Source organism: Lotus japonicus, chromosome 1, assembly GCF_012489685.1.
Source record: "Lotus japonicus ecotype B-129 chromosome 1, LjGifu_v1.2".
In the NCBI taxonomy this organism is placed as follows: Eukaryota; Viridiplantae; Streptophyta; class Magnoliopsida; order Fabales; family Fabaceae; genus Lotus; species Lotus japonicus.
The window spans coordinates 79268444-79340532 of NC_080041.1; the positions used below are offsets into that span (position 1 = coordinate 79268444).

At 35.9% G+C, this 72089-nt stretch overlaps 5 protein-coding genes across 8 annotated transcripts in view; 2 read left to right on the plus strand and 3 right to left on the minus strand.

Moving 5' to 3' along the window:
• Positions 1–1002, minus strand: part of LOC130716932 (serine carboxypeptidase-like 45) — a 3371-nt gene extending 2369 nt beyond the window's left edge. The window contains exons 1-3 of the mRNA XM_057566989.1: positions 682–1002; positions 468–569; positions 170–265 (exon numbers count right to left, since the gene is read on the minus strand). Of these exons, the coding sequence (XP_057422972.1) occupies positions 170–265; positions 468–569; positions 682–940 (457 nt within the window). The 5' untranslated portion in view covers positions 941–1002. The remainder of the gene's footprint in view (positions 1–169; positions 266–467; positions 570–681) is intronic.
• A 4570-nt stretch (positions 1003–5572) lies between these two features.
• LOC130716955 (coiled-coil domain-containing protein SCD2-like) lies at positions 5573–15219 on the minus strand. Of its 2 annotated transcripts, none has more exons than XM_057567025.1 (17): positions 14619–15219; positions 14185–14357; positions 13353–13434; positions 13149–13190; positions 13010–13072; positions 12352–12401; positions 12234–12261; positions 11870–11944; positions 11650–11760; positions 11507–11567; positions 11213–11329; positions 11008–11126; positions 10316–10385; positions 9955–9996; positions 7079–7119; positions 6509–6635; positions 5573–6001 (listed from the first exon to the last, which is right to left on the minus strand). In XM_057567025.1, exons 1-17 carry the CDS (start codon positions 14997–14999, stop codon positions 5859–5861), a joined length of 1725 nt encoding a protein of 574 aa, XP_057423008.1. In that variant the 5' UTR covers positions 15000–15219; the 3' UTR covers positions 5573–5858. The 2 variants fall into 2 exon arrangements, with proteins under 2 accessions (XP_057423008.1, XP_057423016.1); XM_057567033.1 differs by having other exon boundaries at positions 14185–14353; positions 14619–14758.
• A 5008-nt stretch (positions 15220–20227) lies between these two features.
• LOC130716979 (uncharacterized) lies at positions 20228–25984 on the minus strand. Of its 3 annotated transcripts, XM_057567052.1 has the most exons (14): positions 25820–25984; positions 25647–25728; positions 25382–25492; positions 24317–24414; positions 23981–24064; positions 23710–23843; positions 23478–23550; positions 23341–23386; positions 23119–23228; positions 22929–23036; positions 22794–22853; positions 22546–22607; positions 21443–21755; positions 20228–20703 (listed from the first exon to the last, which is right to left on the minus strand). In XM_057567052.1, the coding sequence occupies exons 1-14, from the start codon at positions 25895–25897 to the stop codon at positions 20470–20472; spliced, it is 1593 nt and encodes a 530-aa protein (XP_057423035.1). In that variant the 5' UTR covers positions 25898–25984; the 3' UTR covers positions 20228–20469. The 3 variants fall into 3 exon arrangements, with proteins under 3 accessions (XP_057423035.1, XP_057423041.1, XP_057423051.1); XM_057567058.1 differs by lacking the exon at positions 25820–25984 and having other exon boundaries at positions 25633–25707; XM_057567068.1 differs by lacking the exons at positions 25647–25728; positions 25820–25984 and adding an exon at positions 24538–24675.
• Positions 25985–36643: 10659 nt separating this feature from the next.
• LOC130717011 (transcription factor bHLH137) lies at positions 36644–39541 on the plus strand. Its single transcript, XM_057567100.1, has 8 exons — positions 36644–37197; positions 37351–37533; positions 37832–37897; positions 38088–38156; positions 38261–38344; positions 38447–38635; positions 38738–38876; positions 38960–39541. The coding sequence occupies exons 1-7, from the start codon at positions 36874–36876 to the stop codon at positions 38831–38833; spliced, it is 1011 nt and encodes a 336-aa protein (XP_057423083.1). The 5' UTR covers positions 36644–36873; the 3' UTR covers positions 38834–38876; positions 38960–39541.
• Positions 39542–48899: 9358 nt separating this feature from the next.
• Positions 48900–50414, plus strand: LOC130717019 (uncharacterized). The gene has a single exon (XM_057567109.1). The coding sequence runs from the start codon at positions 49033–49035 to the stop codon at positions 49783–49785; it is 753 nt and encodes a 250-aa protein (XP_057423092.1). The 5' UTR covers positions 48900–49032; the 3' UTR covers positions 49786–50414.
• The last annotated feature ends 21675 nt before the right edge of the window (positions 50415–72089 follow it).

A 72089-nucleotide genomic window follows, 5' to 3' on the forward strand; every position in this document is an offset into this window, starting at 1 on the left:
ATTTTTGTCTCAACTTTTTAAAAAAGCCTAAGCAGTATAAAACATGCGGAATGTGCCTTTTCCCATAGAAGTAGGATTAAAAGGAGCTTTCTAAAGAGAAACATTTTTTTCCCAAAAGATTAAAAAGAAGAGTCTAAAAAAGTAATTGGCATTAGTGAAGGATATATACCTGTTACCTCATCATTCACTGTCATATAGGAGGAACTACCTCTAGCATATGAGAACCCCACTCCAACTGGTGTCTCCAAATACAGCATGTTTGCCTCTGCAACACAAAAGTAACTCAATGAGTACAATATCATATTTGTAAGTTCTTCTACAATTGATTTTTAGTCAGGATCAATTATGTAGATAAGCTTCTGTAAGTAACTTCTGGATACCAGAATTGGAAAAATATGCTGATTTGAACATGCTAGAAGAACAAATACAGGGCATTTTGGCAGATAGAATAAAAGGCAAAAGAGTACCTATATTCCAACTATGCTCATTTTGAATCAAAAACTCCCCATTTGGTCTAAAGGGTCCATTTTCAGAGAATGCACCAACTCCAAGAGAAGAACAACCAGGTCCTGAATAAAATTTAATTGTTAAAACAAGGGATGCATATTGCTATTCTTATTCAATCCAAAGTAGTGAAAGTTTTCAAATTTCAAATTTTGAAGCAAGTGAGAGATTGCAGACCTCCATTGAGCCAGAGAACAAGAGGTTTTGAAGCTGGATCAGTTTCTGATTCAGCAAAATAGTAAAAAAGAGACTTGTGTTTCATGTCATCCACAGTGACATATCCTGAGAACTGTTGGAATCCTATGTGGGGTTGCCCAGGAAGCTCAACAATTCTATCTGCATCAGAAGAGAAACAGAACACCTTCAAGGAGAAACTCAGATGAAGCAAAAACACAGCCAATGCCATGGTATTGAACTTCCATGTTGGCAAGTTCATGGTTTCACACAAATGAAGAGAAGAGAATTGAGGCAATTGCAAGGCACTAGCTGAGAGAAAGAGTGAAAGGTGGTAAATATAAAGTATTATGCTAGTGTGTGTACAGTGTTGGGGTTAAGGGTGGGCCACACTAAGGTGGTTGGAATTTTTTGCATTCTATTCCATTCTAATTATCATTACAATTTTAACTTTTCAATTGCAGGCCTGAAATTGGTGGTGAAAGAGATGTGACAGAGGCAATGACCATGGTCTGTCTCTAGTCTCTACAGTCTACACAGTTGCAAAAAGAAAATTATGGAAGAGTTGGAATGCTTGAAGCTGAGTCAGCAAGTAATTTTGCTGCAAAGAAAGGGAATTGGAATATGGTCTTTTCTGCCTTGAAGGATTCTGAATAATACCACTCCTCCTGAAAAATTCTAATATTTACTGTTTAGATCTTCTTTACATTTTGTCTTTTATTTTCTCTCTATGGATGTGTTAATTGACAATAAATACCTTGTACCCTTTTTGCACTTAGGAATAAACAATATGTAAAAAACTTTTGTCCTATTGACTGCATCAACAGAGTCTCATCCATGGATAATGGCTTTAAGAGGTTACTTTACAGTTTTCACACCTTAGAAGAATGTGAATTTTTAACATTTCCTCATACCTCCTTAGTCTGTGTTTCGATATCAATTGAGTTATAACATAAACAGTCTTTCATCTTAATATATATGAAGAGTTTCGTACATTTTTTATTATGAAGTGAGTGCTAACGCCAGTTTGCACTAATCGGTGCCAAGGAATATCCAAACACAACCTTGTCCTTAGGTGGTGGAGAGAAATAATTACTTCAAAGCATCTTAGTGTGATGCAGGCATGCAGCAGATATGCAGGGTGTGAAACAGAGATCCACAGTAAGGCCTTTTTTGGTTTTTACGAAAAAAATTGACTGATTTGTTTTTCTTGATCAGCAAGTACAAGCAAGATTTGCACATGGACAAAATAAGTGGTTTCAGAATGGAGATTCCAAAGAAAATAGAGCCATGCTACTTCTGTAATGACCATTAAATTTTAAATACATTTGTGGCTTTTCAGAGAAGATAGGAAATCTCAAGAATACTCAAATCCATCATTAACCATAAAATAAAATACTCAACTTGAGCAATGAATGTATATACTTTCCCTTTTTATTTTATTTCCTGCTTCCCTTATACGCCAAGAATTTTATTTATTTAAGAGACTAATATGATTTGTAATGAGTGAAAGCTAGTATATGATAAGGTTTTATTTAGACATTAGTAGTCTCTAGAATGAGGGGTTTTTCATGCCCACAATAAGTGTGCTGTTGAATGGATCAAAAAAGCAAACATTTTAAAGTGGGAGTGGAAACCAAATCAACTTAATAATCCTATAAAGTCTAATCTTTACCTGATGGTGGTTTGAGACTTATCTTTATGTACTTATGTGGGAATGAACTTGTTCTCTTTGACCCCTTGTGAAAAGGCATTTCTTATAATCATGAGGTAACTACATGATTCTTTTTTTTTTCTTCAAAACCTGTCTTTCCAAACACACCCCCCCACCTCCATCCACGAACTATAATTTTCTTTTTGCATACAAACTCACATGCTAGCCTCAATGGAGCCACATGTTCCCCATGGGGGCCTCAAACATTTCCACGCTAGCTTCTCATGGGGCCTTCCTCCATTTACCATTTCAACCACACAAGATGCATTGCTCAACAAGATTTTTAATTTAATACGGATAGATTTCACAGAAGATAATCATGTTCGACCCATGTATATTTACATTCTTATAGGGTTAGCTTTCGGAATGAGTCTAACTAACAACATTGTTTAAGGGGAATCAAATATATACAACTTAAACCAACTAATGTATATATGTAATAAGCACAATTTATAGATGTTTATAGTTTAGCAAACATGTCCAGTCTACCTAGAGATGTAAAGAGAAAGATGTCGTGGGTTACAAGATGCTTAAAACTTTAGAAGATCTCTATATTGGACACTAATAACTAAATTTAACATCACATTTTCACTCAAAATTTTAAGACTAATAAATTCTCCAACACTTACTTTTTTTTTAATGTGAGAGGGCGACACTTGGTATCTTGATGATCTAGTCACAAATAGTATTATGCCCACAGCCTTGTGATTGGACCACTCTAACTGCAAAGTATGTAGGTTTTTATCTTGTTTGCCTAAGACAAGGGAGAAAAAATACAAGACAATGAGCGTCCAAAAACAGAACAAACTATAAAAAGACAATTTTGATCCAGATTTATGTGGTGGACTCTGTGCTTGTGTAAGTGTTTTATATATATGCAGCTCAAAGAACTGGTAAAGGAGAAGAATAATGGTCCCTACCTTTAACAGCCTTTACAAAATATTTCAGATTTTTCATCATTATAAGCACTAGTGTCACTGATTTTATGGCATTCACATCATCAATGTCAAAATTGTATAATTCATTTTTCAAACCCAAATTCTACTCCCACCACCCAACTCCAAACCAAAAAGCGTGAGAGTAGGTGCTTATAATGCTTGGGGAAAATTAATGTCAACAAGGATATGACTGATATTATAATTAACAATGTAGGAGTGGTTAGGATTAGGATTACTTTTTTTTTCCTTGACCAACATATCTATCATCCACAAAAGTGATTAATCGCGCGGCTCTCTAAGCAATAAAAAATCGGTCATATCACACCTCTTATGGATGAAGATTGAACCCCCAACTTCATATTAAAATGACGAGGTGAGCAATAACCGTGTCACATTGATAAATGTTATTAGGATGGCTTTTGATTTTGAGCATCAGAGTTGGAAAATGTGTGTGTGGAAGAGTACCAGTGAAGTCTATATTCTACTTTTTAATCCTTGCAAGAAGAGCAAAGGCATGCCTTTTTTCAAATAATCTTTTAATTTTCGCCTTTTTATTAGGGGTTTTTTTCCTCGAAATTAGGGTCCTTTGTTCACGAAACTAATAAAAAACACAAGTGGAGAAAAAGCTCATACCCTTTTACTATTAAAAAACGCAGGCTTTCTTCTTGACAGAACCAAGCAGGACCCTCGCGTGAGCACCATCTGAGGCATATTCTCAGGGAGTGTACATATAAACAGAGTATCCAGATTTTCTGCAACATAAGGCACGCTTGTTAAGTTGTTATACATCTTCCATGCATGGGCTTGAATGGGTTATGTTATAAACAATTACTGTTTTTTTATGACAAAAATAGCTAAAGCCCAAAACAATCAAACCACCCTCTAATAAATTATGGGTCACTGTAACTTTAATGTAAGTAAACGTTGATGACAATAATCGCTTTGTACATAATGCTTCTTCATAAGTGTTCTCGTCGGCCTAAAAAGCGATAAAGGTCAATAACATATTAGCTGGCTCGAAGAACTCACAATTAAGTGGGTACCTCATGAGTGCACGAGATGACTTAGTTAATAAACATCTCATGTCATTTATGGATGATTGGTCGCACAACTACCTCCTTACTAACGAGCGCACGAGGCTGTTTAGGGGCGAATGTGATCTCGGAAGTCCTTCCATAAGGCTTCCTAACGACTTGCAGAGACGACTACGATGGATGCCGAGCCTACAAATACAATTGTAGCCGCTCATTTATCTACGCATTACTCATTATGCTAAACTCTGAGTTCTTCTTAGACTCTGAGTTTCACTATTCACATTTTTCCTGATTTGAGAGTCAGAGTGTCTTTTGCTAGTACATCATGTTGTGTCAACGGGGCTCCGCCGTGCAAGTAAAGCCAACTAAGACCGCACACCACCATCGGAAGTAGGGAGATTCAGACAATCTCAGTTCAGGAAGAACAATTAGCTAATTTAAAAAGCTTATTAAAACAAGTTGAAAATATATTGTGGATAAACATAAACTCTTGTTCATAAATTAATAAAACTGCTTATATGTAAGTTGTAGTTAATTGTGCAAGTTTTTCCAAACACTTGCAATAAGCTCGAAGAGGCCTTAATTTTAATAACTATACACTATGTCCTGTGTAAGTAAGTTTCAGGTAAACATTAAACTAGGATTTATCGTTTTATCATATTAGAATTAAATTAAAATTAAAAATAACTACAAAATGGATAGATGTAATCAAATGTTTGTCTAAAATTGTTTCAATTAATCTACTAGTTTGTTTTAATTAAAACATTTTCATCCGTTAATCATGAGTTGAGAGTTTGAACCTTGCCAAAAGAAATAGAACACATTTTGTAAACAGTTGTTCACCACATAGCACGAGCACCCACAGTGATGAGGTTAATCATTACTGTCGGCAATGAATACTCTAGGCTCAAAAAATGCAAACACATCTGAATAACGATTAGATGTTGTTAATTTCAAAAAAAAAAAAAACGATTAGATGTTGTTAGTTGGATCTGGAGTACACTACCATGACATTTGGTCTAACTGAACTCATATCCAGGAATAGGGGAGAATTAGGCGCTTTAACCTTATGCATCACGATACTAAATATTACAGAATGATCCTACAATGTCTTAACATTGAATGATTGAACTTCATTTCCATTTTTCAAAGGAAGCTGTACAAGCTTTCAATTGATATCAGAGACGACCAAGAGTAGAAAAAACATGTCCACAAAAAAAAACCTGCTATCACTCTTCGATATTTTCATTTGATAACAAGAAACAACTGGGATTCTCAAATTACAAAATTTTTAATTAAAAGAATGAGGAAAAACTCAGTCACATGCAGGTGATTAATTATTACAAACACCTCTTGCAATCTAAAGATTCTTACTCCTTTGTATAAGACCCAAATATAATGTTGGGAACACAGTGTACAGAGAAAAATGTGTATAGAAAACTAAACAAAAATATACATATAGAACAAAGAATGAATCGGCAAGGGCTCGGACTATCAAGATGAGGCATCAGACTCAGAAGCAGGCTTATGATTAGTAACTACCGACGCACGATCAGGATGATCAATTCCCTTCCGCGATGCTTCCCAAAGTTGTTGTTCTATACCCAACTTCCTCAACTCCAACAAACCTCGCTCAACTAGAAGGAAACAGAGTGAACAAAGGAGTTCATACACAAAACATACAAGCAATAAAAATCAATCATTTGATTACATAACAACACAGTTTCTCTATAAATTTTCCCATATTTGTCGAAGATTACAGACTATCCAACCTCACACAGATGATATACCACTAATCCATTTGCTAATAGTGTTTGCGGATTCAGATAAGAAAAAACACAAAACAAGCACACTAATTTTTTTAAGAGAAACCTGGCCATGGACACAACAACACTCACACGACCAAATCAGGCACTAAAAGAAACAACTGGACATGAATCTGATGCATAGTCCATCATTCATTCATCCAACAGCATGTACAAGCAGTTAGGTTTTTCCCTTTATTTTTTAGTGTGTTTGGTTCTCCAGTTAAGAACTCCATAATCACTTATATGAAAAGAATGATAAAAGCTTCAGGATTGTTTCAGGATTGTATACTCTCTTCAGAACCACAAAAGATGATGAAAAGAATGAAAAGAGCTTACCATCAACAGCATCATGTGATGTTGGTGACTGTCCACTGCGAACTATCCAAAACTGAAGCCGCTCTTCTGCAATATCTTCTTCCACACTATGAAATAAAGCTCTTCTCCAGAAATAAGTTAACCATGCCTGCAAATATTTATAGTTTATAGAGTAAGCATATTAAATAATATGTGCATGATGCATCCTATATTTAAAATAGCTATAATCTAAATTCAATTCTGATATAGACTGGTTATCCAAAAGCTGAAGCCTCCAATCAAAATTTCGTTTCAAAGATTGTGATTAATAAGTAAAAACACAACAAAATAATTAACTGATTTTCCTAAGAAATGAATCTGAATTCCACAGAAGGAAGTTCAACAGGGAACATGATATCGACCGAGGTAAACTGACTGCTGATTTTGAGAAGACATGTAGACACATGCTATAATCATGAGAGAAATGCTGGTAGAAATGAACAATCTATAATATCATTTAAAGGATACATATTACAATTTCATAAAACTAAAGCCAAGTATATAGTGTTTAAGGGGATAAACATCAAAATCTTCAAAGAACAAGTAACTTACCTCTTTGAAAAGAACATCTTCTGCCTCTTCTTCACTTAATTCTGCAGGAAACAAACAACAGAATATCAGCAAAGAATCATCAGGTCATCCATCTTTTAGATACATTTCCATTTACAAATGAGGAATGGCTGAATGCAGCCATGTCTATGGAATATATAGCAAAAGGCTTAATTGCAACTTTGGTCCTTGCCGTTTACCAATTCCACGATTTTAGTCCCCCACCTAATTTAATTACACAGATGGTCCCTGACTTTGTTGGCAGTCTGCAACGTTGGTCCTACCGTTTGTTTGTTAATGGAGGAGGTTTACGTGGATGGTCACTTAGCTGATGTGGAAGTTGAATTGGAGAGAGAAAGAGACCAGCAACTGATTCAACCTTCTTCCTTGCCTCTAGGGACTCGTTCGTTCTTTATCTCTTCCCTTTTCGCTAAATCTCAATCTTCGAAACATCTTCCTCACAGTGCTCTGTTTTTTAAGGAGGAAGAGGGTAGAAGATGACCGTTGCAGGTCTCACGTGCAACTCATGTGCTTCCCTCTCTCTTCAGTCCTTCTTTCTCTCTCCAATTGGACATCCACGTAAGCCTCTTCCGTTAACAAATAAATGACAGGACCAACATTGCAGACGGGCAGCAAAGTCAGGGACCATCCGTGTAATTAAATTAGGTGGGGGACTAAAATTGTGGAATTGGTAAACGTCAGGGACCAAAGTTGCAATTAAGCCTATAGCAAAATAACGCATAAGTAATTGGCTTCATACATAAAGCCTAGTTCAGTCTGTAATCAATAGGGTTTATACACTTCAATCAAAGGTCACAATTTTCACGTATTGTTAGAGAGGAGAAATCCCTAACAAGCCAACCACAACCAATAGGGGCAAAAAGGTAAAATTGCAGAATAATAAAGTCTGGAATTTATTAAGTGCTACGAGGCTGATTCCTCCAAAGGGCTGGTTCCCAATGACCCAGTTACAACTCAATAAATCTTAGATGATTCCCCTCCTCACACTCTAATCCTATTTATAAACTAAAAATAATATATCAAATCCTAATAATAAAAGATAACCCACAATAATAAAAGATACTATACTAAAATAAAATATCAACTACTAAATAAAAGATAATCTAAGCAAGTAATTCCCCTCATCTCTTCGCCCTCTTTTAGAATAAACCTTCAAAAGTGGAGGAACCTCTTGGATCCTAACACGTATGGTCTAGCCAAATAAGTTTTCCACGTGTCTTGGAGTATGCTTCAAAATACTTCAATCATTTTAGTTTGTAGAAGACAAGGGTAACAAATGATAATGTACTATACCATTTACAATATAGAAATGGCATCATCTTCCCACACAGATACGAGCATATCTGATCAAACCATACATAAAACTCATGTATATTGTATTGTCCAGAGCTATGAAGCTCAGATTCTTCGGAAGTATCGTTGCCGTACCCATATCTGATATTGATACACACACAATCCCTTTTTTTTAAATTTGCAAAAGAAACTATTATCCGATAAGTTAGGGACACTCCTTCTATATGTTTGGGATGCAACTTCCGGTACAAACAACCTTTTTCTTCATCATGTTGTGCGAGTTTTAGAAGTATAATACAAAACTACTCACATGCCTTCACCAAGCAGCTTAAGTTTTTGGGAGAGTTGGTCCATGATAGGGTATCAGAGCCTATATAACCAAGAGATCTACAGTTCAATCCTTGTTTCCCCCATTATTCTTATAAAAAGTTGAGTTTCAACACAAGGTAAGTGGGTCTGCGCAGTGTCCTTGCTTCAAGCCTAATGGGCTCTTGCATAAGAGGGCGTTTTAGAAGTATAATATAAAACCATTCATGTATTTTCAACAAACAACTTAAGCTTTAGGAGAGCTGGTTTATGATAGAGAAGAATTGGAGTGGATACTCCTTTATTTATTCCTTGAAGAGGAGCAAAACGGATCCTAAGAGCATAGTGGACTTGGCTTGTGTGCTTTCCAGCCTCTGACTTTTGCCAAAGAAAGATAAAGAATGTACTAATAGAGAGACAAATTTGTTGGATATGTGCATGACCTATTGGATAACAGTGATGGACTTCATAAATTGGCAGAACTGTCTATTGATGAACAAGAGTAAAAGCTGTGCTTTTTTGAACAATGGGAATAGAAGAAATGAAAATGATACAGACATACAGTTAGTATTAGGCGGTACATAGTAGGCAATTGAATAGAGCGAAGACTTCTCTTAAATAGGACTAATGACGACTTTTACATCTTAATACTGGTTAGGAAAAAATATATGTAATTTTTGTCGCATATTTATTAGAGAAAGAATATACTGATATAGACAAGGGAGGAAAAAGATGTCTTATGCTGTTCTGTTATTAAGTTTTTCTTTCAATTATATTCATCATCTTATTATATGGTTATATATTATCAAAAAATATCAATATGTGTTTACAAATACTGTTTTTATCTATAATGATATATTATACAGTTGTGTTAATGTATCTAAAGAGTCTAGACTGTATTGTATCTTGAGTCATGTCATATCGTATCTCCTATACATATAAAGTATCCAGGCTCATAGGTCTAGAGGCAATCCCAATTCCCCCCCCCCCCCACAAGAGAAGAATAATATAGAGAAATGAATGCAAATAATATACAACCTAGACAAGTCGAGAAACCCTATAATGCAGAAGTACAACCTAGACTCTCATAATATTCCATAGGGTTTGTATCTCCAGAAACTTAACACCACCACTAAGCACATAAAATTAAACACCAAAACAAAAGCTGAAAACTTATTTCTTACGAAAACATAAAATATCTAAACATCAAAATCAAATTAAACACTGAACTAAATAAAAGCTGACAACTTAATTCTTACCAAATGCTTCCAAATATTTGGCATCCCCAGGTGCTTTGGAATCTGAAAATAAGTTAAGAATATGTGAACAATATAATACAAATCATCTATTACTAAACTGTCAACTTTTGAATAGTGCCAGAATAATAAAAAAACTGAGAAAATTATTCAAATAAGCACATAGATCAAAAGTAATTGTCTGAATTAACCAAAAACTGAAATCAAAAGAGGAAAGCAATCGACTTAACATTGAAAATTGTACTAACTGCAGGTAGAAAATAGAAAGAAGTAATAGATAAATGAAAACATTGAGAGTAACCAAATTGATTAACAAGTGGAAAACTGAGATTTGAAGAAGACACAAGATGATGAATCAACATACCTAAAACAGACTGCCGGACCAAATTTGGCCGCCTGTGTTGGGCTAATGCAAGCACAACAGCATCCTCAACCTAAAAAAGTAAAAAAAAAAAAAAGTTATTTAAATATTGATAGGGACTGCAAATTACTGTACAAGAGTCTATGTGGAGGAGCCCAGCTCCTTGCAATCAGCCTTGGTACAGAATACATACAGCAACACAAAAATATGGAGAAGTTGAAGAAAACAATAGAGACAACACCCCCGCCCCCCAAATAAAAGAAATTAAGAAAAAAGGCCCTCATCACTCAATATGTTACCACCATTCGACGCCCTTCTAACAAACTGTCCTTTAGCATTTCAGACTTCCTCAGCGGCAAGTACATTCCTAGCTCCTCACTTTCATCTCCTCTCATATACAAGTTACTCAGCCCTTTTCTTTTTCTAGCATAAACTTGAGCTATGAGCCTATCAGTATTCTTTCAGGACTTAACAATAACGGAAAATGATGACCACGATATGGAACAACCCAAAATACTGAAAGGAAGTCAAATATCAACCAAACTCATACGTAAAGGGTTGGGTTCTTCAAATCCATGCTTTAAAAAATTAACAGACTTTAACGTATGAATCTTTGTATAAAAAATGTCTAAGAAGAAAATGTGATAAAGAATTAAACAAACAAAGCACTAACTAAAATAACATTCATGGAGAACCTTTAAAGAAGCAAGTTCCCTCAAACCCATCTCGACTGAAAGCATACTCTCAATGTTTCCTTCCCCAGCGAGATCATTCAAATCACGAACAAGTTTGCTTCTATCAGGACCATCAGCACCTGGTCCATGCTCTTTGGTTAGATGTCATTGTATCTAATTTACAAGATAATTTAAACTAAATCTTCGGGTGCCAATGCACACTCACTTTTGTTCCATGATTCCTCCTTAGCCTTTTGTCCAGCAGATATGACAAGTTCAAAAGGAAGAGGAGCTAGAGAAGACCAATGTTCATGCTTGGATTGTGATATATCTGCACATATGCCTGAAAGTAACACGCCACAAGAATATAAGCACTCATATGTTATTGCTAATAGATAAACAGACTTTAGCAAAATATGCTTCTCAAATTTTTGCAAGGCGTGATTTTCAGATCGTAGAAAAAAAAACTAAAGATCGACTTTATCCCTGCACAAAGTAGAGAGCAGCACAAATTTGTTACCATGTTTTACAGCAAGACCCCAGTAGCGGGCAAGCCAACATCTCTTCAGGACAACTTCCTCCTAAAAGACAAATAAAAAGATGCATTGAGACAGATGGAAGAATGAATGGTTGTTAATTCTCATTTTAATAGAAAAAACAAACCATTTCTTCATGGGTCAAAATCATTCTCTGTGTCATTGTCCGAAGAGCCTTTGCTTCAGCTTCAGCTTCTTGCCGTTGTTCCTCAGCTGCTGTAGCATCATCTTTTAGGTTCTGACAATACAAAGATGACAGATATAACGTAAACCAGTACAATTGATCAGATCAGGCATAAGGTACAATTAAAAGGTGGAAAGAACATCATGCTTCCATCAAAACCAACCTGAATCTCCACACGAAGGGCAGTAACATCCTCATCTCTTTCATTCTGTGATTGTTTTGCAGCCTTGAGAGCAGCCTGTGACAAAAATATTGAGTATTCCAAGGACATTCTTTGAAAGAACCAGCATTGATGAACTTGTTGCTCAAAACCCATAACTCAAAGAAGAAACTGTAACTAGAAACAGAGCTTTATGCACAAAAACATCAAGTGAAGATTATAGAACCAGCTGCAAATTCATTCTTCGCAAACGTTTTTGGGATTAGAACTTAGAAGAGCTAGTATAGTGATCACAACACACTTCAAACTTCAGATAATCATTATTTTCATATTTCGGTCACATCTAATATCCATTCTTCCAGCATACCTCTCTTTGACGCAAAGCAGCTTCCTTCCTGCAAATATACCACGCAAAAACCATAACCTAAAAAATAAACAAAATTTCAGTTCCAACCAGTGTGTAAGGGAACTCAAAGCTAGGTTACCTGCTCAGCAATTTAGCCTCCAGGGATACACCCTCTCCAAGCGAAGCAACCTGCCAAAACCAAAATGAACAGGGATGCATATATCGCAAACTCAGAATTTATAATTATAGCTATGAGTACGAAGAAACTTCTATGTTACGTAGATTTTACTCCATACAGTTACTGACCGCAATGAATAAGAGCATAGTAGTGATTATGCAAAATATGATATTTAGACTATGGTATTAACTATTGATTATTCCAGCATCCCCCCCCCCCCTACAGTTTTTTTTTGCATAGCTCCCACTATTGAACCTCTGACAACCTAACTACTAGTGTAACTGTTCATAACTAACTACAGACGGGAAAATTTATGGTCCTCCAAGAGTACATACTCCTTTAATTAAAATGATAACACCTGCCTATATCTAGCTATCCATATTATTTAAACTTTTTTAATTTAAAATAAAAAAATCTGTCACTTGACACTGCTTTTGTAAAGGGGGAATACTGAATATCCAGCACTCCTAAAGGACTGAAAAATTTTTCCCCACCCTACCCTAATAAACCCTTATTGGCCCATTGTTTATTCCTTCTCCTATACATTTTCCAGGCCCTATTTTTCTTCTAAGGCTCACGCCTAACAGTTTCAAAGTTTAGTTTAGCAAAAACAAGTCACCTGTTTCTCAAGTTCCCTAGCTCTGGCCTCCACTTCTTGGCGTTTTTCCTCTGCTTGTCTTAGCTGTAATATAGTCAGGCATTTATACAACACTGACTTGAACAAAACACCGACTTTGTTCGGGTGTGAATAAGCATACCTTTTCTAATATATTCTCATTCTCTTCTTGTAGCATATCAAGCTGCGACATCAATACGAATCAGATTAAAAACCCATTCTGTAAGAATGACAAATACAAAATGCAACAAAATAAGGTTTAAGAAATACTAAAGCACTATAGCCAACTATAAGGATCATCAGATTTAATTTGTGGAGACCAAATTAATGCATGTAAGTACTATACTTCATCACGGAGTGCAGAAGCTTCACGCTGATCTCCTGTGTCTTTCGAGTTAAGCTGCCTGATAGTGATATCTGGTGTAAACCTGAAATGATCGACCAACAAAATTTGAAGAAGAAACGGTCAACAATACTGCCTAATGGCCGACAACTTAAGAGTTTGTTAGCCTACCGATGCAATCCGCATACACGCACTAAGATATATAGATAGATATATGATGTCAAAAACTAAGATTGAGTTCATTCATACATAAAAAAGAAACTATTACATGCAAGAGTAATATTTTACCAAATCAAGACTCATGAACTCAACATTGTTATAAAGCTCATCAGAAAGTGTGGGGCAGGAAGAGAAAATGATATTCCTCTGTCCTAAATAAATAAAACAGTGACGAATTTGTGGAAACAGGCTAAACTTTGACTGATGGCTTAGCTTACACTAGCATGCATGTCAACTGACTTTATTATATCTATTTTTATTTAAATAGAGTATTTGAATCTTCAAGAAATACCCGCTTACACGAACTTCCTATATTTTAGGGTAAAATTGCTGAGAGATGATAAGAGACCAAACTCATACAAAAGTCATACAAATCAATATAGAAACTTCGGAACAGACAGAATTGGGGCAGTTAGATTATAGAATAAGTCAGTGAAGTAAAGTTGCAAGTATTTTGGATGACTATCTAGTTCTTCTAAATTTATGATGAATCAGGTCAACCATATGATATCATTGGCTAAATGCATAACTGCTACAAGACACTAAACCAACTTACAAGGAAATCACCACAGCTTCAAAACCATAAGAAATAAGGTGGCCGGCCAAATACTACTACCTTTTCTCTCTACTCCTATTGGTAGGAGGATCAATGGGAGGAACGAGCATAGGCGTTCGGAGTGTAGGTTTGCTCGGTGGCGGCACCACCGGTGTTGACCGAACTGAAACTGCCGGTCTTCCAGCTGACGTTGAACGCACTGCAGGGGTGTGCTCTACAAAGTTCCGACCTAACTAAACATCAAATTCCCATTAGCTCAACAACAACAACTTGGTAGTGACAACAATTGAATAAATCCATAATCTTAAAATAACAGTAGCTATCAATCCAATGCATAATTCAGATCTCAAATTCTCATTCAATCACTATCAATTGCATTTGCATCAAATTAACAACTATTACCAAACAAAGCATCACTACAAGTCAACAAACGAATCCATGCAAATAATCACGTAAACTGTAAACACCATCAGAATTGAAATACAGAGAATTACCGCAGGGGAAGGAGATCTGTTCGGCCTGGCAACCGAAAACGGAGGGATGGCGTTGGCGTTTGCGTTTGCGCTGTTACTTCTGTTACTGCTGGAGAAAGAGGAAAGAGCGGCAGGAGGAGGAGCACTAAACCGGAATCCTAGATCGTCATCTTCGTCGCCGTCGTCGTCGGCGGTCTGAGACGCCATGACGCGAGCGAGGCGTTGCGCGGCGGCTTTGGCAGCTACGTTTTGAGTGCGCTTGACGGTGGAAATCCCGGTGGAGGAAGGACCGAGGCGCGACTGAGGATGAGCCGGAGACATCGCCGGTGATGAGCCGGTGCTGCTTGAACCGCCGCTCCACTGCCGCGTGTACACCGGGCTCAAGTTTCTCCTCCGATCCATGAGTGGAAGGTGTATATATGTACAGGAGACTTACGAAGACTGAGCTAGATTTCCTCGGAGCTTGATTTTCTCGAGAAAATCACAGATTTCTCGGAGGTTGATTTTCTCGAGAAAATCGAAGGGAAAGTGGAGGAGGAAGAATCGGAGAGTTTTGCTCCGTTCGAATCGTACGCGGTCGTGTGGGACAAAACGACGCCGCTTCGTTGTAATGGGTTCGCGGGAGGGAAGACTGAAGAAAATAACGTGTCTTTTTAACAGTGAGGTCATTTTTTTCTTTCTTTCTTTTACAGTTTACTACTTGATTGATTTTTACTTTTTTCAAGCATAGAAACATTAAAACGGTGTCGTGTTTATGGTTATGTTGGGTAAAATGTTTTCAACTATAGCGGGGATGTGGAAATTGAAGACTTCAATTTAGTTTTTCTAGTCAATGATGTTGAAAGTAAGTTAAGTCTTAAGTTACTTTTAATAGGTAGTGAGTGACATTAAGATTGTCATTGACATGTGAGATTTTTTTCTTGTTGAATTGAATCTCATTCTTTTATTCCTAGAATTTGTTAAATTATATACTATATAATCTTGGAAATACCAAAAAAATATAGCAGCTAGCTTGCCTTGATAGGTTCTTTACAATGGAGGAGGGTGAAAGCTTATTTGCCACAAATAGAGAAAATATATTTTATTAAGAACACATGAAAGTTTTTTTTTTTTTAAAGAAAAACACATGAAAGTTCAATTCAAACTTAATACACATTCAGATAAAGAAAGGAAAAAAAACAAGATATAAAAGTTTTAATGTAATAGGAATAAAAGTAAGAGGTGAAAAGAGAAATATAATTAAATTGAGATAGAAGAAAAAACTAGGCGTGATTTTCCTTTTATGTTTTGTTTTCTCTACTTCATATTTACTCGCATAATATGATTCATGTCTCGCTAGTGTTTTTTTTTTTTAAATAAATCATAAGCTAATGAATGTTGGTTTTAATACTTAAAACTTAAAAGTGACATTTTTTTTTTGAATGAGAAAAATAAACTGACATACTACAACGCTAACACATCTCGGGACAGAAGAGGGACAACAATGTCCGGGAAATTATCAAAATAAGCAAAAACACACTGATAGGAAGTTCCATAACCCGCTAAGCAATCTGCCAGCCCATTGGCCTCCCGATGAATGTGTTTAAGCCTAATATCCCACTGACGAGCAAGCAAGAGATGAATGTCCATGAATATACTAGCATACAACATACTCATGCGGACAAAACCGCTTCTTAGTAAGAAGATCAACAACTTCTTGCAATCAGACTCACAATACGCCTTACGAATATTCTTCCTCCAGAGAAGATGAAGACCCATACGAAGAGCACTCTAAAATTATTTAATTGAAAATTCAATTGTTAGGAATTACATTTTTATTTTATTTTTTACTTTTACCACATCAGATCAAAATTACATAATAGATTCATTAGCCAAAAAGAAATTTTACGAGGATAAACACTCTCATTAGTCATTACTCATTATTGTGTTTCATTGAGTAGAGGACAGATTTCACAAACAAGACAATCTTTATGTCTTTTCGGTGAAAAGTCGCATGCAGTATTTCGTTTTTCCAAAGTTCAATTCCATTCCATGATGTGCTTTGTTACGAATCATTTGATCAAAAGCTATACGTATTTATGAAGACATAACTTAAACCACCATACACATAATTAGATGCCAACAACCACCAAACACAAGAGGGGTGGATGGTGCCAAATGATTTCTTTGAAGCCGTGGAAACATCAACCACAATGTAGTAATATTTTAATTTGAAAAAAAGGCACCTATTGCATTACAAGTGCACCGCCACTCAATTGTAACTTAACCAATAAAATAAGAGAATTAGAATAAACTTTTTTGAAGGTATTTGTATTGATTGAAGTCATTGAATTTACAAAAGCAAATGTGATACATAAAGTCTGAAAAAGGGTGATTACACATTTATGATGATATCCTTCAAATATATGCATTTGTGAACTTTTTAAATCTTCGCAATATTTTATAGTCGTTAAAAATTGTTACAAATGTGAATGTCTGAAAAGTGTCACAAAAAATAGTAATATTATGTACGGAAATCATTTTCATAAAGTAAAACAACATGCATCTTAAACAATCCCACCATGGAATAAGAAAAAAAGCTAATTAATATGCTTTCTAAAGAACATTAAAAGCATAAAAACATGTCAAGTAACATGATTAAATGATTAATCTTATTAAGTTATACTTATACTCTAACTTTGTAAATCCATCCCTTAATTTTAGATTCAGTTCATCTCCTAATCTCAATCTTTCTTTTGAACCAGCTTCTCTATCAACTCAGCTGCTTCTTGGACGGTTTGTTATCAATTCTGAGCTCTCATCCTCAATTTTTATTCCAAACTGATCACTATTTCCACCTGTCACAATCATAATCCAAACCAAAAGCAACCAAAGTTGATCAACAAAAACTTAGCTATATATCATAAACAAAACAGACCTTAAAGCGAACATCTTATAGGGATGTTTTGTTCCACGGCGAACTGCTCTAGAATCACTTGTTGTTAGAAGTTATAAGTCTTAGCTTCTGAGTAAACATGACTTGTTCTGTTTAAATCATGCAACCAAACACACACTTAATTAGTTGAAATTAGAAAGCTAGCTGATAATTTGAATCTTTATGTGTCAAGGGAATCAGCAGTCAGCACCATGTTCTGATAACTTGGTTTGTGGGCGAAGCTTAGATTCTGGAGTCGGTTTCTCATAACTTCACAAACTTTCTGCATTGTCTCAAGTTGTGCCTGGATCAAATATAAGAGTTTCATGCACCAAGATTTTTAAATTCTTTTCTTGTTCCATTCAAATTTTAAGTGGAAAATTTATTTAAATCAAGCTTACTGCACAAGAAATGCGGAATCCGAAGGTTCCAAAAGAAGGAAATGTCATCCTCCTGTTCCATCCAAGAAACAATGCCCTCAACCTTGAAATTCTGCAACAAGCCTGCATGTTTTAAACATCCACATTTTTTTTCTTTCTACTTTCATAGATAATTGAGGATAGGAAACTTATTGTCCTACTACGTATAGAACATCATAATTAATAATTTCAGAGTGGTGACTTAATTTAAATATCTAAGTAACATTACTTGAAATTTTATACAGTCATATATTTCTAACATGTTTTGATCAATTTCTTTTACATTAGAATTAATTGTGCCTCATAAACTACTCTCAAAAGCTTCTGACCCCTATAATTGATTCTAATTTCATAATCAATTGTAGAAGGGTTTCTAAATATGAACTTTATCACTTTGCAACTTGGCAAAATTTGGTGTCTCCAATTCTTATTTTTGGCCATTGCCCTTTATGTCAAATATATCTCAACTAGTAACCTTGTCATAAAGGAGGGTCAGCTATGCGTTCACTATTGTCAGAAATACTCATTCAGCAATAGTGGACCTATTCTTCAAAAGTCCATAACACTTTAAGCCACTGTCACAATCTAATCGTGGAGCACATTGCACCAACCTTATTAGTATAGAGATAAATTAAATAAATAAATGTAAGAATGAAATCAGAAGAGAAATTAATAACATGCTTCAATTTAAGATACATGGAATTTAATTTTTGGACCTGGCCAGAACTGTTAAAGGGATTGAAGTTAAGGGAAGTGGCTGGAACAGAGGCCATTGAAGCTCAGGTAAGGTGAAGGCAAATGGAGGGATTGAACCTATAGAAGAGAGGGTTTATATTGATGAAGTGGTAATGTCAAATATTTGGCAGAGGCCAGGGCAATTGTTAATAAAAGCGGTATCTGGTAATAAGCTAGGTTGTGCTTTGTTGAAAAGGCAAGCCATGTCCCACGAAGGAACAGTTGAGTTAGAACGAGAGGTGCACATTGTTCTACTTCTAGAGAATGTATATAGGTTGTGAATGGGGTTGGTCAGTCACGCAAGATAATTTATTTCATTTTCATATCAGAAAGATGATAAGTATTTTAGTTCTTCCATATACTAAAACTGAATGTCTTTTTCATCAGTAGGGAATTAGGATTGAATTGATAATATTTTTAATAGAGTAAAGTACACTCACCCCCCTTAAGGTTTGTTAGAATTACACTCCACCCCATTCTTATTTAAAATCTACATCCCACCCCATTTTATATAGAGGCAAATTTAGTGACGAAAAATATTTTTCATTAATAATTAGTTATTATTTAAATTGTTAATCAATAATTTCAAAAAAAAATCAATATAATCCAATAAATTTAAAAATGAAAACATCACAATCCTCCTCATTCTCTCAATCGCGTTTTTCCTCCGTAAATTCATAATGCAAATTATGCAATAGCACACCTGCCCGATTTACAAACCATATCTCGAACATAGTGAAACATGCTTGTGTTTTCATATTTGGTAATAATTCAATTTTAATCAAAATAATCTCTTTATACCTCCAATTTTCAAAATTGGGTTGTAGGCCAAAAAAGCAACACAAATGGGTGAAGAAAATAGAGAAACAAAATTATGAAAATATGAAGTGGATCTGAGGTTATTAGAGCCCAACGAGGCGGTGGAGCATCGTTTTTAACAAAATCCAACAATATCTAAGACCAACAGAGCGTTCGCTCACAACTTCAAGGGGTGAAATTCACAAGAAGTAGTTGAACAAGTGGCTTTAGGGATGTGCGATTCACGTTCTGGGGTTCAGGTTGCAACAAAACTTTGAGGCATGGAGGTGCCATGGGGTTTCACATTGTGGGACAGTGGAGCCGTGTTAAAGGGAGTAAAGGCTTGGTGGTGGCCGTTTGTGGTGAGAAATATGATTTGGAGATAGATGGGACGTGGACTTAACAGACAGAGTGAATGGTTTTTTTAAATTTAATTCAGTAAAATTATTTTCATAAATTAATGTATGATAGTGTATATGCATTAAATTTATTTAAATTTTTACTAATTAGTAATTAGTTTTTAGTAGTGAGGAATTTGTTTTCGTCACTAAAATTTGCCTTTATAAAAAATGGGGTGGAGTGTAGATTTTTAAAAAGAATGGGGTGGAGTGTCATTCTTGCAAATCTTGAGGGGGTGAGTGTATTTTACTCTTTTTAATAAAATAAAAACTTTTAATATGAAATTAATAATTTACATCATTCAGAAATAAAGTGAATGAAATCAGATGTTTGAATGAGCAAAATGATGATTTGTGGAGTCCTCGTTGGATGCAAGTTGGTTATCTGAATTGGCTTTTTGAGCAAAATCATATCCACTAGATATGTAGCAGCTTGTTAGGTACACATTGCAGATGAAGGTAGGATAGTACACTGCTACCCTTTATTAACCAGTGTTGATGTCAAAAATTGAAGAGAATTTTAATTCCTGCAAGTACCTCATAGAGCTAGAAGACCTTTCACCAAGCTATTCCAATTCTCACCAGACTAATTTCTCTTGATAGAATGTCTATTTTAGAGAGCATTTTTCTCTAATAAGGGAAGTTTGATCCTGGTGAAGTGGGTATATGGTATCAAATACAATCCTTGCAAAAACATGTCGTGTTTCTTGTAGGTTACCATGTGCCAAAGACTCGTAATCAATATTTCTGTCTTGCTTTGACAAAAATTTCTTATCAGCACTCCTTTTCACACATCCGAAAATGCTGAATGTTTTTCGGTATAGTCCTAATGGAATGATTACCTGCAAAATAGACATAAAGATTAAGATGTGGCACAAAAATTCTTGCATACTATCTGTTATTACACAATCAAAACAAGTGGTAAGAAATTGAATGTATAGTAATTTTAGAGCAAAATCATGACGGTATAGTATAATACTACAGATGCAAGAATCTCCACCAATAAATCACAGTCAATATTAACATACAGCATAGAAGACCTGGATTCCTGAACAAAAATTACAAAAACATTACTTGGTATATTTATTGGCAATTTGAACTGCCTACTAACATTATGACAAGTAATCCAAAAATAATAGAAAGTTGACATTCCAAATAACTACAACCCAAAATTACATGAACTTGTTGGAAATACACACTCATCTTCTATGTTTCAGTTTTCAGGTGTTCACTTATCAGCCTATTTAGGAAAGAAAAACCCCACTATGGCACTCAGGGTTTGGAATGGTTTAAGTATATGGCACATCTAATAAAAGATACAAACTAGCTATGAATCTTCCTTGTATGCATGGAATATGAAATAAATTACACGAAATTCAACTGCTGCAAACATTTTTCCCTCTATGTCTTAGCATGTTTTGCATATGAAAGCGAGGGCTATTATTGGGGGGAATCGAAAATGTTAGTTTGCACTTGATGAGATGGAGAACAATTCATTTATATGACACTTCTTTGTGCAGTCCATCTACACAATAACATTGTCCTAAAATACACATATAAATCAAGGGAAAATAAGCTCACCAGATCAGAATGAGGGGCTTGGGGATAGTCAGCCAAAGCCTTAGATACAAAATACTGATCAGTCATTTGCAATAGTGTCCCTTGAATAGACTCTGCAAGCTCCAGAGTCTCATCTTCCAGTGCCTTTGCATCCAGACCTGAAGGGTCTAATAATTCAGGAAATCTCACATAATGTGGGTTGCTGATCATCCTTGCTATGTTCACTGCTTCCAACAGATTTCCACCATTATGTACTGCAAGGCTAAATGAAGCAACCACCAAGGGGTCCCTTGGTCGATCACTCAATGTTTTATGTAATGCAAGGATGCCAACCCTGAAAAAATATAGATGTCTGATTAACTTCTCTTTGTTGACACGACTTGTAATCAGCTTGTTAATATCTCTGCGTTCAAACTCTAACCATGTATAATTGACGATAACGTAAACTATATCCAATTCCCCTTAGACTTGCAATAATAATTTCAATAGAAGAAAAACAATGCTTAGAATAGAGAGTTGGGAGAAGAAAACTTCAATCATACTTGGATAGTGAAAGTGACCAAACAGTTAAGATAAACTAAAGCTACAAAATCTCTTCAATTCTTATTTACTAAGAACCAAAACTTTGTTGCAAAGAAAATTTTAAAAATTTAGAAATGATATTGATGTTTTCTGGACACTGGTGCACTTAATTTTGCCTAAATAGCCACAGACCTTGTATCAGTTCTATCTCATTTATGACATATAACGAGGTCCCACTCCCCTTATTCCCATCGCCCACCCCAATCCTATCCAAGGTTCTAGTTCTAGATGAAGTGAGAAAAAGAAAAGATTGGCCATAGATAATGCAAATCTACTGTATAGGATTCCATGGCAATAAAAGATGGACAGGGAAACTATGGAACAAACTAATAACAAAAGGATCATTGTGTAATTTTAACTGCTCCATAAAAGAAGAAAACTGAAGTAAACTATGGGTTTTAATTGATCATAAATATATCAGGAAATAAGTGAGACATTTCCTATGTAACACAGGAAGGGAGAAATAAGTGAAACATGTTAATTGCATAATGCTAAGGAAGTAAAACAAGGAAGATAAGGGATTTTTCTTGCAAAGAACTTACCATAAGCTACTATGACATGGAAGATTTGGAGCCAAAAGCTTATCCAAATTGGAGAACAAAGACTGTAATCAAATTCCAAAGATCCAATAAAAAATATGTCAATATGGTACTAATATGATACTATATTTGACATAAGTAAGCTTGATCTCTTGTATGATATTCTGCCTAAACCAATGCTGGTAAGTCAATATGTAATCCAACAAACTCTAAAGTCTAACTCTTCGAAGAAGGATGAAATTACAACTTACTAGAAGCATATTGGTCCTTTTATCCAGCCTTTGAAATCCATGGTGAGCAAAATAAGCAGCCTGTAATGTTGAACCTAAATAATACTTACACTTAATGATTGAGATTCAGAAATTAAATGCAAAATCAACATTTACCTGAAAGGGAAGAAGTATATCGAGAAGTCCAAATTTCCATAATAGCCTCAAAGAAGCTTCACCAAAACCGTAAGCTAGCATATAATTTATTTCCATCAGGAGCCTATCCTGAAGCAATAAAGAAGTTAAATAATCAAGAGAGGACATTTGTATGCACATAATAAAGCAGAGAGGAGAACACTTTCAGTACCTTATCAAGTCTTAAGACTGAAGAAGATAGACTTTTGATAAAATGAGCAGTTTCCTTAGAAACACTGAATCCTAAGTGAGCAGCAATTCTAATTGCGCGTAGAATGCGAGCTGCAGAGAAAAATGGAGTCAGACAGATTTTGGAAATCCAAAGAGTAGGTGAGAGGTCCAAAGCACAAAGTATAAGATAGCATGATGAAGTAATTGATCTATGGAAACTCACCATAATCTTCCTGAAATGAAGTATCGCCCGGAATTATAGTTCGCACCTGTTCATACAGAAAGTTCAGTAACAAAACCTATAACCACTGCAGGAAAAGTAATTTAAGAAATCACTGTTGTTAAGAGATACATGCACACTTTAGCTTTTTGAATATCTTCTATTCCTCCCGTGTAATCATAAACAATTCTTGCATAGGGATCAAGCATCAATCTGCAATAGCGTGAAGTTGGTTAACAAAGCTGTACAATGTAAATTAACTGAATTTTAAAACTGTGCAGAGAGACAACTGCAGCTTCATGCACCTCCCTCCAAGAAAAAAAACTAATGAATGAATTTCAGTGTTTTAAGTTGCAAGGACAGGAGCACAACCCATTAATTGTAAAGTCCTGGTTTATACAATTCATCCATCGTTGATGATCCTTCTCGTCACAGCCATTAAGTGCTTCAATATGATGATCGAATTCCATACCTACTTCGCATCTAGCAGTGTTAAAACTTGAAACCTAATCGGAAGGGATATAAAATTATCATCATAAACAGAATAATATAGAAAAAAAAAAATTCAAGCAAGCATTCCACACTTTCACTAAATAAAGTTCAGACCAAAGCTAAAACCCTTAGTTAACCAAAATATACCAACCTCAACAACGGTACCATCCATGTGAATGTGACATGTAGGGGAACGTTTACCAGTAATCTCACACCATGAAAATATTCTCATGACCTGCAAATTGAGTCAGTATCCATCACGCAATCATCAGTTCCAGAGATATCAAGCCCAAAATATAAGTTCAAGTTTGAAATTGAGATTGCATAAATTAAACTTCCATGCAAAGCCAAATGCCAATATAAACACATTCATTGCCCTTGTAACTTGAAAGTGCTGTTTAATTAACATAATGCTTGATCTATAGAGCTATCCAGTAGACTTATAAATAATTCAATAAAATGAATTTATAAAATAGAGGCAAGTAACCTGCTTGAGCTCAGCTGAAGTTATAACATTGAAGTCCTTCGGTGTTTCCTTTAGAATAAGATCCCGTACACAACCTCCTACAAGATACACATCGTATCCTACAAGGAGGAGAAAAACAATTTATGAACATTTCAAAAGGAAGACGTCCACAAGATAGGAGAATAGGCCTTAAGCAAAAGCTGCAAAACATAATTAACAATAAAAAAGTAGACTTTTTCTACCGTGGAAAAACATGGTTCGCACGTTAAAAGGGCTTCTCTGCTAGCACATAAGGAGCATATTGTAAATAACATTTACTGAATGTTAGTTGTAAAAACATGGTTCATGGGTGGAGTAGTTTTTAACATAGTCCCATAGAACTGCCCAAAAAAAGCAATGCATACATAATTAGTCAAAAAAGAAATATATAAAGGCATGATTAATAGCAATGCAAACAATAGAATCCATGCTGAATCAAATATACTTGTACCCATCTCACTACAATCAAGGAAAGCATCTAAAAAACTACTACACAAATGAAGATAAATCATGAAATCTTATGCTTAAGCTATGAACATACAAACCCGAAGACTATACCACAGCGTAAAAGAACAACTTTTTCCAGGGCCATAATTAGGTAAAAAATTGGTTTGCATTGATGAAATTTAAGAAACAGATGGCTACAAGTTACAATTATCTTCAAATATCCAACAACTCCACAAATTATGTGCAAGGTCCGAATTATATCTGAGAGGCACCATTTTCAGAGTGACAAATGACAAGGAACCTTGTTGCTACGGTGTTGATGAGGGGAAATGGTTACACACTTACACTAAAATAACTATTGCAGCATAACTACTTTGCAGCAGATTAATCAATTCACTTCTGGTGCATGATAAAGTCATTCAAGGGTAAGAATATAAGTTCAGAAAATTGATTAATCCAAACAAACTTTCACTGCACCGATATTTGTCAACAAAGCATAAATCTTATAGTAGTGCCAAGCAATCAACCAACCACATTTTACTTAATGGTGAACACAAAAATTATGGAAATGCAATTCCTTTCATTTCCCACAATGTTCACCTTTTTTCTTGAGCCCATTAAGAACCTTTTTCACAGTTCCTCCAATCATCGAATTATGAATTCCAAGCTCTTTTGAATCAACCCTCTTCCATTCCGGGCCCTTCTTGTCAACTTCATCAATTCAACAACAACAAAAACAAATTCAGAGTTACACAATACAAAACTCCAATTCAAAATTTCAAAAAAAAAAAAAGAAAAAAAAATCCAGCTTTCACTACAAATTAACAATTGAGATGAGTCCTTCACTTTACTTCACTCCACTTGCCTTCTTCAGGAATGGAGCCGCTACACTTTTCGGTTGTCGTGGCGGCATCTGCGTCAAATGCAACGACGGATTTCGGTACAACCTTGAAGAAAGTGCAAAATCAAGCAAGTAAGATAGTGCAAAACGCTGTGAAAGAATGCGAATGAATGAGATGATGAGAAGCGTGTACATACCATGCGGAGACATTGGAAGGGAGTGGAAAGAAGATGAAGATTGGGTTGGCGCGCGAATTTTAAGCTTGCAACCGCCATTGGAATGCACCATAGAAGAAGCTCTACAATCTACATTTAGGGTTTAAGCCTCAAGAACAAGCTCAATTTCTTCACATTGTTTCATTGTAATCATATTTCATTTTTAATGAAGTTCAAAAAAATATTTCATTTTTTATTAAGTATCTCATCCATAACAAAATTGTCATTAAATTAAACTAACTTTTTTTAAGAAAAATATTAGAATAAAAAAATACCTTGGACTATCCATTAGGACGCTAATGACATGCTAGAGAGACCAACAAAGGCTTACTCCCCTACAATACGAATCAAATTTAAAACTTATAGCCAGTTGTGCCAACGACATTAAATTGAAGAACTTTAAAAATAAAAAACATTAGAGCAATCCAAGCGCCGATATATATGATAAAGTAACCAATAAAAAATTAACAAAAGCTTTAACAAGTTTCAATTGAAGTTGGGAACAAACTGTTTTTAGATACTCAAGAATAAAAGAGTCAAATTGGTAGAAATGAGTCATGAGTTTCATCTCGGTAAAAGGGTAAGTATACATATAGAAACTATTACTACACTCGAAGCAAACCCTTAAGTGTTGGTTTCAGACAACTAGAGAATACTTCTTTCAGACAAGTCGCTGATCGTTGCCATCAGTGTTTTAAAAGTCGGCTCGGTCATCGACTTAGTCGGGGTACTGAGTCACTGGTCGGACCAGTGGGTCACTGGTTCGATTGCTTGACTCGGTGTATATTAAAAAATCATAAAAAATGTCTAATTTAATATATAATTAATAAAATACGTCTCCAATCAATAACATAGTGATGATGCAGTGGTCATGTTTCCTCCATGGCTTGTGTTCGAATCCACCTGGCAGCATTTTGAACATAATATCAAGTTTTTTCCTACTATATACAAAATGTTTCTAACTGGATTAAAAAAAAACAATTTGAATGGCCCAATATGTTTAATAATTAGGTAAACGGGCTTCCACATATGGCCCAATGTCAACAAACTTAAAAAAAAATAAAATAACATGAAAAGGAAAAAAAAATAAAAGAACATGAAAAGGGGGACTGGCATTGACCAAAAAAAAAGGTGACTCGCCAGTTCAATCAAAAAACCGGCCGATTCACCGATTTGATCATTAAACCGGCCGGTTCGAAACGGTTCCAGCCGAGTGGCTTGCATAACCGATCTGAAGTGTGGCTCGGACCGGTCAGGTCACCGATCTGAAGTGTGGCTTGCATCACATTCGAATTCGACCACTTTATTATTAAATGCTCCATAAGGCTCAATATATATCATCATATGACCCCAAAGGATTCACAACCAAAAGTGAACAACTTTGAGAAGGTCGGCTATGATGACCAAAACAAGGTTTAATTAACTCGTGTATAACTGACTGAGAAAAGACAAAACGGACTATCCAAATTAATGGTTGCCCGAACGTAGTTATCAACTTATCATCTTGGAAGCTATTCACACTAGTTAAACTAAGATTAAGTGCTACTGGTCACACTGAACAACATAAATACATGTTTGATCTTTCAATAGCTTAAGTATAACTCATTTGCTCACTATTAATTCTTCTTCTTAGCTTAAATTTCACTCCTTAAGGTCTAAAACTTATCATTTAAATGTTGGAGTGTCTTTTGCAATTACTTCCTTGCTGTGTCAAATGTGGACATTCAGCTTAGCGCCATGCATTCGGTCACCACACACACTCACCACACTGTGATCTTAGCTAAGATACTCTCTGCATTTTTCGTCAAAAAGTATACCATGCATAATCTTTCAACATCTTGTTTGTACGTGGCTAGTAGCAAAATCTAAGTGAGAGACTGGTAGCTAGGCTGTGGGGTTGAGTTTTTGTTTTATTATATGACATATATGATATAGAATATCTTAATGTTGTTGTTATTGAATATGATTATTAGTTTCATTTTCATGTGGCATGCAGAATTCGAAGTAGAACCGTACCGCTTTTGTTCTCTTTTGAAGAACACGCGGCGTTTATATGAGATGAAACCAAAATTGCACTAATCACTTTCTCATCATAACATGGTCAAGTTGTCATCATGTTGTGGTCCAAAATGGAAGTTTGCATAACTTCATATCACAAAAATATTGTAAGCTGCAAACGTTCTATGTCAAGTGTATATTTATCTTTTGTTGCGTTGGTTCGTAGAAGCTGCACAATTTGTTGAGTCCCTTTCTATTTCATGCATCAAATTGATTGGTTCTTCAAATTAGATTTCATATAGCAATACTAAGACAACAGAATTAATAATGATTGAGATAGGTAAGTTTGGATCGATATATAGTACAGCTGTGGCCTTAACCTTATCATCTCAGAAGGAAGGATGGTTCAATCATCTACGGGGCATGCATGCAGGCGTTGTTTTTTCATTTGTGGTAGTGTGTGCATGTCATATATTATCCAGTCATCAACTTGAAAGAAAATTAACCTCTGTTGTGTTTATATTAATTTCGATATCAAACTTTTTATGATATTGTGTAATGTGAATTACATTTTGTGAAGTGGAAATGCAGAACCGTCAATTTCATCCAGCTGGGATGAGCTAGGCATGAACAAGCCAAAATTAATACAATTTATTTTGGTCAGAATATTGAATATATATATATTTGAGTCAACAAAATCATGAATTAATGCACCCTAATTCATGATCATGATCAGTCGGGTATCTAGCTGAGTGTAGATCAATTATATATTTAACTAATATATATGCTTATCGTCGGTAAGAGATGAGTACTTATAACTCACCGACGTAGCTCAATTGATAATGCATATATATTGAGTGTGTAAAAAGAATTCCCAAGTTCAATCTCAACAGAGTACATTTCAAAAAATAGATAAAAAATCTTAACGGGGCCTAAAATTTTCAAATTTGAAACAACATTCATTTAATTTGGAGAAGATCGGATTCGAAATAGTTTTTTAGTTATTTATACAGACAAAAAAGTACTATACTACACAGGCCAACACTTTTTGATCCTGGCACCGACAACAGGGGATACACAAGTCAAGTGAAGTCTCTTCACAATTAAATGGACGTAAAATGTGACCAGCCCAACCTACATTAAAGCTGATCATGCTTGGAGGATTCGTCAGCGTCGTAAGATTTGGTTCCCCCACACAATTAACTCTCTGTTACAGCGATTGGATCCTTTGCATCCACTCTCTACAATCTCCCTCTGCAGCAAAGGCATCTAAACTCTGTTTTAATTTCTTGCTTGGAACTACACCCAATCCATCGAGTGCTATGAAATTGACACATATTCAAAATGTGATAGTTAAGATTGCCGACTATCTCGACTCTCTTGTCTTGCTAGATTTATTGCATGGTGCAGAGCAACAAATAAATTAATATGATCCATAGACCACAGCTAATGCTATGTATGGACAGGTCCAGCATTCCTGATTTTAATTTCTTCGGGGAGAGAGATGGTTCTTTGAAGAGTGTGACTTAAAGCACGGTAACAAGAGTGGCGTGGTGCAGTGGATACAAGTAGGTGAGCTTAAGATGATAGATCAAAGTTTAGAAGAGAAATAAAAAAAGAATAATGAGCTATTCACCCTGATTTCACTTACACTTTATGTGAGGGATAAAGATAAATGATAGAAAAAAGAGAAATATGATAAATGATGTAGTAGAAAAAATATATATTAAAAAAATGAGTGGAATTGAGTGATAAGGAAAAAGAATAGAAAGAAAAAATGAGTCGATTTGATAGATAAAAAAATAGAAATAAAGGGTAAAATTTGAGATAGAAAATAAGTCAAGTGTGAAAGAGTCACTAAAAAACAAATGAGTTATCAACACTCATGTTCACAAATCGCAGCTGAATATTTATAATGTAACAGTAACTTCTATATCTTGTAATTATTGTAGTTAATTAAAATTCATTCTACAAATAAGGATCGGAATATGGTCATATGTATCAACACATTCAACCAATATCAATACAGATTACCAATTTCCCGTATTTCCTTTGTTTACTTTGTTTTCCATCATTTTTCAGCTTTTATTTACCTTTGCCTTGAAAATTAAAGCTTTATTACTTTATCTATCTCAACCGTTTGTTCATTTCTTTAGTTTAATCTTAGTTGTTTCCAAGTCATTTACTTCTCAATATATATATATAGGGAATGCTAACTTACTCTCACACATTCTTTGTCTGATTTAACGGCGTCAAGGTCTCCAAGGCTCCAACTATTCACCTTCTCCTCTGTTTCCCACGACCTCCGACAACCACCACTGTTAGCGATTCCGACGACCCCGGAATTGACACATCCCGTTTAAAACCGAAGCTTACTCTCGCTGACCTTCCCTCTCTGTTTCGGTATTTCTCCCTCACTTGCTTATAACAATTCACGGAGCCATTGTCACAGAGGAAGGCCTAGGCTCCAAACACACGCAGAAATGTGGGTGTGATTTCAATTTTTATTACAGGGACTTGTTCTTTGTTTTGTTCATCTTTGTTTCTGATTTAGTTGATCATTGATTATGAGATTTTAGAACAACCAAGGAATTGACACTGAACCTGTACTTTTTGGGTTTAAAAATCAAAACTGACTACAGTACATAGTAATTATAAGATGTGCAGACATGGTTCTATGTACAAAGGTTTAAGATACTACTTCTCCACTTGATTTTCTATTCTTAAAAAGTAACAGAATGAGATAAATGTATTGAGAGAAAGAAGAAAAAATGTAGATAAGGAAGATTGGAACAAGGAGATGCGGAATAAAAACAATAAACCTAATGGAAGAAGATGGAAAACTTTGAAGAAGATGAAGTATGAAATCAAACAAATTTGCAGGGAGGAGGGAGAGGAGAGTTAGCGTTTTTCTCCGAGGACAGAAGAACACGATAAGAGATAATATGTGAATTTTATGTTTATTTTTAAAAAATAATTAAATTACAGAAGTACCCATGACTTAAAGTACTTTTAAGAAGAGAGAGTTGAAGATTTTTTTCAAGTAAAAGGGTATTGAGTGCTAACTTACTCTTTCTAAAAAATAAGTGAGACTAAGTTAGCATTTTCCTATATATATATATATATATATATATGTGTGTGTGTGTGTGTGTGTGCAGTGATTAATTAGGAGCTCTTTTAGATTATCTTAGTAAATTATATTGAAGAACACAGTCTCTTCCTCAATAAATCACTAAAATTATCATTACGTTGGTTTTTCAGATGATTTATTACAACTAATTTTTAATTATTTTATTGTGAATCAACATATTGTAAAATTGATTCTCTTAGAAAGAAGATAGAAACAAATTTAATATCAAATGTTAATTTAAATGCAAAATTTTATTTATTTGCTTTATTCAAACTGATATTTACAACGCTTTATTCAAAACAACCAAATCTTAATTTTATATGAATTAAGCTCTGAAGTAACACAAGGTCGGAGGTGTCTGACAGCAAATCCAAACATGTCATACTAATCTTAATCTGTGTTAGACGTGGTCCACATTGGACTCTTCAGGTCTGAATTGACTGCATGCCCTCATTAAATCGTTGTGCATGCATCAAGTGTTACATTTTGCAAGTAGACAAAGACCATGAAAAGAGTGTTTTTTACTTATCTGGAATTTTATAAATCTCGAGTTGATTACAGCTAGCCAAGACAAAACCCCACTAATTAATAATCTGAATGACTGAATCCCATTCAACTTTAATTTGAGATTAAAACGACCCCAAGAGTTCCTTAGATCTTAATCCATATATGTCCTGAAAAAATTATGTAGCAGCTAGACCAATATTATTTGATGCCTGACCCTGTTACAATTGTACACTATATATTAGTGGGACTTGGATTGCAAGCTAGTAGTTTTCCCATAATTGGCTCGACGCATTTAAAAATCAATTGATGCATAAAAATATTTTTATTTTCAATTGTTTTAATTTATTTACTTTTTACACTTATATAAATGCTAAATTCATTTGCACCATATCGTTGTCCATCAGAATTCACGCACGCAACATCACAATGGTAATCTATATCATTTTTTATACATTGAGAATTGTTAAATCTAAATTTATAGCTTGACTGCATGAGAGTTGCTAAACAAAATTTTATATCATTTTTTATAGCTTAGCATAATAATGTTAAATTCTTTTTACTATTTTAACTGTTTTTACTCCAACTCAATGACTTTTTTTAAGAAACAACTCAATGACTTATTTTGCAATGGTTAGTGGATTTTCTGCATAATATATATAAAACACACCAAGGGAGCACTTCATATAATTTCAAGTGCTCCTCTCATGCGGTTCAAATACAAGAAATGCACCAAACAAGTGTTGGTCACAATGTAAAAAGTGATTGTTTGAACCCTAGGTCGAGAGTTTGATTCCTATAAGCCACACTATTGGAGAGACATTTCACTTTCACCACACTCTTGAGTCGGAATTGCGAGAGTAGTTTTTACAACATTTTATTGAACTTTGTTTGATTTCATGACATAGTATTTTAATTTTAAAGAATTTTATGTACATTATTTTTCTGAAGCTTAAAAAAAGAGTTTTAATTACATTAGCTTCTCTTCTTTTTTTTGGTCAAACAATAGCTTCTCCATGGGACTCTTTGTGGGCTGATGGGTTCTGAAGCATTGGATCCAACATTTTCAGCCCGATGTGATGCCCGTGTCTCCCATTCCCTGCGTTCGCCCATTTACATCATTTTGTTGACCAAAGAAAATCATTTTAATTGGGAGTGACCTTAATTAGTACAATGCTTACTATATTCTGAAAGTCCCCATCAATGGCTTTGCTTTTAGACAATTATTTTAGAGATTTTAGACGCGTAATACATGAACTTTTACTTTTGTAAGAAGCTTAAAATCCTTCATGGAATACAATTTCTTCATGGTATCAGAGTCAATGGTTGTTTGACAATGGGCCTGGGCCCTATCCTAGACTCATTTGTTGACTCCCCATATTTGGGTTACCCGTTTCATTCCACGCTCCAGATGTTCTACACTGGACGTGAGGGGCCGGGGTGTGTTAGAGTCTCACATTAACTAAAGATGTTGCCAAGCAATTGCTTATATATGGTTGTGCAAACCTTAACTCTTGAGCTAGCTTTTGGGTTGAGTTAGACCTCATTCAAAATCTTATGTATGAGTCGTGCTATTTCTTTTGTTTTAATTTTTATGTGTACTTTGGTAGCAGCTTGGATAATGATGGGTCACGTCGACGTACCTTCCACAAACATAAGGTCTAAAGGGTATTATAGTAGAGATTATTTTTAGTTACTTATATTGTTCTAGCTTCATGAATTTATCTCTCTAATTCCTTAATGTGTTATTTTAAGTTTCTAGATTATATCTTGTGATATAATGCTATCACTTGTAAGTCATCCCTTAATTCTAAGGAGTTAATTTACTACAAATAAATTGTAAGGTATGCTAGTAATGAAAATTATCCAAAAAAAAATTGAGTATTGCTCTCCATTTTTATTTGAACTTTTATTTTTTGCTTAGTTTCTTAGTACATTTTACTAGAGAATTTCTCCATATCAATGATGCTTTTAGTACTTTTAACATGGAATATGTGAGATTTTTTTTTAGTTAATTAAATAACACTCTTTATAAAAATTAAGTAAATTTGATGCTGCCCGTCACCAATTTTCGTATACTTCAAATTATACAATTATTTATTTGTCTATCTAAATATTTGAAATTTTATGATAAATTTGAATAGATATTTAGTAGAATGTAATTTGGTAAAATAATTGTCTACTCCTTATTTAATCTTTTTTTTTCCATTATATGAAAAGTTAGAGTAAGCTGAGAAACTTCTAGAGATTAGATAACATTTACAATAGACTTACATTTTCAGCTTTACAATGAGTTGAATGAGAGTTTGAACCTGCAACCTGTCAATGGTTCTCTCTTTTATTGTTTATGTATCACTTTCATTTTAATTAGTCTTTGCCTGTTTGGCTGTTTCCTACCGTAAAAGAGCCAAGCAAAAATATATAGCATATATCTTCCTCTCTTAAATATCATTAATTTTAAGTTCAAAAAAAAAATATCATTAATTTTTTCTGTTTCTTTCTATTGATGGAGACATTTTAATTTCTTTGCTGTTATCTAGTTGTTCAATTTCTATGTAAAGGTGTTCACGAATTAGTACCAAAACAAAGGTGTCCACTGATCAATGCTTTCAATTGGGAGTTTGGGACCCAAAGTTTTCTGTTCATTTACACGGGGCTCCTCTTTTTATCTGTAACTAGCCAAACAAGTCTTAACCACATCAGGTAGTACAAGCTTCAAAATCATGATTTGAATTCTCTAATAACTTTAAACGTGGGTTTGGATTTTTTTCCCACCCAATAAGTGTTTTATTTGAAGTTCCTCTCACAGCTTTTGATCAAATGTGCCTAGAATTATGTGAGCAAGATGATTCTCTGATCAAATGCAGTGAATCATGGTTGAGAGCACAATGAAGTTAGAGGAATCCACGGGTAAGTGCCTCTTGAGGTTGATTTAAGGGTGGAATAAGTTTTACATTATCTATGCTAAATGAAGAGAGACGTTAATAAAACTCTTTGATAAATCTCACATTATTTAGTACGGTGGAAAAAAGAGAGATCAAGACTATATACTGACTTAAGTTCTTGTTTAAAAATGCATCATCATGGAAAAACATTTCAAGCTAATATTTATGTTTTATTCCTCTTACACTCTTGCTTTCGAGTATTATGAGACGTAGTTTAAATATTTGTCTTGGCGAATGTAAGTATACTAAGGTCATGAGGTGGTTGAGAGTGGAACCTATGTGTTGTAACAATTTTGACGTAGTCATGACTTTTCTCTAATTTTGGAGTTTTTCAAGTCATATTCTTGTGTTCTAATTGCATTCTTATTTCCTTTTTCTCTGTGGTGTTCGCATTTTTTCCCAACATTAGTATTATAGCCGATGATTCGACCATGGTGACAACTTTGAGTATAGCTTCCACATGGGAGACATGATGACATTGTGAAAGTGTTGTTTCGGAAGGTTTTAGTTGGGAAAGACTTGATATTTAAGCGTGTGCATTGTGGCCACTTCCCTTTTTTGGGCTACATTTTACATGGATTACAGTCAGTATACAATTACGATGGTGTTGTGATAGAGAAATTGGATGGAATAATCAATTTTGGTTTGCGGCAAATACAAGTCATGAAAGTTTTGAAGCAATCAGGATTACTTAAGGTGGGCATGCAATTGTTAGGTGACACATAAGCATTGGGCGACATTGATGCAAGATGCGTGGTGACAACACATGAGCATCGATTGACATGGATGCAAGGCATGTGGTGATAACACACGAGCATTGGTTGACATTGATGCAGGTGTGTGGTAAGTTTATGTCGATGACTGAAGAACTTCCGGGGAAAATCAACATGGAAGTTGCAGCATAATTTTCTTAGCATAGTTTTGACATATGAAAGATCTTTAGAAGATTTAGTTCCAATTGAATTGTACTCTTTTTATGGTGAAGTGTGATATTTTTCTTTGTCGGTGTAGGCAATGAGAATTATGATTGTTGATAAAGACAATGTTTGTCAATATAGGATGAAGGTTGAAGAAGCATCAATTACAGGTCATGGTACATACGGTGGAGAATGTTTATATTGATTATAATGGATTAATAGAAGAATAAGTCTCACATTGCTGATATGGTAAAGGAAGTCGGAAGATGGAAGTCAAGAAAACTCTTGTAGAAGTCTCATTCATATTTGCCTAGCAAAGTTGTCAAAACAATGTATCAATCCAAATTCTTTGTTTGAAGATGCATCAGCACCCATAAAACATTTTAAGGTTATATTTATGTTTTATTTTTTCTCATGCTTATGTTTTAGAGTGAGTGAGATTAGTTCAAATATTTATTTGGAGAGTGCGGGTTTATTGAAGCCATGAGTGGTTAAAAGTGAAGTTTATGTGTTCTAACAACTTCTATACAGTGTTTATTCTCTTATTGTTGGTTTTGACAAGGGTCATGATTTTTCTTTGATTTTGGAGTTTTCCACGTAATATTCTTATGTTTTAATTGTGTTCTTATTTTTTTCTCTTGGTGGGACGTGCATTTTTTCCAACAGTGCTAGCAAAAGTCATCCTAACACTCAAGTCCATTCAAGATCAACGAAAAAAATCTAAAAGTCTTAAAAGAGCAAGATGAAATGAGTAATGCCCCGCTTATGGTGTGATCAAACCTAGATATATAATGGTCGGAGTGAACTATTGTAAAGACGTTTACCATTTGTCAGACTATCATGTAATTGGCATTTGAATTGAGATGTTTAGTTGTTCTTAGTCGAACTTGCCCATCAGTTCTATTAACTTAGTCTCATGTTGGACCAGTTGGTTAGAAAGTGAAAATTTGTTATCATGAACAACCAATTTAACAATCACTCAGTCTTGTTGTCATTCGGGCTGACTAATAACTATGGTAAAGATAACTTCTGCTTATGCTTATGCAGGTTTATCTATCACAAGATAACTCTCTTAGCCTTTTTAAGGCTTACAAAGTTAAACAGCATGATTATAGAAAAATCTAGGTCTGTCCCCCACTTTTTGTAACAAATAATCTCTTTTTTCCTTCACTTTTAGCAATGAGTTATCAGTAAGGTACATAAAGATCACCAACAAACTACCCAAAAAGCACTACTTTCTACTCTCTAATGTATAGTTACTAGGACTCATTTATTATTATCACTAATATGAGAGAGAAGTTTTAAGTTGACAGTATTAGACTAGTCAAATATACTGCCTCTGCATGGGAACAAGTTAAGTTACTGCAGCTTTAAAATATTTCAGCAATTTATGTGCCCAGATTCTATAAATAGACCAGACCCTTTTTTGTCACAGACCAACTTTTCCTGAGTCCTAACTAACTCCTCTCCCACTTTCTTCCATCACTTTCTTGAGAACTTGGCAACTTGCATTTTTCAAAACCTTGAGCTCTCACCACAGATATGGCAGCTTTTTCATACCAGTGTCACCCTTTCCTTGTTGACCCATCATTCTTGCTCAACATAAACACTGGTTCTCCTCCTCTTCCTACTCAATTTCCCCTTCATCAAGAAGCTTCTCTGAATGTTACAAATCAGGACACAAGCTGTGCTGATCAGAGCTCCAAAATCACCATCAGTGACAATGAGCCTTCTATAACAAAAAACCTTAGTCCTCAGTCTTCCATGGTGGTAGACAAGCTTGAAATTGGTGAACAGGTCACTCAGAAGGTGACCCCTAAGAGAAGAAGCAGAAAAGATTCTTCATTGAATGAACCCCAATCTAAGGTAATTGAATTTGAGCAGAAATGATGGTTTATGTTCTTTTCTGTTCCGTTCTGTTATGTGCTGTTAGAGTTTTGCTTTATATATTGTTGCCCAAATTTGGTGTTCTTGATTTATAGTTTGATTGTTTTGTTCTCATTTTGTTGATTATTATAGGATGATGCAACCGAAGGGAGAAGCAAGAAACAGAAGAAGAGCAATGGTGGGGTGAAAGATCAGGACAAGGCAAGAACTGAGAAGAAAGAACAGAGAAAATGTCCGGAAGAGCCCCCAACAGGCTATATCCATGTCAGAGCAAGAAGGGGTCAGGCCACGGATAGCCACAGCCTTGCTGAAAGGGTACACTCTCATCTTTAATTTGTACACATCCGCGTAATGCAGACACTAACGGTGACTCGAAATGAAAAGAAAAAAATTAGAGAAATAAATAAATAAATGTGATATATAATGAATATGAAAGAAAAAAAATAGATAAAAATAAAAATGAGATGTATGCATTGTTGGGATGATGTCTGGTATCATTAGGGAGGCCCCTAGGGTCCTTTGTTGATGGTTGCCCACTTGGATGTGTGAAATTACTAGAATGCCCTTGAGTTGTTTTCAAGTCTCTTTCTCAATGTTGCTAAAATGTTTTCAGGTAAGAAGGGAGAAAATAAGTGAAAGGATGAAAAGGTTGCAGAGACTTGTGCCAGGCTGTGATAAGGTAGGTAAAGTTAAACTTCATGCCAGCACACATAGGCCCAAACATTAATCTAAACTAAAAAATACTATTAAATTAATTTTGATATTGATATCATTATTTTAGTTTATGATTAAATCCTTCATCCATTGCTTTATACTTTTGTTTTTTTCCACTTCATCCAACAGCTTCATGTGTTTTGGTTTATAACTAGGTGACTGGAAAGGCCCTTATGTTGGATGAAATAATCAATTATGTTCAGTCATTACAGAATCAAGTGGAGGTAGCTAGCTACTACCAATATGCTCAACTATTTTTTCTATGTACCTTATTGATTACCTACAATGTGTATACTAATAAAGCTACCTATGCTTCTATCTTCTGCAGTTCTTGTCAATGAAGCTTGCTTCTGTGAATCCCATGTTCTATGATATGGCAACTGACCTAGACACCCTCTTGGTTAGACCAGAGGTGAGGAACAAAACCCCACTAATTTATTTACATTTGCAACTAGAACCACTCAAATTGAAAAGTCTAATCATGAAATTAACTTGGTTACTTTGAATTTTTCAGAAATTAAATAGCTTAGCATCACCATCACCTCTTTCATCAGTGTCACATTCACATTGCAACAGTCCCAACCAAGCCACAACAACTTTTGCTGATACAACCAATTCCATCTTCCACACTGCTAATGACTTCCTTTTGGATAATTCATCACCTTTTTTTCTTCAAGGGCAGAGATCAAATTTACCATCTGAGGTATATATGAACATAAACTATTGAAGATAATTTCTTTTTAACAAAAAGAAAAAAAAGGCTTTAATTCTTCTTTTATTATTCTGACAAATACATCATTTTCAGGAAACGGGTTGTCAATTCTGGGACACAGAAGATCAGAGACAAAAGTTTCTTCTTCATCCATATGGATTCAGCAACAATTTAAGTTCCTTTCATTAATTTAAAATTTTCAGAGCTGCCCCTACAAAACAACAAACATGTTGTAAGCTTTCAATTCCTACCCCATATTGAAACTTATCATATAACTTAACAATAAATGCTAAGCTTTTATTTTTATTTTTTCAGGATTTAGCTTTTACACTAGGTAAGGAAATTTCAAAGCAGCACAAGAATGATTCAAAAATCAAGTTGAGCATCACATTACTAGCAAGAAAAACCAAAGCTACATTTGGTATCAGTACTATAAGTACATCGGATTAAAAGGGACCATTGAAGATGAATAAAGGGAATCAAAATCAATGGATCATGATGAAGAACCAAAAAGGACAGAAATAGCCGACCAAATATGACAGTATCTTTTTCTAGATCATTGTTCTGTTTCAGTGATTTTTGACCCTGCAAGCAAGGACTAGTACTCAAGCTGCACAAATTCCGGAAAACATTGAAATTTATGATAGCATGTAAATTATTGGAACTAGTATTGATTCTAGTGGTGGCAGTTATTCTGTTGGTAGTACAGTTAGTTTTTACCATTATTGAGAAAAATGGACGGTTCATGCTGCTGTACTGTTCATCATGTTCTTGACATGACTGGCCATGAATTTGTTGGTCTAGTTATCTTTATGTATATGTAATCTGCAGAATCTTCAGAGTTTTTGCATCATGATGGATGTTATTGCTATTAATAATAATATCATTATTATTTTATTTGCTTTTGTGCTATTTAATTTCTTACATAAGAAAATCAACTGTAGTTAGTTGTAATATCAATGATAATGTTTTACTAGCACTATATACTCTGTTAAAAACATTAGTATTAATTTATCAAAAAAAATGAAAATCCTGCTCAATTGATTAACAGAATTGACGAGACAGTTTTTGTCTCCATAGATAAGGTAGTTCTGTCTTTGTATGTGGATATAGAACTGTCAAAACTTTGGAAAATGTCATGGTTTCAGAGTGCATGTGCTATGATATATGAGAAGAATTCCTTCGAAGCTGTGTACATTGAACCATTACTGAAATTCAGTGGCCAGAATAGAAATCTCAAGTACAGAAAATAATCTGATATTCTACAAACTCATAAGGATGTGGTTAATTGGTTGTCTGAAAAAGTAACTATTTGAAAACTCGTTTGAAAACCACAATTAAACTAAAATCATGGTGACCTCTAAAATAAGTTATTTCTGTCAATCAAAATTTTAAATTCATCGTAATTTTCAAATGAGTTTTTAAACATGCACAAAGTCATATCGATAACTTCACCTTAACTAACAAAATTAGGCATCACTTCTGTGTCCATAGCATTGTGACTTTTATGAAATACACTCATGAAATGAAATTAAATAAATTATAAAAGGGACTACTTTGAAATTTTAAAACATGTTATATATCCGGTCAATTTTAACTGTGGTTAAATTCACCCAAACTTCATCAATTTCCCTACAAATTTTTCCCAATGAAAGGTATGGTGAGAAGGAAGAGAAGTTTGTTTTGAATTTTAATTACTAGTAACGGATTGACAAAGACTATCAGCATTCATAGTAATAAAAAAATAGATAGATAACTAAGATGTCCTTTTTTTGTCACCTATCACTGTGCTGTACTTAATGTAAATGGACCGCATACTGAAGTGAAGGATGAAAGTGATGAACAATATTTGCCACTCATTCTATCTACCTCACAAATGCTGTTTCTTTCATTTTCCTAAGTTATGAGAAAAGTAAATGATTTGGTTCACTATTATTAACTATACCATTCATATAAAGTTGAAGAAGTAAAACGGATAGATAAAAAATAATAGTCAAGGAAGAGAGAACATGGTTTTTGTTCCTCCAGTTGCATGTAAGTAAACGACCAAACACAATTATAGAGTGTGATATGAAGGGTGATTGAATTTGAAACATTTATCCTTAGTGAGATTTTCATGAATTTTATTTTTTCAAAATTAAAAATTTATTGAAGGATAAACTTGAGAAAAGAACTCTCAAGTGAGAATGTTGAAAGCGCCCCAAAATGCAATTTAAAACTTTCATAAATAACTTCTTAGATAATGGCTAAGCTTGGACAGTTTTTTTAAGTTGTTGATTGTGTCAGCTCAACTTTTAGTCGAGTAACTGTAAGACGAGATAAGTTCTCTCTTTTATCATCCTGATCGGCCAAGCCCTCTCGACCGACCAAAATGACATTGTGACCTATGACTATTTGAGCCATTAAGAACGATTAGTAAAAAGAAAATAAAATTTATCTATTGATTGGATTTGTATACATCTTTGATTTTCCTTAAATAAAGTCTTAGTGTGAATTTTTTGTATGAAAGATTCTTCGCTAGAGGAGTCATCCCCACTAAAATATAGACGTTTCCTACTTAGAATTGTTCCATAAAGAATATATACATGTATTAGAGAAAACAAAAATCCAGTCTTATATATAAATAACAATAATAATAATCCAGTGCACATTATATTAATGATCAAAGTCAAGAGACAGTATTAATTTCATCCCTAAACAACTAAAAGCAATTTATATATTTGCTATATGGATATAGACAGTCCATGTGGAATTCGTGTTCAGCTTGTTTACTCAGTGTCGACCCGCATGTTGCAATGTCCTCTCCAATCATACGCCATCTTCTTCTATATGGGTCCTTTAATTTCCTATTGAAGCTATAGTGGTACTACATCACCAACTGGGTTTTGTTTTGATGTATCTTCTATAACCAGCGTTAGTTATGAAAAGAAAAGAGCTTGATGTTTCTTCAGTCATGTCTAATCCTCATCTGTCCTAATTAAGGGGTGCAGACACTATCAGAACCTACCACTTCCTCTAGACTCAATGTTCATCCTTGTTATTTTGCAAAAGATCTAAATCTTGAGTAGTAGTCATCATCAACATTTACATGCCTAGAGCGATTAAAGTTGAGTGATAGTTTGTGTTTTTTTTGGGTCCCATACTCCCATTCCCATGGTATATGGCTCATATAACTAGTTTGCTTATTATTTAATTTTTGTGCAAGCAAGAAGCAATACCGGTCGATTGCTGAAAACATTCACATCCGAGTGAGACTAACTCTCATAATGGAGGTTTTTTCGAACATAATTAAGATTTGAACTTGAAATCTTAGCTTGCTTAAGAATTAAGATGTATCATTTAAACCAACTTTGCTTCACATATCAATTCAGAACGTACCAAGGTAGAGGGCTAGTCCCCTAACTCTGGCCTTCATATATATTAGCAATGTTGGCCGAGTTAGATGAAATGCTCCGAAGTAGACCAAGACGACCAGAACAGTCTATATAAGATAAATAACTTCTAAGAGATGTTTGGGTTGAAAACATCTATATCCTAGTGGGATTGGGTTCATAGCGGAGGCTTTTTTTGTAAACAAAACTCAAACTCGATACATAGATTAAAGGGAATAAACAATGTAACACTTGAACCAACCACATGTTATAATAGTTGCTTTAGCTTATATATTATTATCATTATTTTTTTCATGCGTGATCAGCGATGACCCATCAATGCTGGAATTGTACACCAAAAACTGGTTTTCTATGGGGCGATTGATGCTTATTTGTCACCTGGCTCCAATAGGTATACCTAAGAAAAGAAAGTAAAACATTAAAGTTCAAACAAACGTCCCAACCAAACCAGTTTGAGAAGACAAGGTGCAGCCAAATGTTTGATAACTGTTGGTACCCAAAGAAGTAAATGCTGTACATTTGTGTTGCTCACCATCACCAACACGTCCATCTGCAATAGAGAGGGGTCCTCTTGTTTTTATATATTGGCAAACATAGTAGGGTCATCTTCCCTTAACTGACAAGTGATGCAGTACTTGCATTGTCTCTGCTTGATCAATGAAACTTCTTAGTTCTTTCAATATTTTACTCCAACCAAGCATAACCTGCTACTATTGATCTTATCAATCCATATGCATTATGTAAACTCTAGTTATCTTATATTTGGTCTTTATTTGACTAAAACCTTATACCAGTACTGGTTTAAGATATTAGTTTTCTTATTAGCTTTTCCCCCCTAGTTAAATTGAACAAACACTTGACTGGTCTTTTGTTTTTTATTTGCAATGATTGATCTGGCATTTATCTTTTTAACATTACTAAATAAAAGTTTAAACTATTATGTGAAAGGATAATTATGGTTAAACATGCACTCAATTGAAGTGTATATACCACTCATTTTTATGTTTTTTAACTACCTTTTAGACTTATAATTCCTTCAAACGAGCTTAATTTCTGACACAAACCAATATACTCCTATATAATTAGTTATGGGTGGATCTTTTGCTGTCAAGACTGTGAGGGATAGTTAGATAAACTGCAAAAATAAAATAAAAGTGTTGATCAGAAAAGCCTGAGGAAATTACTCGGAAAAGTGTTGAGAGGGAGAGGAACAACAAAGGATGGTGGTTCTTCATCGGAAGGGTGTTTCTTTGGGTTGAGGAATACTTCTCCGCCGTCGATCGTGACGTGCTAATGGGGGACTTGCCAAGTCAGAACGTGGGTGAGATGCAGGAGATGAAAGAAGAAGATGTATGTACATGTGCGCCTTTTCTAGTGTTGGGTCTTGGTGGTTACGAGGTTGAGAAGTTTGAGGTTGGATGCATGATTAGTATGAGGTACAATGAAATGGAGGGTTGTAGGATCTCGCGACACGCCGATTAATCGGACGGGCACGGATAAATTTGCACGTTGCAAAGTCTAAAGCATCATACATGTACCTCGAGTAGAGAACTGTTGCACAATGTTGCAAAGTCTTAAGCATCGTGCATCGTGCATGTCAGTCGCATGATGTCATTGGGTACATGTATGTAACCGGTTGTGGAGATGTGACTGACTGAGTGGTAGCTAGGTTGAGATATGACAACTTACGCTTTTGGTTTAGACGAGTGGGTGTGAGGATAATTGATTGCGTGGATGTAATTGGTACATGAGTGTAACTGGTCCTGGAGACGTAATCGATCGAGTGGTCTGATTACTATTTGAGTGTCTAATAGTGAATATGAAGAGGTTATAATGTTGGTGAGGGGTGATCGACCATGACGTGCCAGTCGGGTTGGGAAGACTCACTAGTTATTTGAGTCTCTCGCCTTAGGCTGACCTTGGCTCTTAGACTACTCACAATGGGCATGTTGAATGGTTGTTGAATAACTCATTCAACAGTTGAATTGCTCCAATGAGCTAGTTGAATAGGGTGTGTAATATTCAACATGTTGAATGAACAGTAATTTGGTCTCACTCATCCCACATGGCAAAATCTCATTGGTTGTTGTAATTTTCAGATTCTTATCTCATCTTGATTATTTGGGGTCAATTATTTCGTAGTAAATTATTTTTTTTATTTTGTTTCACCAAAATTCATCATTTTTTTTGTCTATAAATAGAGACTTTGTTCATTTGATTTGGGCACAGAAAAAAAAATGACCTTTCACTTATTTTAATAATGATTATCCCTATATCTCGTCTTTTTTACTTGCAAGAAAAAATTAATTAAGAATATAAAATTACTAAACTAGAAAGAAAAAAATTAACTCTTAATTATTTTAATTTAATTTAAATCGATAATTTTTATTAATATATAATCAAAAAAACAAAAACATAAAAGAGAGTAAGAATATGAAATAAAAGTGGTGGGGTAGGGTGTTGAATTTTATTAAACAAAACCGTTGTAGTGAGTAAAAGTTGAATGTGTATTAAATTATTAGGTGGAAGAGAGAGAAAATGATGTAGAGGGTAAAAAGTGAAAAATGAGGGTGTTGAATGGAAAAACTATTGTACATAGCCTTACAACTACGCACTGATTGTGGTTGAACCTTTGACGGCTTTATTGACCAACCGCGCGCGGATCACTCATTACTTAATATGTCTTGTGTAGCTAGTGATCAAGATTGTTACCGGGATAAATACACTTGGGTTTCCCAAGTGGTGATAATCAGCACCCGGTCAAGGAGGCTTGTCGACTACAGGCCGGAACAAGTGTTTTATACTCCCTCCGGTCCTATTTATAAGCAACAAAAAAAAATTCACATAGTTTAAGAAATGTAGTAAAACTAGATAAAATGCATTAAATTTGTCTTGAATCAAAATAAACTTCCAAAATTACTCTTTGTTAATCATGTTGGAAAGTGGGAAAGAGAGAGAATAATTAATGAGACACATTCTACAAGTTAGAATTAATAAGGGCATCATTGGAAAAAAATAATTAATATAGCTCAAACTTTCATTTGATTCTTATAAAAATGACCAATATTTTTCTTCTCTTCCATGCTTATAAAAAGGACCGGAGGGAGTATAAATCTCAATTCTTAATTACTAGTGAAGTACTATCAATAGAAGGATAAAGAATCCTCGTCTCTCAATCAACTTTTGGGTACAATTTAGATCCATCCCAAAAGCAAACTAGATAACAAATTATAACCAATTTCCTAAGCCTTGTTTATGAATGAGAGAAGAAGGAAATAAGAAAAGGTTCCAATTTGATCATTAATTAGTTTGTAAATGGCGCTTTGAATATCTATAACCATGCATGTACTTGATAACCAACTATTAAATAATCATGTGTCATCGCTATCTAATTTAACTTTAGACTTACAGTTTGCCACGTAAATATCCTCAGAGCCTTCTCCTCTCTTTTCTATGGTACCACTCATTCAAATCTTCAACCTGAATCACCATTACTATTACTTTTACTTCACACTCACTAGTTTTTAAGATGTAGCTAGAGAGTGGTATCAAAATTAAATCTGATTACTCGTTAACGAATCTAATTAATTGTCATTTAATATATTAACAACTGACATGAGACTTTTCATAAGCTTAATCACCTTGTGTTTATATATTTATCCAATAATTGATTTGTACGGACACATCGATATCTTTGACTCCAGTGAAGCCCTTAACACCATGAGATTAGAATTTAGAAGTGTCATTACGAAGCTTTTGAGTGGGATAATCAATTGATAAGATACTAGGTACGTGCTTAATCAAGCATAGACCAATCTTGTTAGACGCTAATGATGAGTTTGGCAACATGATTAGTTATTTGTCCTGTTTGCAATATAATCATATATATGATATATTAATTGGTATATATCTTGCTTTCTATCTAATCAATCAAATTATATTACTTATGGACAAGATATATATATATATTGATCCAGCATATATCAAGCTGCAACTAAATTGTCGGGATACAAGGTTTTGTCTGATACGGTAATTCATATCCAGTTACGTATATTGATTTGCTCAAGTGTTACGTATTAATTTTCTCAAGTTGATCCCTCAAAAAACAAATTTGCTCAAGTTGTATGTTTATGTAGCTATGACACTGACATCACAACTTTTCCACTAACCAACAAAGACAGTGATTAAAACTCAACAGTGCTTAATTAGGTGCATTATTAATATCTATTGAAAATTGTAACAAGGGTGGCCATATAGAAGGGATTTAAATTTAATGTTGAGATTCTCTGATTTATAAATTATCTGAAGTACTTTCATTTATAGTCAAGGTATCCCACAATTGATAGTCGTGAGACTAATTCATCACTTCACAGTAAGCATAGTAAGAGGTAGATATGAGTTTTATTTTTTCATTCACTAAAGTTTGGAATTAAACATTCAAATTACTTGCTTAAGAGACGGAATGCTAGCTAAACTACTACGTTAACACATTTGGTTTAATGAATAATTACTCTTTTGGTTATAAGAAAAACTAACCAAAGAAACGAAACCGCTATAGTAGAGTGTTAAGGCACAATGATGCAATAACACATGAAGGAGGAAGCCTCCAAACATGAAGCGGAGAGCTATTTCTAGAAGTCTGATGTCGTGATAAGAAATTAGATGCATTGTTTCTCTCGTCCTGGATATAATCGAGCTGGATCAACTTCCCATTTCCAAGCGAACAATAACTTAACTCTTGAATGATCGTATCTCTTGCCCAATATAATGTGGCATTTGTATTATTCGGAGACACCTCCACCACCTTAAGACAATTACTGGTAATATTTTATTGATTTCATCTATTCAAATTAAGGACATCATCAATTTGCACAAGAATATTTCATAATATGCAAAGGCAAAAAAAGTGCCAAATATTATTATTGTAAAAGTGTTTCCATGACCGTCTTTGTAGTTGAAGAAGGGATAAGGGCCTATTGGCCTCTTCAAGAGCCCCATACAGGGACGAGAGCCTTTATTTGGAAGGTGAGGGACCAGCCCTTGTGATGTGAGATGGTGAGAAGGTTGGTGACGGTGCAGACTTCAGACCCACGGTAGGAGCCAATGGGGTGAAGGCCCACATGTGGGCCCACCAGGAACATACAATGGCCTCATGGCTGGGCCCCTTATAGGGTCATTGAATTTCATTGTCCCTTTTGTGTCCTAAGGAAAAAAGGATGAAGAAGATAGAATTGGAGACATTGATTAATAAGAGTATATCCATGCCTTCTTGCACCTTAGACATAGTGTCCCAAAGATGCACTTAGTATAAGTTTAGTCCATATATCGTGTTTTTATGTTATATATCAATTCTTCTTCTTTTTCTAGAACCCTCCTTGTCGACCTGATTTAATTTAATTATAAGTCATCTCCAGCAATCTTCTCCACCAAACTATACAAATAATCTTAAGAGAAAATATTAAATTGTTTTATTATAGTTTAAGGGGAAATTATTGCCCAAGGGCTCTTAATTAGGTCAAGTGACATATAAATAATAAATTTTGTTCACCATTTAATTAGATGAAATGAAATAATAATTGGGGTCCATTGTGTTGTCTTTTTCAAAATAATGTTTTATTATGTGAATAACCTTCTTTGATGATGAATTTCTAATTTTATACAGAGATTTTTAGTTATTTGTAAGTGTGTACATTTTAGTGAATACTTGAAAAAATAATTTATGAATAAAAATGATAAATTCTTAAGAAAAGGTTACAAATTCATTGACATATATAGCAAAATACTCTATTTTTTGAAAGGAGTAAAGAAAAGAACTCTTGTCATTTTTTTAATTAGATGGGAATGGAATGACTTCATTTTCTAATGCATGAAGATGAAGATGAAGATTTTCCTTTTAAGCCTTATAAATTTTTTTGGGCCTCGCGTCCTTCATGAGTCATGGGCGGTTGGAGCTAGCCTATGGATCCAAGATACTCTATTCTTCGTTTTGGGGCCTTCTTGTGAATAGTTAGCAGCTTACAAAAGTGTGGTTGGATCACATGTCTTGGACTCTTTGTGGAAGTTGTTTGGAGTCTGGAGATTGGAGTTTGAGTTGTCTATAGGATTTGACCAAAAACAAATAAAGTTTTATATGTAGGTCTTATATGTAAGAAGACTTATATTTATTTTCTTACTAAGATAGGTCCACCCTTAGGTTTAACTTTCTTTTACAAATTGTAGCTTTAATATGTTAGAACTTGTAATATTTTTAAATTGTAAGAAGTATTTTTCATTAACAATCTAATTACTTTTTTACTAAAAGCCATTGCATTCTGATAATTAACATTTATTTTCTATTTTTCAAGGACAACTTTTTACTTGCAAAAACTATGGTTTGATTAATTATTTTTCTTTTCATTTCATACTTTACATTTGTAATTATTTTAACATTGAAGTTTTTATTATTATATTGTGATGCTATTATATAGTATTTGGTATTGTCATTAGAACTTCTTTATGGAAAATTTAATCGCTAAAAAGAAATCTATTAAATATGGTCAAAAAAGCCGCACTTGAAAGTTAGAAAAATAATTATATAGTTTTTTTCATATTTTGAAAACGCCATCATTTAACCGTCATAACTCGATATTTTCTCAACCACACCGTAGTATCGACCTGCAATCTTATGTCAGGAAAAACTCCAAACATATTTACTTTCGATGGATCCCACTCCTTAAAACCTATGAGAGATCCAATAATTTTTTTATTAGCTAATTGAAGAGCTTATTCAAATTTAATTATTATTTTTTAACTTAAACAAGCATCTAAAAATTATAAAAATAATTGTTTTAATTAAAAAAATGATTTTTAAGACAAAAACTGAGTCCCAGGTCATTGATTCATTGGCTTCTTCACTCTCTTCTCAACTAAACAATCAATCCCACTTCGAAATTTTCAGAATCCACGAACCAAACCAACAAGAACCCGAACCAGTTTTCTTGTTCGGTTCGGAAGGAAATGACGGAGGTTCCGGCACCGGAGGCGCAATTGACCGGCGGAGTAACGGTGGCGCCCAACAAACCCTCCGAACCCACTGCCACTGGATCGAAGCGCCACCGGAGACCCAGCGTCCGATTAGGCGAGATCGGAGACCAACCCAACGATTCCCACCCTCTCCGCCGCACCACCACCACCACCACCACCAAGTCGTCGTGGCGCCTCCCCTTCTCCAACGCCTCAGGTAAACATTCCAAGACTCGACCTCTCACCAACTTGACCGGTTTCGGCGGAACCCTAGAGGGCGACGACGACGACGTCGTTCGCTGGAAACTGAAGGACTCCAAGAAGAGGGGTTCTTCCTCCTCCGCCGCCGCCAAGAGACCCCGATCGAATTGGGTTGCTTCTTCCCAAATCGAGGGAGAGGATTTCGATGCAGAGAGCCCTGTTCTTCATTCAGCGGAGAATTTGGGTGATGACGACGACGACGATGATGATTATAGAGCGACGCTGCAGCATTATCATGAGGAGAATGCTAGGGATAATAAGAATGGGAATGGTGGAGGAGTGAGGCATGGAGAAGATTGGATTCGGATTTGGCTCAATGGGCTAGGCTTAGGTAGATATGCTCCAGTTTTTGAAATCCATGAGATTGATGATGAGGTTTTGCACTTGCTAACTCTTGAGGATCTTAAAGATATGGGGATTAATGCTGTTGGATCAAGAAGGAAATTGTACTGTGCAATTCAGAAGCTTGGCAAGGGTTTCTCCTAACCCTTTTGTTTCTTTGTTCTTTTTGTTTGTAGCATAGGAAATTGACAATTGTATGTGAAGATCAATGTTGTTAATTGCTGGTGGCGGGTCATGGCGGAAAGCCGAAATCACGCCTTACATGACAAATATGGTGGAAATCGCTGGCATATGGTAGGATATTGGTTATAGCGGAAAGCCAAAAAATGTAACATTGAGAAACTGCCATGACGGATATTTGATAACATGGTTGCAGATTAAGATGCTTGTGTCAACTCTTACTTGTAGAGTATCTTCTCAATATAACTTGTAGGTCTTTCCTTGTCCTTATTTCAAAACATTCCTTCTGCTTGTTTTAAATTGAGTTTCCTTGTGTTTGGATTGCTGGTAACATACAATGCAAAGTACACTAACTCCAGAAGCTGTACTTTATGGATTCTCTTCAGAAGTGATTATGAGGTTCCCACTGCACAATCAAACATGGTGTCAAATTTAGGTGTGTCATTTTTGAATAGGAAAGACTAATCATAGAAGGGGTACAATACATCTTACAAGGAACTGGGAAGTTTTTGCTTATGTAACAAAAAGGACATGCTGTTTGATTTCTCCATCCTTTCCACATTGGGTAATGAAAGATGAATGTTTTACCTTTATGTGGCTACTACCTCCTTGTCTGCCTCTATTTGCCCCTTTCTATTTGTAGATGTGCTATTATTATTCTTCAAAAGTTACCATGCCAGGGAAATCAAGAAAAGTCATTTTTGTTTACTAACTTTTCATGGTAAATGTATTCTTTGGTTAAATACTTATTAATACCTTTTTTGAACTTCTATTGATATAATTGCAGACTGTCCTATTTAATGAAGTTAACATACTGTGCATGTTTGGTTATTTTATTTTGGTGCTGCCTCTGAAGTTGAAGTTGCATTTTCTTCTGAGACACAATTAGATTAGTGTCTTATATGTTGGTCAGTGGATAATGTTGTTAGGCAGAAATGATGTAGCAAACTCTGTGCATGATTGCTTGTTGGTTAATCACAATTCAGTCCATCTACATTCTGTATCAGTCAACCTGTCAATCTTTTTCAAAGGTACTCAAATACTTGCCCTCTTTAAACCACACAAGGGAATGTAAACAGAGGGCATGTAAAATAGCCATAATGACAGACATAATAGAAACAAACTTGAACATGGTTAAAATGAATTTAAAGGTTACAATAATAAGCAATCCTGATTCTTAGACATCCTAATGAAATTTCCATCCACCATCCATCTCTTTTTTTCTTTCTTATTATATCTGATCAGACTAGTCTACTCATAAGAGTGTTGAGAGAAGTGAGGAACGATGGTGGGCGTGGCAGCGTTTCGTGCTTCAGGGTCACTCCTTTGCCGTCTGAGTGTGTGTTTGGTTTCAAATCTGGAGAGGCCAAACGTGGATCTAGAAATCCAAAAGCAACTATTTCTTGCTTCTGTAAACATGGATCGGGGCCAAACGTGGATCCTGAATGGGTTTTCCAAACACACACCGAGTGTGTCGGGGTGGAACATCACAAAAACTGTTTGTGCCTTATTCCCTTCACTTATGCTTTACAAGTGAAGAACTCTATCTTGCAGGCTAAAGTCCAAAAAGGAACATAGTAGCACAACTAATCTAGGAAATGGAATTCCGTGGACCTCCCAAAAAGGGACAAGAAACGGAGGTGGGAAAGCTTATAGTGAATGAGATTCGGGTTCATATTGATTGGTCTATCTAATATATCAAAGTGAATTGTTGGAGTTTTGCATTTGTGGTTAAATCTGAAAATTGACTGCATGCTTGATTTGAGCTTTGTTTTGAGGGATTGAATATCATAGCTAGTTCGTGGTTATTTAGGTATGATATTTTTTGGTGCACAACTATCTCACACCCGATAATTATAAGACTAATTTTATTAAAATTTTAAAATCACATTAAATGAATATGTCTTTACTACAAATCTTTTTCATACACATTGTTGAAGAATCAAACTCTCGACTTAATGCTTAAGAAGATCAAGTCACATTTCTTGTGATGTATAATTAGAGATGAAAGTAGGTCAAACCGCTGACAGGGGCCTATGGCCTAGCCTACGTCATGCTCATGTCAGGCCAAATTATTAAATAGATAAAACCAAAGCTATTTTAAAAGTCTATTTAATTAAAAATGTCAGATTTGGGCCACACAACAAGCCTTACAAGTCTAACCGACCGACTTATTTAAATAAATAAATAAATATATTTATTTTATTATTTTTATTAGACTCTTATTATAATATCTTAAAACTATATACTTGTTGAATTATTTATATGTTTAAAGATATGTGAGACTATGTAATGGTTTAGCTATATAAAGTTTCAAAAAAAAAACTATATAAACTTCTTGGACCATATAATCATATTATTGTATTTTAACTCATTAGTTTATAAGTTTGTTGACATGTTTACAAGTAAAAATTTTAGTCTACTTGAATGTATTACAATGAAACAAACTTTTAAATAGGCTATCAGCCAGACCAGACTTCCAAATAGATCAGGCCTAGGCCTAAAAAAAGCAAAGCATGGCCTAGTGAAACTCAACCTACTTCCACCCTTATGTATAATAGACAAATCCTATTTAAATTTACAATTTTTTTCTTGTATGCAAAAACCGTATATTTCCGCTGTACCCAAAAAAAGTATTTCATAGAAAAAACCATTAAAAGTTAAAAAAAAAAAAGTCAATCAGCTTAGTGGAGTTGCTTCCAAATTGTGGTCACCTACTTATTTTTCATTTGAGCAAATAAAGCACAGAGCCATGATACGAACTACATGCACTATTCCAAGCTTCCTCGTTAAGAAAGTATATATGAGGGATTGATTACTTCACGTGTATTTTAACTTTATATCCTCTTACATATCTGCCAGAAAAATAAAAGTATTCGATGTCAATTTTTTTGTTTCTCTAGCTTGGATTGCAATAGGGCCAGAGAATATTGGATTGGATATGCCCTCTAGGTTAAGGTTAGGTTGATATGATCTGGTGTTCGAAATTCATGAGTTTGATGATGAGGTGTTGCCTTGCTAGATGATCTGAAAGATAAATAAGGGGATAAATGCTGGAAAATATGCAATATGTGACATCCGCAGTTTCCTTGGAGAAAAATGACCATTCTTTCTTTGAGAACAAAATTGTGCGTGAGAACATAATTTAAGGTATATAAAAATCGAAAGATAATTTTTTTCAACCCAATTGAATGTTGTATTTAATATGTAGTTCATAGCTAGAAATAGATTTCACAAAAGTTGACGAAATTCTCATTCACCAAAGTACATTGCTTTGTTTAGTTGAGGAGAGAAAGATGAAGAAAAAATGAGAGCAGGGAAAATTAGAAGAAAAAAATGAAGTAGATTTTATAAGTTGTTTAATATGATAGTTATAGAGGAGAAAAAGAAAAGAAAGACAAGAAAAAATTAGTAAGGAAGTCAAAAGATATAAATAAATATTTTCTCCCAATCACATTTACTATGAGGAAGACCCCATTTTCAAAAAAAAAAGACCCCAAAAAGTAAGTGGAGTCCAAACCAACTCTACCCTAGCCTCTCTCTTCAAAAACTCTAGCTACTAGGGTTGTACAGGACCCGATTTTGTCCATTGACCCGTACTGTCCCTTAGACCCGCATCTCGCCGGGTTTCTTTGGGTCTAGGGACGGGTTCAGGACTCAAGTTTAAAAATTGGACCCTATCAATATTTAGGGTCGGGTAGAAGTCAAGTCAACCCATCTTACAACTCTCCTTAGCCATTAACCTCAAAACATGATTTTGTACATTTTCATTAATTGTTGTTTCAAGTAAACTAAATTTATATTCTTTACTATAGTTTAGTATTTTGTTATGAAAAACTCCACTTCTATATAGTTTCTTTCATAATACATTAATAGATACGAAATTATTTTTTTACAAAATGATAAACATTTATAATTCCTTATTGAAATTTGAAATTTATATTCAATTTGTCCTCCAGGCCAATTCGGACCCGTCCTTTTGTGACCTGGTCTATGTTGAACCCGCACCTATCGGGTCTCTTCGGGTATAGCGACGGGTTCGGGTTTAAAAACTGATCCAACCAATATTTAGGGCCGGGTAAAAGTCAAGTCGAACCCATCCCAACCCGTCTCATGAACACCCCTACTAGCTACCCTGCAGGGCCGACGCAACACTAAACGAGGTCTAAAGCAAATTTTAAGTGAGACATTTTTATCTAAAGAGATATTTATTTACTAGAATTTTTGGGGCCTTTTTTAATTACTTAGTAAAAAAAATTTGGAGGCCTTTTTTATTTAGTAAAAAAAATAATTTTTTGAGGCCTGTACCCTGTCAAAAGCTGTCCTTTTATCTCTCCTTAAATCTCTCTTTCTCAAGTTCTCCTGTATCAAATAATGTGAAAATACTGGCTTCTTGCTCTTTATATTTATATTTGGTAAAATAAAATAAAAAAGTTTTTTTTTTGGTCAATAATGTTTAGAGGAATTTAGCATACACAAATGATGGCTTGTGTAAGGTTGCACAAGGGCTTTTTGACCTGCAGTAGCAGGTTTTGCAGGTAATTCCTATTTTTCAAAAATATAAATATTTAATATATTATGGTATAATTAGGGAAATTAATGTTAAATTAAAATTGGTTGTTCATCATCATCTTCCCCCAATTCCTCAGGTCCTCCTTCTCCACCCCTCCCACCCAGCCACCGTCCACCTTCTCCTCCTGTCTCCGGCAACCACTCACCTCCTCCAACCACCATAGCAACCCACCCCCACCCTCTCCCAAGAAACCCAATCGCAACCCACCCCACCCTCACCCAAAATGGGTTCAGACTCCATCGTCCACCATCATTCTCTTTATAACTGCCACTACCTTAACCATCTCGCCACCTCCATCAAGCTTATCCACTACCCTCTCTTGGTCGATTTCTGGTTGGATCTGGTTGATTACGACATGATGTTTCAGATCTGCTTAATGGGTATCGATGCCAAGGGATTGTGGCACCCCAGATTTGGATGCGACTCTTTCTTCGGTTGGGAGGGTGAACGCTGGGCTGATTGATGGGTTGTTTGTGCGGTTGTTGGTGCTTTGGGGGCCGTGGTTTGTAGCAACGGTGGGTGTTTGGGCTGAGGGATGGGTTGTGGTTTGCTGGTGGGGGTGGTTCTGGGTTAAGATGGGTGTGGAGGTGGTGGTGGGGTGGTTGAGTGGTGGTGGTGGTGCGGTGGTGAGAAGAAGAGAGTGGTGATGGTGCTGGGGTGGTTGAGTGGAAGATGATAAGATTAAGGATTAATTAAAAATGATTAAGATATATTATGTTTTTTATTTTATTTTTTAAAAAAATCAAAAAACCCATAATTGTGGGTCAAAAAGCCTATGTGCAACCATACACAAGTTTTTACTTGTGTAGGTTAAATTTTTCCATAATGTTTGGAATTAAAACCCGAAGGATTGCCAAACGACATTTACAACATGTGAGACTAAATCTCAGGGAGTGCTATTAGCAATGTACAAAAACATAAGACCATGAAGATCAAACATGCACACTCTGCTGAATCAATCAGCATAAGTCATGAAGTAAAAACCCTTAAGGTCATACAAAAGCTCCTAATCACCCTAAATTAACATAAAGCTAAAAGGCTTCTGAGCAGAGAAAATAAATCCGTTTTTAACCAGTGCTCCCTCAGAAACAACACCATCGATTCTGCCGGGGTTGCAAACGTGCTGCTATCCGAGAAGCCCAACATGAGAGACTTCAATAGCATCCATAGGGGCCAAACTAGCTATCTGAAAACAGGGGAGAAGAGCAAACTTTTGCAGATCTCAAACATAACAGCAATAAGAGCTGCAGGGACAGTGGAAGCGGCAGGGGCAGAAAAGGATGGAGGTGACAACGGCGGTGCAATCCGGCCAAGGTCGCAAGGGGATCGGCAGCAGGACAGAGGAAGGCGGCGGAGGAGGTTGGAGGTTGGGACAAAGGCAGGATCTGGTGATGAAACGTCAAGGAGGAAGAGGCTCATAGCCATGGAGGAGTGAGGCTCGGATCTGGAGGGGGAGAGTGTTGCATAACGGTGGCCGGATCTGAAGGAGGAGTACGGCGCAGAGGAAGGTCACAGTGATGGAGGTGAAGGCTGGAAGCAAAGGAGAGAACACAAACACACCAAAAAACCCACTTATTTGGGTAATAAAACCATCTAATGTGGTAAGAGCCCACCATTTTGTGGGAAAACACCTACCTAAAGTAGGAAAAGGACCTCCCTAGTGGAGGAGGGGAACTCCCCAAGGGGGAGAAGCCCCCAAGGGGAGTGGAAGCACAGATCTGTAGAAAAACCCTAGCAGAGGTTTAGGAGGAGAGAAACGGCTGTTCACGCCTTCCCAAGTTAAATAAAAAAGATTTGAATGACAAAGGATTATAAGTAGAGCACGGGCTTAGACTTGCAGGTTGGCGCGTGCAACCCGCACATGTTAGGACTAGATAAAATATAGGCTTGTTAAGTGCTTGTTTGTTTCACCTAATTCATTTAACACGTGGTTAAAGAATTGTGACTTGCGAGTTAGTGCGTCAGCCCGCGGGCCAAAACTTTTTAAATGCTTAAGTAAAAAGAGTTTGGGGATATTTTGGGTGTTTTTAATATTCATATTTGAAATATTTTAACGAGATCTTAATATGTATTGGCTAACTTGACAATTTCATAAATTTTAATAATTTCTTTTACATGACTTTTATAATTGTGAACTAAGAAAAATTTAATTTAAAAGTTGAAAGGCTTATCTGCAAATTCAAATTAATTTAGCATATAAAAAAATAGCGTAAATAACATGTAAATAGTTAAACATTAGTAGTAAGTATATAGTAGGATGAATTGACCATTGTAGAATTGTCCTTCTTACATTTTAGTTAATTTAAATTTTTGTTTTTGAATTTTAAAATTTCATTAAATGAACTGTGAGCCAAGCTCGCGGGTTAAGCGAGGGGGGCTACATGAAATTTTGTTAGTTACCGGCCAAATTAAATGAGTCGGGTTGGCTTGTTACCCAACTCTAGTTATAATTATAAGTATATGTATGTGCAAAAATCTAATACCAAAGAAGTCATTACGTACTCTAAAATAGGTTCGTGTTTTTTGAAAAAAAAAAGATAGAATAAATGTTTGATTGAATCTCTAAAAAAATCCATGAAAAAGTTTAGATATTGCACAAAGGTTACTATTAAAGAAATTAAGTAAATTTACAAAAGAGATTTTTATATGAGCTCAATTTTTTTTATAAACAATTATTTATTGAATTGAATGGAAGTACAAGAGGTACTTTAAAAAAAATAGGAACAAATTACAGAAAGCAAAGACAAAATAAATGCAAACCAGAGAAAAAACAAAGAGCTGTGATAACATCAGCCAGAAAACTTAAATCAAGCCATCCTTCACATGATTCCCCTTCATGATTAAGAAAAAAATGTTTACCCTACATCTTTTTCTTAAGAGGAGTTCTATGGCACGACGCTAACATGCACAACCAAGATGAAATTAGAGTGCTACTAATCAAAATGAAATTGAGGGAAGCTACTGAATTCAATGGTAGGTACATGTTAGTCGGTTTTCATTTCTTCTCATGGCAAGTCATGCATTAATCATTAAAATCTAACTCATTTTTCTCTGCTTTTATATATCTATCATTTTAAGCTTTTAACAAAACTTTTTTTTTCAAAGTACTTCCAACTTTCTAATATACATTTTATCTCTCCTATTAATTTTGACTCTTCAATTTTCTGTTCAACATTATAACTATACAGTTAAAGGTATAGTTGACAAAACATAATTAATATTCTCCTAAAATTACAAAAATCACAAATAAATAGAAATCAAACAACTCTCAAAATAGTACAAATATTAAGGAACATATACTCCCTTCGTTTCAGAAAGTTTGTTGTTTTGGACTTTGTTTTAATATTTCAAAATGTTTGTTGTTTTAGAAAGTCAATGCATTTTTTGCTAATTTTTTTCCATATATTCCCTCATTTAATACATTTTCTCTCACTTATCACCTTTTATATTAACTAACCACAACTCTTATTTATTAATTACATTCTTCTCTATCTAAGTATAATTTAATAGTTGCACATCATACTAGCAAAATTAAATAAGAGCAATCTAGTCAAATTATACTATCAATAATTATTTTCTTACTTTTTGTGTCACAACCTTAAACTACAAACTTTTTAGAACGGATAGAGTAGTAATTAAGAGTGTCGTGCATATCATTTCTTTTAAGGAAGTGTTGGGAATATAACTTATAATTAAGTAGCAAAATAGGATACTTACCATGAAAGAACTTCGCCTCCATTGAACTCCCTTGGTCAGCAAAAGCAAGAATAGCAGCATTACCCTAAGCAACATAGATTTCCTAATAAATTCTTATTGAAGATACCTTCATTAAAAGCTGCAATTTTTTTTGATAAGCTAAAGGCATGGCCCTCATCAGCAGACAGCATATATGGTTTCTTAAGTGATCATCAGTAATAGTGTGAGTTTAGCTGATTCATCACAATATTGACATGATCATAAGGCAAGAGTGAAGAAGGTCTAGCATGTAAGACAAGAACCAGTCAACAAGCCAAAGATGCCTGCCCGCTAATAAACCAAACCAGGGACTCTTTTGGAGGACACAAAGTCCCAAGAATTGGTTTCAGCAAGGCAAGTCATCCTTGGCTACCAGACATGGCTCTTAATCTACATACAAGACCCCTTCTCTCAACTAATTGAATTCTGATACATGCCTAACACTGAATGACCAATCTCCCTTTTTATAGAGATTACAAATATTTCACATAATAAAATATCAGTAGTTTATTAGTATATGCTGATCATATATTCCTTATTATCACGAATTATATGTTAACTGTTGGTCTCATTCAAATGACTTATCTCTAGCTACTGCATGCTTTCTTCATGCTTAATTCGTTATATGGCAGTACATTATACCCAGAGAAAGAAAGCACTAGAAGAATATGTTCTAAAAACTAGAATTAATTAAGGGACCATCATTCATGTACATATCCATCAATATTAAGTGTTGCTCTTTATGGACATCGTGGAAATTTGCAAGTCAACTGTAGATGCTGCAGGGTTTGCGTGTCGATCAACCAACTTGCAATTGAATCTGTTCGTTTTGACATTCACACTCTTTGAACCTTATATCAATTCTAGCTTTCCTGCTCGATTATTTTTTTGTCTAGCTAGCTAATAATCCTTGTCCTTACTTCATTATCATTACTGCGCAGAATAATAACAATAATAATAGGAAAAATCTATGATACACCACCAAATAGATATATGGTTAGATGGTGTATATATACAACATTATCTTGTAATGAAAAATATTATTTTACACTCACTTGAACATTCTATTTCTAACACTTTATTATTCATTAGTATTAGTTGAAATTAATGTGTGCTCCACTAAAAAATGTTAATTTTACGTCTAATTTAGTAGTACTTACTTGAATTTTATCCAATCAAAAAAAAGGTGTTGAAGAAAGTGTACGTTAATTGCAGGCTACTCACCTTTATTGAATCATGCGTGTAGTGAGTTAGTATATATTTAGGCTTAAATATGTTTTAAATCTCCGACTTTGTAAGAAGAATTAAATTGAATTATTGAAAAAAAAAATCCTTCAAATATTATCCTTGGAAAATAATTTAATCAAATTAAATCCTTATGTCTACGTGTCTTTCACTACAAAAAATCGATGGTTTAGCCAGTGGCAGAGGCACATGGGTGACTTCCCCCTACTTAGTGACCTCTGGCTTTTTTGAATTTCTTTGCTAAGGTTTATCTCCTTTCTTTGATGTGGGACTATTTTTTTATACTGTGAGACTTTAGTTAGAGGGGCTTCTTTATGCATGTACGTTGATGTGAGACTTTTTTTTATACGATGTGGAACTTTAGTTAGGGGGGCTTCTTTGTGCATGCACACTGGGATTGGTGTGCTTTGCAAACTTGATTGGGTTCGGTGTTGTTTTTTTGAGGATACCTTATACTCTGTTTCTGAGCTTATTTCTTTCTCTTCTCTAATGAATCCTTTCCTATAAAGTGTATTTTGTCAATGTGTGGACCTGAGAGTTGACATGTACTGTGGTCTTTGAACTCGTATGAACCCAATTTCATTTGATTTTTTCACCTATACAATAGCTAAACAATAAACTCTCTTCACTTTCTCATGTATGACTTTTTATGGTTAATCAAATTTTCATGAGTTCAAACTCGAATTTATCGGTTCAATTCTCTTTTTTTGTTGCTTAATTGGTCTGATTATATGAGATTGAATTCGTGGTGCTTGTGTTTTGCTTGGAAAAAAAAGTGATAAAAATTATGCGCACCAAGTGTTTGTAAAAAGTCCCTTTAAAATTTAGCCTTTAATAAAGGTGTTTAAAATTTTCTTACAAATTATACTCTTTAGATCTTAGTCCCCCCTTTTGAAATTTCTGCCTCCGCCCCTGGGTTTAACGTTGACTAACTAGCGACGGTACCACCGTTAAATTTAAAATTGTCATCGTTAGAATGGGCGGTGCTAGGGAAAAAATATTTTGTGGCGTTTTTTCGTTACTAGCATCAGTTACAACCGTCGTATGGATAATGAGGAGGCACCAAAACTAGATGGGATCGAATTCAACCAACTTTCTCAAGCAGACAATGCTTTCCTTACGGCACCATTCGACATGGACGAAATTAAGGAAGCGGTATGGGATTGTGATGGTGATCGAAGTCCTGGACCGGATGGTTATAATTTTTGGTTCATCAAATCCTTCTGGCATCTTGTGCATTTGGACATTAAAAAGGTTCTTGATGATTTCTCTCTTAGAGGGGATTGCTTCCTTTGTAGCATTGATTCCAAAAACTGATTCTCCAGCGGGACTTAATGAGTTTAGACCCAACTCACTTGTGGGACGCGTCTACAAAATAGTATCAAAAATTCTGTCGAAGAGGCTTAAACATGTGCTGTCTAAGGTGATTGATGTTAATCAATTCGCCTTTCTTGGTGGAAGGAATATGTTGGATAGTGTTTTGATTGTTAATGAAATTGTAGACGAAGCCAAGAAGAAGAAAAAGCCGACGATTGTATTTAAGGTGGATTTTGAGAACGCCTATGATTCAGTTAGATGGGACTTCCTCTGGTATATGCTTCGGCGGATGAAATTCTGTGACAAATGGATAAATTGGATAAAGGGTTGCTTGGAATCCAATTCAGTTTCTGTGTTAGTCAACAGAAGCCCGGGGCCAGAATTCAAAATGTGGAAAGGACTCCGACAAGGGGATCCTTTGGCACTGTTCTTCTTCCTTGTGGTAGCAAAAGGTCTTAATGGCCTCCTCAAGAAGGCGGTTCATCTTCATAAATTCTCTGGGTTCAAGCTGGGAATGAATTTAGATCTGGAAGTCTCCATGGTACAATTCGCGGATGATACTCTCTTTATTGGAGAAGCAACGACACATAATGTTTTGACCTTGAAGTGTGTTATGAGATGTTTTGAATTAACCTCGGGCTTAAAGGTCAACTTTTCTAAGAGCACATTGGTAGAGATATCTTTAGAGGACCACACCTTGAGTAGTTATGCTAACACTCTACATTGCTTGATTAATGCTATTCCTTTTAAGTATCTTGGTCTCCCAGTTGGAGGTAATCCTAAAAGAGCGGCTTCTTGGGAACCGGTAGTTTCAAGGATAAAGAAAAGACTAGCTTCGTGGAAGAACAAAGTGTTGTCTTTTGGGGGAAGGATTTGCTTGATAAAGAGTGTCTTATCCTCAATTCCGCTCATCTTCCTCTCGTTCTTTAAGGCTCCGGTGATAGTCATTAATACTTGCCATAAAACTTTGAGAAGATTCTTGTGGGGAGGAGTAGACAACAATAGTAAGATTGCATGGATAAGTTGGGATAGGATCTGCAAATCAAAAGAGGAAGGAGGCTTAGGGATCAAAGACTTGGGCAGATTCAATAAAGCAATAGTGGGCAAATGGCGGTGGAGATTCTTGATTGAGAAGAATTGTTTCTGGCATAAAGTGCTGAGTGCAAAGTACATATGTTCAAGACCCTCTAAAGACTCTCTTTGGTGGAAAGATTTGAAGCGTTTGTGCTTTCCGGAGGGGAACGACCTATGGTTTGAGAATCATTTATGTAGAAGAGTAGGAGAGGTTTGAATGAAACTTGTTTTTGGTTAGATGTGTGGCTCAATAATCTGAAGTCTTCTGATATGTACCCAAGACTTTTTTCATTATCAATACAAAAAGACAGCCGTATTGTGGAGATAGGGTCTTGGTTTAATGGATCTTGGGTGTGGAGCTTTTCATGGAGAAGGGATTTAAGAGATTTTGAAGAGGAAATTCTTAATCAGTTGAGAACCAATCTGCAGCTGTTTGTGCCAACCCTGAACCAAGCTGACACTTGGTTGTGGCTTGCAAATCCGGAAGGATTTTACACAGTACATTCAGCCTATGAGTGTTTGAATGAACCAGGTGATGACATGGGTGAAGTTGTTTTTAAGAACTTGTGGTGTGCTCCTGCCCCCTCAAATGCTTTGGCATTCACTTGGAAAGTCTTCCATGAGAGAATTCAAACCCGTGATAATTTAAAGAAGAGACATGTTATCTTCTCTTCTCTTGCCCGACAACTTGGAGTATTGGGATGGCGTGTTACAAGTGGTTTGGAATTTCCACTGTCCTCCCTAATAATGGAAAGGATCACTTCTTGCAGCATGTTTATCATAGCTGGACGAAACCGCAGAAACAAGGGGCTTGGGTGGTGTGGATAGCTACCATTTGGGCAATTTGGAACCTCAGAAACAACATCATTTTCAGGAATGCACAAGTAGACATTGATAAGGTGGTGGATCGGATTCAATTCTAGTTTTGGAGCTGGCTCAGAGCAAGAGTAAAAGGATTCCACTGCACTATTTATTGAAGGAATTGTATTCTGTGCTTTTCATTGATAAACAATTGATCATACTGTTGAGAATGAACCAAACGCAGAAAAGAGAGAGAGAGTTAGAAGAGAGAGAGTAGAGAGAGAGGTTGTTGTAACTGATTGATTTTGTTATAAAAGGTGAACATTACAAGAGTATATTCCAGTATATATAGTCTTACCTAAAGACTATTATAATAGCTACTATTAGTCAACTAACAGGATAGTTGACTAGAAGTTACTAGTCTATAGTATATCCCTAATACACCCCCGCAAGCTCAAGGTGGGGGATGAAGTGTATATTTATCAACAACCTTGAGATTGGAAGCCAATGCAGCAAACCTTGTTGGAGACAAGGCTTTAGTAAAAATATCAGCAACCTGATCCAGGGAAGGTACATGAGTCACAATCAGACTTTTGTTAATAACTTTGTCCCTAACAAAGTAGATGTCAAGTTCCATATGTTTGGTCCTAGCATGGAGAACAAGATTGTGAGTAAGAGCCACTGCACCCATGTTGTCACAGAAGACATGGGGAGTGAGATAGGGAATCTGCAGCTCTTGAAGTAAAGACTGAATCCAGAGAATTTCAGCAGTTGTATTGGCCAAGCTGCGATACTCAGCTTCTGTGCTGGAGCGAGCTACAGGAGTTTGCTTCTTAGAGCTCCAGTTGACCAAATTTGGACCAAAGAAAATACCAAAACCAAAAGTTGATCTCCTGTCATCAGGATCAGATGCCCAGTCAGCATCACAGTAGGCCTTTAGAGGCATAGGTTGATGCTTGAAACCCTTTTGCAGCAACAAACCATGATGTGCAGTACTTTTGAGATATCTCAGGATTCTTTTTACTGCAGCCCAGTGTTCTTCAAGATGCTGAGAGAGAAATTGACAAACCTTGTTCACAGAAAAACTAATTTCAGGTCTAGTGAGGGTAGCATACTGCAATGCCCCAACAATAGATCTGTACATAGTAGGATCTTGCAAGTAATTGGCTCCATACTTGGTTAACCTGGTTGAACTGACCATAGGTGTGGATATTCCCTTTGCTTCAGCCATATTAGCTCTTTCAAGGAGGTCATGAATATACTTAGTTTGGGAAAGAAGAAGAGAACCATCCTGAAGTCTCCGAACTTGGACGCCCAAGAAATAGTCCAGATCACCTAATTGCTTTAAAGCAAAATCCTTGTGGAGCTTTTCAATTAACTTCTGAATCAAGGGAATGGATGAGCCAGTAACAATGATATCATCTACATATACAAGTAGATACACCTTGTCATGACCAGAGGAAAAGGTGAACAAAGAAGGGTCACACCTACTGGACTTGAAGCCATATGTTAGTAATGCAGCCTTGAGCCTTTCAAACCAAGCCCTGGGGGCTTGTTTCAGACCATATAAGGATCTTTGCAACTTGCAAACCAAGGATTTATCCTGATTTTCAAAACCAGGGGGTTGTTGCATGTACACCTCCTCTTCCAAGAAACCATTGAGGAAGGCATTGTTGACATCTAACTGTTGTATATGCCAACCATGTGTAACAGCCAAAGTGAGAATGACTCTAATTGTGGTAGGTTTAACAACTGGGGAGAAAGTCTCTGTGTAGTCTATGCCAGGTCTCTGATGAAACCCCTTGGCCACTAATCTGGCCTTGTACCTATCAATCGACCCATCAGCATTCTCCTTGATCCGGAAAACCCATTTGCAGCCTATAGGTTTTCTGCCAAGAGGAAGTGGGACTAGAGACCAAGTGTGATTGGAAAGAAGAGCATCATACTCTTGTTGCATAGCTTGCATCCATTTGGGGTCTTTCAAAGAGTGTTTAGCAGTTTTGGGTTCTGCTTGAGCCAATAAAAGTGTTGGAAACAGTCTGGGTTTCACAATCCCAGATTTGGATCTTGTAGTCATAGCATGAGTGTTTATTGGTGCTGTAGGTTCTGGGACAGAAGTAACTGCAGAAGTGGGTCCCTCTGGTGGAGGAGAAGGAGAGTGTCCACTGGATGAGGAACCTGATGATGGCAGCTGAGTATTGATGGCAGCAGTACTGGAGGCAGGACTAGCAAGCTGAAAGCCAGGAGGATGTTGAGAAGAGGTAGCCTGCTGAACTGGTGCTGAGAACAAAGGAATCTGAGCCAGTATAGGAGACTGAACAGGAACCGTAGCAGAGGGAGAGGAAAACAACTCTGAATAGGGACACTTTCCTTCATTGAATACAACATCTTTAGAGATGAAAATCCTCCCTGTGCTGTCCAAGCACTTGTAACCTTTGTGATTAGGAGAGTAACCCAGGAAGAGGCACTCCTTAGATCTGAATGCTAATTTGATGTTGGTATATGGTCTTAAGAAAGGATAGCAAGCACATCCAAAGACTTTCAGAAATTTACAATCAAAGGGTTGATTGTAAAGCTTGTGGTATGGACTAAGATTGCCTATAGCTGAAGAGGGAGTCCTGTTTATGAGGAAGGTAGCAGTCAAGAAGGCATGATCCCAGTACTTCAATGGAAGCTTGGCATGAGCAAGTAAAGTTAAGCCAACTTCAACCACTTGTCTGTGCTTTCTCTCCACACTTCCATTTTGGTGATGTGTGTGAAGGCAAGTCACTCTATGGACTATCCCATGATCAGCAAAGAACTTGGAAAGAGGCCTGAATTCTCCTCCTCCATCACTCTGAATAGCTTTGAGTTTGTGATTGTACTGCAATTCTACCATAGTCTTGAACTGTGTAAAAATTGTGTAGGCCTCTGATTTTGCCTTGAGAGGATAGATCCATGTATACTTGGAAAAGGCATCAACACAGGTGAGAAAGTAGTGATAACCACAAGTAGATTGAACAAAGGTTGGACCCCATAGGTCAACAAACACAAGTTGCAGAGGAGATGTATAAACTGTGGTAGAGGTATGGGAAGGAAGCCTATGCGATTTACCAAGGCAGCAAGCAGCGCATACAGTATTGGTATGCTTAGAAGGAATATTTATACTACATTGTTGTAGGGAATGTTTGAGGGCCTCATGATGAGGATGCCCAAACCTATTATGCCATAGATCATAAGAAGTAGTAGGAGCAAGTGCTGAACTAGTAGATGACACTTACTCTTTATTGGATTGTAAACTAGAAACAGAAACTAAAGAAGTTGCAGAAGTAGCAGTAGGCTTATCAGTAGTGGAGGGAGCTTGTGCAGGTTGAAAATCTTCAAAGCTGTAGAGACCATCACTGCGAAGCTTTCCTTGAACAAGCAAATCAAAAGTGGCCTGAGATTTCACAAAACAATCAGTTGGCCAGAACTCAAAAAAGACTCCATTATCTTGTGCAAACTTGCTCACACTAACAAGATTCTTTGTAATTGAGGGAACCAAAAGCAATTTTCTAAGTGTTAAAGTAGTGTGAGGTTGAATAGGTGAGTTTAGCTTAGCTGTGCCAATGGATTTGATAGACACACCTTGACCATTGCCCATAAGGACATGGTCACTGTTGGCAACAGAATTGGTATCTGAAAACAGTGTTGAGTCATTGGTGATATGATGAGTGGCACCAGAATCAGGATACCAACTTCCTGCACCATGAAGAGAATTTGACCCTGCTAGTAGTCCCTGAGGTGCTGGTCCTAACAGTGAGCTGTTATCAGAAGAGGCTATTGGACCAGTGAGATAGGATTGTGGTGGCCTTTGTGTGGGTTGTGAAGGAGCAGGTGTTAATGCTCTCTGTGAATTCCAGCCAGGTTGAGAGTTGTGTTGTGGATGGGGATTGAAAGAAGCATATCCTCCAGGAGAAAATTGCTGTGAATACCAGGAAGGTGCAGTAGGTCTGCCAGGAATACCAAAACCAGGCATAGAGGGAAAACCTGGCATAGGAGAGAAACCAGGAAAACCAGGAAATCCAAACTGATGAGGCATTGCTCCAGGAAATCCATACTGTGATGGAAAACCCCCAAATTGAGAAGTGCCAGTACCAGAAGTGTGTCTGTGATAACAGATAGAGGCATCATGACCAAATTTTGAGCAAATCTGGCACTGAACTGGGTAATCTTTTCCATTGCGTCCACGGCGACTGCCACGGCCACCACCGCGTCCGCCGCTGCTATTGCGATAATCACCTTGATAATCACCATTGGAATGATCAAAATTTGAGTGTTGCGTTCCATATGAATCTGCAGAGGATGGCACAAGAGCAACAGTAGCTTGTGCGACATTTGCAGTGATCAACGAATCACTGGAATTCTTCTTCTTCACTCGATCCAGTCGCGCTTCATGACTGATAATCATCGATTCAGCTTCATTGATGGAGCAAGGAGTTCCGCGATTGAACACAAGTGTCATAAGAGGACTGAACTCCTCTGGAAGACCATCGAAGATGAAATCCAGATGATCGCGAAACGAAACCGGATCTCCAATTGAAATCAATGTGTTGATAATCGACTTGATCTTACGCAAATATTCAGAAGCGGATAACGAACCTTTGGTGATGGATTTGAGCTCAGATCGGAGCTGCGTTGACTGCGCGTATGCTTTCGATTCATGGAAATCGATAATCTCATCCCAAACCTGATACGAATGTCTGCAATTGATCACGATCGGAAGAAGCGACTCCGAAAGCGAAGCCAGCAACCATGTGAACAACGCTGAATCTTGTTGTTCCCAGACAGAGTACGCTGGATTAACACTATCAGATGCACGATCTTCATTAGAAAGGAAGCGATCTGGAATCACTGGATCTACAACAAATCTTTGAAGCTTGTGTGATCGAATCACACCTTCGATCTGCTGCTTCCAGGAGAGAAATTTTTTGTCATCAAGCTTGATGCTTATACTGTGCGAAAGAGACTTAGAGAGAGAGTTCTCAGTGGTAGAAACACTGGCAGCCATGGCTATGGATCGAAGCTAGCTCTTGATACCATGTTGAGAATGAACCAAACGCAGAAAAGAGAGAGAGAGTTAGAAGAGAGAGAGAGTAGAGAGAGAGGTTGTTGTAACTGATTGATTCTGTTATAAAAGGTGAACAATACAAGAGTATATTCCAGTATATATAGTCTTACCTAAAGACTATTATAATAGCTACTATTAGTCAACTAACAGGATAGTTGACTAGAAGTTACTAGTCTATAGTATATCCCTAATACATACAAAGGTCTTAGGCCAATAGTTAACTAGGAAATAAATCTAAGCTAGATTACATGCGTAATTACATAATAATAAATCAAGAATAAATCTAAACTAGATTACATGCGTAATTACGTCATAATAAATCAAGAATAAATATTCCAATATTCTATTATAATATTATATTCTAACAAACCCCCGCAGTCGAAGCCGAAGGTTCACTGATGCTGAGACTAGAGTGAAAATCAGCAAAAAAAGACTCGAGGTAGGCCTGTCGTGAAAATAAAATACCCTTCAAATGCGAGAGCAGCCGAAAAAAACTGTGTGCAACTTGAAGAGGAGGAACCACTGTCAGCGTAAGGAACAACCGTTGGCGTCGGAGAGCCGCGATCGGAGTGTGATCGGCCATATAAGGGATCAAGAACCCAAAAAAAAAGTTGCTGGTGGACCGGTTCAACCGGTTAGGCGAACCGGTCCGGTACGAACCGAGTGAGGTCGGTTCACCTGAAAAGGAAAAAAAACTATTTGGCTTAGGACCCGGATCTGGACGGGTCGGGCACGAGGGTTTGTTGATTGGCGGGTCTGATCCGCGGGATCTAGGTGCGGGGAGCGGCGGCCGGGTGCGTTGCGGAGGCGGTGGGAAGAGAGGTCGATCAGTGGTCCAGATGCACGATGGCAAAGCTCCGGACGTTGTTGCACGCGGGCACAAGGGAGAGTGCGGCGGGAAGAAGAAAGAGTGGGTTTGTGCGGCGTGGCGGTTATGCACGTTGGTGCTGGCGGCGCTGGCATGGGAGAGGAGCGGCGACGCGTTGGTGGAGCGCGGCGGCGGGACTAGGAGGGAAAAGTGTTGTGGCGGCTGTGCTTCCAAAGGAAGGATTTTTTTTTGAAGCAAACTGAAAAAGTAATAATTAAAAAATCAGGCGGCGGCGCGCGACAGCGCTCTAAGAGTAGAGGGCGGCGGCTCAAGCGGCGACGCTCTAAGAGTAGAGTGCGGTGGCGGGGGCTCAATCACGGCGAGGATCGCAAGTGAGAGCGAGCGGCTGTGGCGACGCTCTTGAAGAAGATGGCGGCGGTGGTAGCTCAAGCGGCGACGCTCTTAGAGTAGAGAGCGGCGGCGGGGGGCTCAATCACGACGAGGGTCGCGGATGTGAGAGCAGCGGCGGCTGCGCTCTTAAAGTAGAGGGCGGCGGCGACAGCGACACGTTTAGGAGAAGGTGCAGCCCGATGGCAGCACATTCAAGAGAAGGTGCGGCGGCGGCGAAAGGAAAAAAACAATAATTAAAAAAACATAAAAACAAAAAAAAAACTAGGTCATAGGATCGGAACTAGCTTTGGATATCATGAAGGAATTGTATTCTGTGCTTTTCATTGATAAACAACTGAGTATTTATATACAAAGGTCATAGGCTAATAGTTAACTAGAAAATAAATCTAAGCTAGATTACATGTGTAATTACATCATAATAAATGAAGAATAAATCTAAGCTAGATTACATGCGTAACTACATCATAATAAATCTAGAATAAATATTCTAACATTTATGAATGACAGGTGCAACCGCTCATTCTATTGAATTCTCTGTGACTTGCCTGCTGTTTTGGAATGTGTCCTCACGTTTTTCTCCTCTTCACCGATTCAGAATTTGCTGCAGCAATTGTTGGTATATTTTGGCAGCTATTCATTGGTGGTTATCGAGACATCAAAGGATTGGAACTTCTAGTATGGAAGCATCCTATTAAGTTGCAGAACCAAGGCTCTGTCCTAAGTAGTTTATTTAGTTTTCTTCTCTTAGTGGAATAACCTTTTTGTGAGCCTTTGTTGATCTATTTTCTGATTTGCTTTTGCTACATTACCTTTCTTACTTGTACATACTTGTACATGGTTGGAGTACCCATTGTACTTCAATTTATATCAATTTTGGCTTATCTAAAAGAAATAATCGTCGTAAATTCATAAGAGACTTTAAGTTCATTAATAGTGTGATTGACGAATTGACTAAGATCATCTCCAATGCAAGGTTCTTAGTTCTTATTTTTGAGTTTAGAACTAAGAACTGAGTTCTTAACCAGTGAAGAAGATGACATGGAGTTCTTAGTTATTTAAAATAAGAACTAGGTTCTTATATAAGAAGTTTTACTTTTTTAGTTATTAGCATAAAAAATTAATTTTTTCTCTCTCATTCATTTAATTTAAGTATTGAATTAACATTTAAATTTAAAATCAAAATTATATGGAAATAAAAATATTAATATAATGGTATTGTGGGATCGGATGAATAGTGCTAAGAACTAAGAACTCATGGTTGGAGCAAAATCTGCAAAGAGTTGCTTAAACACATGTGGCAGTACAGGTCCACATGAATAATGCTAAGAACTAAAAACTAGCATTGGAGATGCTCTAACGCTAAACGAACAAATTTTTGCAGTGACCTAGCCTGTAGTGGTGATTTCTAACCTCCACAAAATGGAAAACACTATATCTTTCATAAAAATTGTTGTTTACAAGTGTTGTCACTATTTAGTCTCCCATCTTTCCTGATTTCAATTCAACATATAATCCTTCTAATTTTTATTAATCCTCAAATTTAATTCAATTTCCAATTCTCATTTTATTCTACTTCTTATCACATTTTTTTATTTTTTTTATTTGAATTCAAATTCTAAATAATAATTGTTTTGCAAAGAAAAAAAACTAAATATTTATATTTTTTTCTTCACCAATGTATCTCACAGCTCGTAGTCGCGAGACTAAATTCTCGTCCCATGATCGGCGCATTGAGCAGTTATAAGGGACTGATCGAGTAATGAGTTTTTTATCCATTCATAATAATTGAAAGATTCAAATATTCAAGCACTTGCTTAAGAGATGAAGTAATGAATCACTACCTCCTTAAATAATTATACTCTTTATTTACTATCAAATTTTCTTAATGTTAATTTATTATTTATTTTAACCTCAAACATATTAAAACACGTTAAGAGCTTAGATCTTCCACACTCTCTTGCACACTCAAATGACTCCATGCTTCTTCTCGCACTAGCTCCCATTCCCAAACAAATATAGTACTTGTTCATATAGGTTCGACATGGTAACCTTTTGAGATTTAGCTAAGTAGTGCCTTCCATATATAATCTTCCACAAAGACATCCACATAGGATTTATTCCCACGTGCCTGATGCACTCATAACTTCATAAGACGTTAGGGCACATTTCTGCACGTGCCTATCTCCTGTTTTCGAAAGCAAATAACCTTAACCTAGAAGCTTTCCATCACCATTTATAACCTCAGACACTGCCCTTTAATTTCATTCCTCAATTAAGCAAGTTGAGTTGTCCCCGAAGGATACTCAAGTGGAAAGAGCTAGGGACATAAGGGTTGGGTGAGTTGAAAGGTGAAGGGTCCAGGGTTCAAACCCTGAGAATAACTAATTTATTAACACTACTAACAACTAACATTTGCCTATAAAAAAATTAAGCAAGTTGAGCTCATATATTTGGCATGCACATTAATTATCATCAATCCTTAGTACTACTCTAAACTATCATTTTACTTCTAGTACTTTTATTCACTAGGAAAATTAAGAAATGGGGTTGCAGATTCAGAGAAATTTATTACACGAGAACGATGAAGGTGTATGATCAATAAAATAATAAGTGGACTAGCGGCGGTTGTAATCGACGCTAGTCCATTATTAAAATGGTCAATTCAATAGTTGGTTTCACGGCAGTCTGAATCAACGCTAGTCCATTTAGAACAATCAACTAAAAAAAAGGGTTTTGTAGCGGTAGTTGAATTAACGGTTTCCTTTTTCCGTTAGTTTACTTTGTGGCGCAAAATTTAGTGTTAGTCATTTAACTGCCGCTAGTCCATTTAGCGGCGCTTATAACTGTCACTAAACCAGCAAATTGACTGATGTAAGACCCAGTTTTAGGACATATTATTTTAATAATAATATTAAATAATATTCTATGAATTGCTTGTGCTACATGTGATATAATTCATTTATAAAGGTGATTAGTTGGTAGAGGCAATATTAAGTCTTGGTAATGTCTAGACGTTGATGTACGTGACATTATGAGCGTTTTTGACTATAATATTGCTAGGGTTCTGTGACAGAAACTTTTCAGGTAAAAAATGCCCTGATAGCGGCGATGAGTTGACGAATCGTGTCGGCGAGGACGAATTTGTGGGCCACACCTTATGGGAAGGTGTTGGGTTTGACTATAAGGATATTCCATGAGGGAATATTCCTTTCTTT

What these genes read in the sequence shown, in the direction of transcription:
- LOC130717011 (XM_057567100.1), top strand. Translation starts at nt 36,874, where the DNA reads ATGGCAGCTTTTTCATACCAGTGTCACCCTTTCCTTGTTGACCCATCA. An exon ending in TTGTGCCAGGCTGTGATAAG is followed by an intron (nt 37,898 to 38,087) that starts GTAGGTAAAGTT and finishes GTTTATAACTAG; the next exon opens with GTGACTGGAAAGGCCCTTAT. An exon ending in GATCAAATTTACCATCTGAG is followed by an intron (nt 38,636 to 38,737) that starts GTATATATGAAC and finishes CATCATTTTCAG; the next exon opens with GAAACGGGTTGTCAATTCTG.
- LOC130716955 (XM_057567025.1), bottom strand. Translation starts at nt 14,999, where the DNA reads ATGGATCGGAGGAGAAACTTGAGCCCGGTGTACACGCGGCAGTGGAGC. An exon ending in CTAGGGAACTTGAGAAACAG is followed by an intron (nt 12,402 to 13,009) that starts GTGACTTGTTTT and finishes TGGTTTTGGCAG; the next exon opens with GTTGCTTCGCTTGGAGAGGG. An exon ending in GGGTCTTGCTGTAAAACATG is followed by an intron (nt 11,330 to 11,506) that starts GTAACAAATTTG and finishes TGTTACTTTCAG; the next exon opens with GCATATGTGCAGATATATCA.
- LOC130716979 (XM_057567052.1), bottom strand. Translation starts at nt 25,897, where the DNA reads ATGGCGGTTGCAAGCTTAAAATTCGCGCGCCAACCCAATCTTCATCTT. An exon ending in CCTTCCAATGTCTCCGCATG is followed by an intron (nt 25,729 to 25,819) that starts GTATGTACACGC and finishes ACTTTCTTCAAG; the next exon opens with GTTGTACCGAAATCCGTCGT. An exon ending in TGGATGGTACCGTTGTTGAG is followed by an intron (nt 23,844 to 23,980) that starts GTTGGTATATTT and finishes CCTTCCGATTAG; the next exon opens with GTTTCAAGTTTTAACACTGC.
- LOC130717019 (XM_057567109.1), top strand. Translation starts at nt 49,033, where the DNA reads ATGACGGAGGTTCCGGCACCGGAGGCGCAATTGACCGGCGGAGTAACG.